The following is a 72,089-nucleotide window of genomic DNA, read 5'->3' on the forward strand; positions in this document are numbered from 1 at the left end:
TTCTTGTATAATGTCAGTCAGTCAGTCAGTCAAGAAACTTTATTTCGGCTGTACAGCCATAAGAGCACAATAAATGTAACATTCCATAAGATAAAAATACAGACAGCGATAAGGCAAAGATAAATATACAAAATATCAATAAATGGATGCAACGTGATATAATACATTTTTGTTGTATAGTAAACTGTCGCCACCTTCTACCCAGCCCCCTAAAAATTGGCAGGCATATGGTTCAGAAATACCCAAGTCTCCTACATGGATAAATAAAAACGATTAAAAACAGATGCACATTTCAAAAAAAAAAAATTTAAATGAAAAACTTTGAAATTACTTAAACAAGAAAAAAACAAGTATCGAATCATTTCTCTAGGTTTAGATATGTAAAAATATATAACCGTAGCATTTCTAACAGGAAAACACAGTCAAGTTATTACCCAGCTCTTTCCCCTTTAGGATACCTCTGCGTTTGCACCACATCGCAAATAGAAATTTCGAGGTAGCAACTACAAATAATGGATGTGTCTCATATTTGAGTAGCCTGAAAACCTAGATATAGTTTCTAAGCCCCAAATTTCTACAAAGTTGAAGGACCCACTTAAATCTAGACCTATTATAGGCAGGACAGAAAAGCATTGCATGGAGTTCTGTCTCTTCAGGGGAGGAGCACCCAGGACAATCTGTTTTGGTTGCACCCTTCCATTTATTTGTGAAAGCACGGAGCGGGAGCGTCGCGTGCCTGAATTGGAAAAACAGTTTTTTTGCCATGAATGGTTGATTACTGCCCAGGGCCAATTCCAATTTGTACTGTTGCTTGGCATCCAGAAACCTAGATGTCAAGCAGCATGAATTCATACCCTGGGTCAACAGGGCAAGTTTATATTCTTTAAAAAAGCTAGAGATAGGACTTTTTGGGGATACAGGTACACGTCTCTTCTAAGGTTAGCCACATATTTGCCATCCCTAGTGAAAGGCATGCCCTCCTAATATAAGACAGCCAAGGTAGGTTACCTGCTCCCAGTATGGACATAACGTCCCTCAATTCCTCCCTATAGGTAACTAACTTGGGTGTGCTCCATAGGCGACACCAGAATAGAAGAGGGCCAGAGGCAATTCAATCGGCAATAGGTCCAATACCCAAATCCATCCTAAGTGGAATTAGGGGAGTACTTCTTGGGAGGCACAACAGCTGCCTAATAAAAGTATTCTCTGTGACAGATAGGGTGTTGGATGGACAATGTCCCCAAAGTTCTGCTCCATATAATGAGGCTCCCTTTGCTTGGGTTTTATAGATTTCCGCTGGAGGTCCAACCACTTTTTGAGTGCAGTTTTTATGAACTTTCAAGATGCCACCCATTGACTGTGTTAGTTTTAGATTGGCCTTTTTTACTTGGGTTCCCCAGTCCATCTTCTTGTTGGGTGTCATACCCAAGTAATCAAAAATGGACACTCTCTATAAGGACCTACCCTCCATTTGGGGGTGCGGGCAATTAGTAGTGTTAGCATGAAAGACTATATATTTAGTTTTCTGGATATTAATCTCCAGATTCCTATTCCTGCAAAATGCGCTAAACTCATCCAGTACACGTTGCATACCCATTGGTGATTTAGACAGGAGCAGGGTGTCTTCAGCGAACATTAAAGCTGGTATTTTGCGGTTTGCTAACCTTGGTGAGTCCATATCCTTCACTGACAACAGGGTTTCAATTAATCCATTTAGAAAAAGGGAAACAAGGGTTGGCGCTAGAACGCATCCCTGTCTCACCCCTTTCTCCACAGGAAAAGGAGCAGTCAACTCTCCTTTCTTGCCATATCATACCCTCGCATAGGGGCCTTCATGTAAGCGCTTCAGCAGCTGACAAAGGTAACCTGGCGCTCCCATATCGTAAAGAAGACCCCATAACTGATCACGCTGGACCATATCAAAGGCGGAGTTAAGGTCCACAAAGGTTAGATAAAGGCTACCACCCTCCAAAATTACAGTTTTCCAATGGATTAATTGCAATCTAAAAATCTGATCGATGGTCGAGGTTTTGGACCCAAATCCTGCTTGTAAGGGAGTTAAAACATTCATCTTGTCCATCCATGATTGCAATCGCCCCAAGAGGACACGAGCAATAACTTTTGGGTGACATCAATAAGGCTTATTGGCCCATAATTTGCCGGGTTATGTGGGGAGCCTTTTTTAAAATAGGAATAATTTCCGCACCAGCCCAGGTCTGAGGAAATGCCATACCTTGAATGATGACGTTGAATAAGGTCTGCAAATAGGGTGCCCACACTACTTGTTCATTTCTAAACAGGTCACCAGGGATTCCATCCAGCCCCGGTGCCTTATTAGGTAGTAATTTGCCCAGGGCCAGAGTAACTTCCAACAATGTACAGGGTGGTGGATCCATGTTTTGAGGGATTTGATCTAAATCTATTCTATTGTCCTATATGCTACAACTTCAGCTAGAGGACTTGAATATAAAACTTTAAAATGGGATCTCCAAGCTTCTTCCCCCAGATTTGGTTCAATAGTAGAGTTGCCTTCAGAATGGCCAGTCGTAACTAAGTTCCAAAAGCCTCTCGTATCTCTAGTGTCTAAAGCTTTCCTGATTGTTTCCCATTTTTCAATCTCCTAAGCTGCTTTAACTTCAGCTAGGGTGTTTTTGTAGTGTAACCTAGCTATTCTAGTACATATGGTGTCCTTGTTCTTAATTCCGAGTAACAATGTGCGTTTGGCCTCCCTACACGCTTTGTTATTCCAGGGGTGTTTAGGGTCGAGATTACTGTTATTTTCGCAATTATAAAAGAACTCTGCCAACTTTAAAAACATATCGCAGTGGTTCCTATTTATCAACAACAAAGATTCATAGCCTAGGTTATTTTCAGACATACAAAAAGCAGTCTCCTAAATAAGGAATGGTTTGTGTGTACAGGGAGGCCATTTTTTCATTAGATGCAGCAAAAGTTTCCCGGGCTTTCAGAGGGGAATCGATCATTACAAGCCCTAAGCGAGTGAGTGAGTGTAAGTGAATTCATTTGGAGAACAAGGGGGGTCCACCCCCTTGTTGGATAGATATTACAATCTGGAATTGACCAAGCAGAACCTTCCTCACTTGTAATGGTAGAACTTATACCATTAAGAGGTTCAAAATGGCAATTAAAGTCCCCTCCAATAATTACATGAGCAGACTCGGGTAGGGTGAGGAGGAAAGAGGCCAAAGAGTCTAAGGTCTGTGAGGTTTGCCCCATCCTCACTGGGCGAGAATAAAGATTAATGACAGCCAACTTAAGTGTATCATCAAAGGAGAGGAGGATACACAAAATGTCCGGGGAATCAGTGTCGATCAATTTGATAGTACAACCCAGATGTATGGCAACCCAAATGCAGAGGCCCCCGAGGGTCTCCCCCTAGGCCCTGCAAAGCTGGAATGGAGTATGCAATATATCCTGCTCTATACAATGGTAGAGTAGACCATGTTTCCTGAAAAAGACATAGATCATGTGTATCGATGTATTCTCCCCAATCAGGAAGGTCCATCTTAGAAATAAGACCAGCTATGTTCCAGGATAAAATCCTAGTGTTCTGCTGGTCTTTTGCTGTGCCAATCTGAGTGTACGGGGGTCCCACCTCCTTCTGGAGTACTTGGCAGGGTGTCCCCTCCCATCCCTGTATGGTTCCCGGGGACTCCCCTGATATGTTAATAGGTGCACCAGAGCTGCCAGGAGCCACTATAACCTCAAAAGTATCCCTGAAAGGGTAATCCACAGATTCAGATCTATCACAGTTTTGATACACAGCCAGGGACGGACTGGCCGTTGCGGGCACCGGGCAGTCCCTCAGTCCGCCGCAAGGTTGGGGGCCGGGTTTGGGCCCCTGAGGGCCATTTTTGTTACAGGGCCGTTTATGAATCATAGCTACAAAATCGGCCGAAAACCGGCCCCGGCAAAGAGCTTGGGGGCACCCACAACCCCCCAAGGGGCGAGGGGGGGCTTGTTGAGCACTTTGCCGTGGCCGGTTTTGGTTCCCAGTCCGGCCCTGTAGACAGCTGGCTGAGTAACTATACCTTCAGTTAGTTTAGCTGAAGGATCCAGTCAATCGACTAGATCTAAGCTGCTATATCTATTGCTAACTGGGATATTGAAAAGCGGGGTAGTTTCGGAGCCCCGACCCGTATTTAGCAGATTTCCAGTCTGGGCTCTCATTTCCCACTTTTTGTATACGCTTCCCATCCTTTCTAGCAAGGGCTAGGAGGATAAAAGTAACCTAGAGGAAGGGTCTGGATGTCACTATTCTCCCCGGACAATCCCCATTTAAGAATGTGTTGTACCACCCTGGTGTCCCTAAAATTGATCAGAACACAATCCACATATCCTAAAAAATGTTGCCTCCGGATCCCCCACGGACTCTCCGTGAGGCCTTTACAGCCTGCCCTTCCCCTCCTTTGGCGCTGCTGAACAACTCTCTCTCTTCTGGCCTAGTCCCTTGGTCGTTTAAAAGAGCAGAGGTTGTGCCCATTCTGAAGAAACCCACGGCAGACCCCACGGTTATGAGTAACTACCGTCCTATATCCCTCCTCCCCTACCTCAGTAAAGTCATTGAGTCTCATGTTACTAACACCCTGAGTACCTTTATTGAAGACTCTCACTTCCTTGAGCCCCAACAAGCTGGATTTTGACCCAACCACTCTACGGAATCTGTTATACTTTCAGTTATGGAGGAGTTGCGGAGAGGGGCTGATTCCAACACCAGTCAGGCCTTGGTGCTCCTGGACTTATCGGCCGCCTTTGACACGGTCGACCATAACATCCTGGTCGACCGTGTCAGAGAGGCTGGCATCCAGGGCACCGCCCTTGACTGGGTTCGCTCTTTTCTGAGCAATCGCCGCCAAGCGGTTTGGCTCTCTCAGTTCTCTGCCGATGAGGTCGAACTAACCTGCGGCGTTCCACAGGGCTCCTCCTTATCTCCCCTTCTTTTTAATTTATACCTCACTCCCCTCATTCGGTCCTTACACGGCAGCGGTGTCACCGCGTTTAATTACGCGGACGACATTCAGTTGGTTTTCGATATCAGTTCCTCGGACCACTCCATCGACAACTTCCAAACCACCCTCTGTCACATCAGTGACTGGATGGGGATGAACCATCTGAAACTCAACCCCAACAAGACAGAGTTACTGCTTTTAGGGGGAGTCTCTAACCCCTGGAAATCCACCTTCTGGCCCGCGAGGCTGGGCCCTCCCCCCAGCCCTGTCAACTCAGTAAAGAGCCTTGGGATCATTGTCAGCAATGACCTCACCATGAAGCCCCAGATCAACGCGGTGGTCTCCTCTAGTTTTTTCCAGTTAAGGAAAATCCGAAAGATTGCACCCTTCTTGTCCACCGAGGCTCTCACCCTGGTTTTGCTGGCCCTAGTCATCTCCAGGATAGACTATGCCAACTCGCTCTATGTTGGCATTCCGGCCTATCAACTGAAGAGGTTACAACTCGTACAAAACCAGGCGGCACGGCTTATCTACCATCAGCCTAAACACCAACATGCCCGCCCCCTGTTAAAATCCCTTCACTGGCTCCCGGTATCCGAACGTTGTAAGTTCAAATTGGGGTGCATCACCTTCAAATCCCTTGCAGGCACAGGCCCTTCTTTCGTTTCATCCCTTCTACACCCATATGTCCCCTCCCGTAATCTTTGCTCCTCCCACCTGGTATTACTCCGGACCCCGACCTTCAAACGTAAAAAACTGGGTGGACTAAGGTTCTCATTCCTTGCCCCATTATACTGGAACGCCCTATCGTTAGGCCTGAGACAAGCCCCCTCCTACATCCACTTTAGGTCTCTCCTTAAAACTGACTTGTTTTGTAATGCTTATAATTAACGCTTCTAGCCCCTCGGATTGTCAGCCTCCTCTTTTCTTTAGCGCCAAGAAACCGTTGGGTGTTAGCTGCGCTTTATAAATTCTTTTTACATTACATTACATTACATCCCCCGGAATATATTTCCGCCTCTGTCCCAGCCAGCTAACCCTGCTAGCAAATACAATTTCACTCTGTATTAAGGGGGGGGTAGTGGTCTATGTTTATTTAGCCAAAAAATAATTTTATTTTTTAATTCAGTGTATGACTCCCCTCTGCCTGTTTCCAACTCTGGTACTCCGGCTAAAATGACAGTATAGGGAGTTGAGGCCGGAGGTAGGTCTATACATGGCAGGGTAGATTTTATTGTACTTAATTAAATTGGTGATTATTCCCATTATCTTCTTTGCAGTTACCAGGTAAATTTTGTACGACTAGCGGACCTAAGGACGTTAACATATTCCTAGGGCCGTGGCCAACATCCCCCACGTTTGTTGCCCCATGTTGAAAAGCAATGGGTCTACAGTTTGTTGGGTAGGGGGGATCAGCCCCATTGGGGCATTTAGAACTGGCAGGGCAATAGAGACAGGTGTAATCACATAATTGCGTTGGTGAACGGGAGCCTGATTTAGAAATGTAGTATTTTCAAGAGTGTTAGCAGTTGACTATTTTAGTCCCCCAAGAATAAACCAGCGAATTCAGCTTCTCCATGTGTCTCGTTACAACTTTTAAATCAGATTTTCCAAAATTTTCAAAGTGTATTTTAAGCTCTTTAGCCAAATTTGAAGCCCATGTCGGAGGCTCCAATAGTTCTATGCTACTGTCCCCAGATATATAATCCTCTATCTGTTTGATGCTACTCTCGAAGTACAATTCACTTGCTTCCACCCCTTATGGGCTTTTTGCTTTCGCTGGCCACCCTTCCTTATTGCCGCCCCCCCCCCTTATCTGTTTTATTTTTCAAGAATTGCATTTTTCTAAGGCAGGCATTAAGTCGGGAGTAATCGAAAAGTTTACTGTTTGGGAGGAATCAAAAACTCCTGTTTCCAAAGGCGATGCAGTTCTTGGGATCATGGATGTTAGGGAAAGCTGTCTCTCAGTGCTTTCTATCTCATTTGATAGAACAAGGGTGGCTAGTCAGGTTTGTTTTGTAGTGAATTACAGCCCCGCAACCAATTTATGTTGCGTGAAACAGACGTTTTTTTTGTCACAAAATGAATTATTTTCATTTAAAATGAAGTTTCATTAATCAGTCCATATGTTATCAAAGGAAACTCATGTCAAAACAGTCGAATCAATAACATACAATAATGTGCGCAATATATACAAATGTGCAGGGGTTCATAGTGGATACTCAAAATTCATGACACCAAAATAACTTATTACATGACAAGTACATTCAAAGTAAATTACAACATCAAAAACATTTCAACAAAGAAAACTGATACACATAGGAAACCAGTCCTTTCATTCAAATACCAGTGAACAGGCGGAAGTGGGGATGGAATTGGACTGCCTGCCTATCTCACAACACCTGTGACGTGTTTATTAATTTAAGGATTAACAGCAGGTTCCACCAGAGTGGTGTTAGTCAATCCTAGCTGCACCCTTCTTCCTTGTCACAGGCTGGGGGTCAACGCGTTTCGAACCATATTAAATCGTGGTTCTCCTCAGGACAGGGACTGGATAAATTCCTCACTGCCCAGCACACACATCCAGCTGGATGTTGATGGCGGCGGTATCATGGATTGAGTCCAAGATCTGTCATATGGTGTTGGTGTAGAGGAATCCTGCCCCTTACCGAATGTAGAAGAATTCTTCCCGGTACTTCAGTTTACCAGCAGCTACATTACATGCGCAGCCACAAGATAAGGCGAGCCATCCCATTGATCTCTTGCGCACCATTCCGTGGGCGTTTTGAAGAAAATAGTGTCTGTCACCCTGCGCCAACAATCTAGTACAGACGAACTTACTTGATGTGCAGTTAACCCTCACCCCCACATCCCCTGTGTGTGCTGGGCAGTGAGGAATTTATCCAGTCCCTGTCCTGAGGAGAACCACGATTTAATATGGTTCGAAACGCGTTGACCCCCAGCCTGTGACAAGGAAGAAGGGTGCAGCTAGGATTGACTAACACCACTCTGGTGGAACCTGCTGTTAATCCTTAAATTAATAAACACGTCACAGGTGTTGTGAGATAGGCAGGCAGTCCAATTCCATCCCCACTTCCGCCTGTCCACTGGTATTTGAATGAAAGGACTGGTTTCCTATGTGTATCAGTTTTCTTTGTTGAAATGTTTTTGATGTTGTAATTTACTTTGAATGTACTTGTCATGTAAAAAGTTATTTTGGTGTCATGAATTTTGAGTATCCACTATGAACCCCTGCACATTTGTATATATTGCGCACATTATTGTATGTAATTGATTCGACTGTTTTGACATAAGTTTCCTTTGAAAACATATGGACTGATTAATGAAACTTCATTTTAAATGAAAATAAATCATTTTGTGACAAAAAAAACGTCTGGTTCACGCAACATAAATTGGTTGCGGGGCTGTAATTCACTACAAAACAAACCTGACTAGCCACCCTTGTTCTGTTTAATACTTGTTGAGGTCCAGGCTAGCCAGTGGTAGGACCCAATACCTTCCTTTGTGTACTGTTCTATCTCATTTGAGACAGCCCTGATTGCCTGCCGTAATATTTTGTGGATAGCTGTGGGTTTCACGTTGGGGGTTCGCACTGAGGCTTTCTGTCGAGTATTAGGCCTTATGGACGGAAGGGTACTCTTCCCCCATACTTGTGTGATGGATAAGCTTCCTCGATAAGAGGGGAATACAGAAATGGTTATTATTCAGTAGGATGGAACATACAGGCTCCCTACAATACTTAAAATTCAGAGATCCCGAAGCTTCACTCTTTAGGAACCCCCCCAACACTCTCCCAAGTTCAAATGCCCAATGCCCGAGCATTAAACATAGCAACTCATGTAGCACAACTTAAAAGGGGGGTAATCCAGCCTCAGTCAGTCTCAGACGGGCTCGAGCTTCGCCCAGCACGTCCCGCGCTGTGGGGAGTGGCTGCGCTTTATGCGCCTAGATCCAGGGTCTCCAACCGGTCGATCGATAGCTACCGGTAGCTCGAGGAGAACCCGAGAGTAGCTCGTGTAGCCCTTTAGTAGTATTTGGTGGTATTTTGGGCTATTAGCCTTTCCGGCTCCATTTGCCCGCCCTCACCCAAACCAGCCGCTCGGATTGGAGCTAATCTGGGGTGGGGGCGGGCGAAGAGGATGACGCTCCTCTCCTGGAACTGCAGACTCCTCTTGTGAGAGTCTGACACTTGTGACGTTTCCTGGCGTTGGAAGGCATGTCTCCTGGCTGCTTCTGGCGGTGCAAGTCACATAGGAGATGTGACTTCCACCGCCAGAAGCAGCCTGGAGACGTGCCTTCCAACGCCAGGAGATGTGCCTTCCACCGCAGGTAAGCTCAATGGTGGGGAGGGATGGCTGTCAAGGCGTCAGAGAGCGCCGGTTAGGAAGGAAACGAGTGGAACAGAGGGCAGAAAGGCACAAAAAAACGAGTGGAACAGAGGGCAGAAAGGCACAAAAAACGAAGCAAAAACGAGTGGAACAGAGGGCAGAAAGGCACAAAAAACGAGTAGAACAGAGGGCAGAAAGGCACAAAAAACAAGTGGAACAGCACAAAAAACGAGTAGAACAGAGGGCAGAAGGGCACAAGGGCACAAAAAATGAAGGAAAAACGAGTGAAACAGAGGGCCGAAAGGCACAAAAAACAAGGGAAAACGAGTGGAACAGAGGGCAGAAAGGCACAAAAATAAGAGGGGAAAAACGAGTGGAACAGTAGGCAAAAGGGGCACAAAAACAAGGGAAAAACGAGTCGCACAGAGGGCAGACGGGCACAAAGGCAAAACACAGAATACAGAAATATAGGGGCAGCTAAAAACAGAAGGCAGAATGGGCAGAGAGGCACGGGGGCAGCGCGGGGAACAGAAGGGAAAACCGGGCAGTGACACGGGGCAGCGAGGGTACAGAAGGAAAGACCGGGCAGAGAGACCACGGGGACAGCGAGGGGAACAGAGGGAAGAAAAAAGGGGCACGGACCACGTACAGGCAGCGGGGGAAGACAGACAACAGCAGTCAAAGACACACCAATGATAATACAGGCAATACAATAAAACGTATTTTGTTCAAACCACAGTATGGGCTCTGATGAAATTAGGCTTAAAGTCAATGAAACTGGGCGTGGGGGTCTCTCTGGAAAAATTGCCCGCGTTGCTTCGGGTTCAGTAGCTCACAGCGATTTTCACTGGCCAGAAGTAGCTCTGACTACACAAAAGGTTGGAGATGCCTGGCCTAGATGGACCAGTTATGCTAATGTTATGTTAATAGAGCGCATGTAGACCCGTGGGTTTCATGGTGCTGTTATAAAGAGACAGAAATACAATTCCTATGCGTAGGACTGCTTAAATAGCCACGTTTTCAGGGACTTCCTAAAGACCAGAAGATTGTCACAATTCCTGAGTGATAAGGGGAGGGAGTTCCAGAAAGTGGCCGCCAGATAGCAGAAGCAGCTGCCTCCTTGCCTTTTTCTATTAAACGAGGGGATGGGAACTAGACTAAGATGGGCAGAACGTAAGTTGCGCTGAGGCTTATAGTTGGTTATCATGTTTCTTATAAATTTAGGGCCATTTCCGTGCAGTGCTTTAAAAGCAGTGCAACCCGTCTTAAAAGCAATCCTTTGGGCCACCGGTAACCAATGTAATTTTTCCATGCCAGGTCTTGCTGACTGCCATTTAGGTTGTTTCCAAATAAGTCTGGCCGCATGATTTTGGACCATTTGGAGTCGTTTTAGCAGCCCCGCTGAGAGGCCAAAATATAGAGCATTCGAGAAGTCCAAGCGAGAGGGTACCAAGGCTATTACTACTTGCACAAGTGCCAAATGGGTCAGCATATGTGCAATTTTCCTGATTTTTCTTAGTTGGAAAAAGCTAGAGGATACCACAGCTCCCTACTGTCCTTTAAGTGACAGGTCGGCGCTTAGAATAACCCCCAAGCTTTTGACAGAGTGGGACGCTGTGGGCGGAGAGCCCATATCGGTCGGCCAGAAATGTCGGCCCCTGCTGAGCTCGCTCTTCCCGGGCAATACTGATTCTGTCTTGCCCGGGTTGAGTTTAAGATGTTTGAATTCATCCAGCACTGTATGTGTGACATTGTTGGCTGGAACTCAACAACAGAATCCGGGGAGTTCAAGGGAATTATCAGCTGCAGGTCGTCAGCGTAGTTGAAGATGGTAATTTTACGGTTCTTTAAAGAATGTAGCAGAGGTCGAAGGTACAGATTAAAAAAGAGTGGTGAGAGTAATGAGCCTTGAGGTACCCCACAAGAAGAAGATATCCTCCGGGCTGTGCCTCCCCCTCCTCAGCAGATCCCGGGACAGCTGTGCGAAGTCACGTTGCACCCTGGATGATGGAGTCCTCAGGGTGGTTGGCCAAAATGCAGCAACGAGGCAGCGCCTCCAAAGCAGGGGTTGGCGGGTGTCAGTCCCTGCAACCGGAATCAACAGTGTCACCGGTAAGAGGGCAGAGCGGCAGGAACAGTATAATGATATTCTGGGGGTCTTTGTTTAGTATACAACCAATAGTTGGGGGAAAATGCAGTCATAGAGTGCAGCTTTAATGTTATGTCATAGCTTAGGGCCTCTTCCCCCTAAAAATATACTTCTGGCTACGAGCCCATCCTGGGTGTGGGCCTCTGGGCCCCAGTACCACAGGTGCTGCAGGCCAGACATGTACAAGGGTAGAGCTGCATGGGGCGTCCAGTTCTGGGGTGTCAGGGGATGCTACAGGTCAGATTCAAGGGGTGTCGGGATTGCTGTGAGTAGGGGCAGATACGCTGCATGGGAGCTGTAGGTCAAAGGGGTGAGGGACACAGTGGGTGCTGGAATATCCGCCAGCTGCCTGAAGGCGCTGAGACTCTGGTAGGTGCGGCTTCAAGCACCGGGAGAGGACGAGACAGGCTTGCCGGGCTCTTCAAGGACCCCGGTCCCCGGGGCTGCAATGAAGGGGGCTCTGCGGTACAGGACGGAGGTGCATTGATGGAGCTGTCAGTACAAGTACTGAAGTACCTGGGGTGGTTTACTGAGTAGGAAGGCGCCTCGCGTGACATCGTCATTTAGCAGCTCACAGGTCCTAAACCTACCGCATAAAAAGTAGTTACGAGACAGTACAGCTCAAACTAGAATGGGTGAACTATAGCGCCTAATTCTCTTGCCCCAATTAGCGGACGTTACCTCAGGTGAAGCGTGAGGTCCCCCAGCAGAGTTGTGAGCTCAGAGCTGCAAGTCTGACTGATCATCGGCAGAGCCGGGTGTGGACTGAGCCAGGAGTGCAGCGGGACTGACCTTATAAGAGAGTCTTAACAGGGGTGATTTGGGCGCACTGCCAGCATTACATAGAGTCTTGTAGGTAATTCAGCTCAACTCTCTAATTGGACTGCGCTTCCCGGAATGCACTTTGCGTCGAGGTCGACACTAGCCTCGCTTGCATTGAACTAAATTAATACCTTGCACCTGCAGTAGCGCGTGGAGCTGTGCTGTGAGGAGCAGAGGCTCGCGAGCTGACCAAGGCTTCCGATTGGCTGGTGGTTTGGCAGGTGCGGATCACCGGCTGATTGTGGGCTCTGATTGGGTGAGAGGTCGGCGGGGGAGTGCAATCAGCCGATCTGTGTGCAGGTGGGCGCGCAGGCCGACCCCCGCGCACTCATGTAGAAGCAAGAGGCATGGCGACCGTGACTCGAAAGCGGCGAAGGAGCAAACTTTGGGTAATTAATTTCCATTTTTTGTCAATTCTCGGTGTACGGTTAAGGGTGTTTGCTGTAGACAGTGGGTAAAAACGTAGGGGCATATTTACAATCCCCTTGCGCCGCTGGTGCGTCACTTTTTCCCATATTAAAAGTGACGCACTTGTGGCGCAAGGGGCTTGTAAATAAGTGCCTTAGTTTCTTCATGTCACCGCCACTTCTCTCGCAAGGGACCCAGCTGGGCCCTTCTTAGTCCCCCCCCCCCCCCTTGAAGAGTGCTTTAAAAGGGAATATAGAAGTGCGGTCCGGTAACCCGTTTTTAGAGTACCTGTTTGTTCCGGGCAAGTGCTGGTACTCCCCTATTAATTTTCTCAGCAATGCTGAGAAGTGCCGGCACCCCCCCTCTCAAGTCGAAGAAGTGCAGTAACTCGGCACCGAGCAACCCCTGTCCGTAAAAGGGACCTACAAGCCGCGTTTTAACCAGAGCAGATGAGTTATGTGCCGGCTGCGAGGCACAAATGTCGCTCGGCCATCCGGCCTTTAGGTATATTTCAACGGCCTCTGGTTCACGGAGTTGTAGAGCTACTGACTCTCACTGCTCTTTACCAAAATTAAGGATGGTGTCGCGCGCACGGTGGCCTTCTCGGACCCTGATTCCGACCATAGGCTCGAACCTACTAATGGTGCAGCCAGTGCAGTGACACCGGGGCCCACTGATTGAACCGGGGTCATTCTTGTATTGTACTACCCAGAATCTGTCTTCTTGTTTGCAGCATGGCCCTCCTTACTATGCCCATATTTTGGGTGCTAAGCACCTCCTAAAAGAACTCTCTAGGTTGTTGCAACGAACGGCCAGAACTACGCCAGCGTTTGATGGAAATGTCTCCTTGTTAATTGATGTGCGGGGCGGGCATCTCTCCGCGCGCGCACCGAGGGGCCCAGGCGGGTAGAAGTGACGTCCTAAGGCATCCTTTTCAAAAGTGCCCTGTCTCACAAGCATTGCACCGGCGCCGACCCCATTCATTGTGGCCTTGTGGGTGGATACCAACCCGCAACACACCCTAGACAGCATTTATTCTTCACGTTTCCAAACTACTTGTCTTTGTTTCTAGAAAAGCCCACAGTATTTGTGTATTGCTGTACATTCTACCTGGTTTTTTTTGTCTGGTTACGCTTTACTTTCTCTGGAAAAAAATCGCGCGATGGCAAAAAGAAAATACAGAGATGGTTGTTGAGGTGAGAAGTTGCAGTCAGTCAGTCAAAATACTTTATTTCGATGAATCAATATCATAAAAAGACAATAGCACTATACAAATATTCACAACAAAAAATACATAATTAATTAATTAATGAATACAGAATAAAATCATGATTCATTTACGCAGTCTATATATTTACAAATGAGATATAAAAATATTTTCTATTATAACATGTTAAAATAGATTAAAATACCATAAAAGGAGGTCAGTTAAATCAGTCATCTTAATCACATACAATTTACAATAACACAAAAAGATTTCATAAAGTGGACATTTCTTCTATTATAGACAATATATATTTACATTCATTACAGAACCATGGTGGAAGAGTTATTAATCATATTCCTCTTCTTTATCCTAACAGCCCCCACTAGAAAATTGGCAACGTGGAACATAATCCTTGGGGTCTGCAATAGCTGTAAAAACAGGAGAGCTGGCTTGACCTGAATAAACCCTACCTCTTTTAAGATAGGGATCAGGTATTTCATTCTTACTGCCGTGTAGTGACCACAGAACATCAAGAAATGCAATGTGTTCTGGGTCGAGAAATTATCACAAGTACACGGCGCCGCATTTTCTGGAGTACTCCAAGTTGGAAAGTGACCGAGGCTCAAATGGATCAAGTTAAAGCGAAAACGGGTTAGAAGAAAACGGTGATAAGGTTTATTTACAGTCGTTAAATACAGTTCTGGGCCAGCTTGGGTGCTCAAAATAATGCTGGCCCTCACCGTTGGTTTCTCTAATTCCATTTGTTCCCTCTCCAGTCTTAGCAGTTCTCCCATCATACCTTTAATTAAAGCAATATCCCTAGTTGTTATGGAGGCCGGGGAAAAGAAGAGCTCTGGTCTCCCTAACTTTACAAGACTGTCTTTGATATAGGCTAGCCACGGAATTTTACTGACCCTATCTAGCTGCAAACAGTCTTTTAGTATACTATGGTTGAGGGGGATTTCTGGATTCAACCAAGTCTTTAACCATATTAAAACAGGAGCCACTTTAATCAAGTCTGTAATATATCCTACGCCTAGTTCATTGTGGGTTGTATATGTTGGAGTGGACTGTGGAACTGAGAGAACTGCTCTTAAAAATTTGTTCTCAGTGATCTGGATAGTATCAGGGGAACAGTATCCCCAAATTGCACTCCCATAAGTGGCCACAGCAAGACATTTCGCTTTGTATATTTTTATCAATGTTGCTATTGGCCTAGCTCCCAATTTTTTCGCGAAACCCTGTAGTACAGAGGCTGATCTTGCAAGGGAAATATTTCTATTTTTTAACTGGGGACCCCAAGTACCTCTCTCGTCAAAAGTAATCCCCAGGTATGGGAAAGTGGCTACTCTACATAGCTCTTGCTTGCCACAGGTAAATGTTTTTAGAATCTTATTTTTATTTCCCTTGCCCATTATCATAATTTGGGACTTCCTTACATTAATTTTTAAGTCCAAGGAACCCATGGAGTCTTCAAAAGCATCCAGAAGGCGTTGGAGTCCAACACCAGTCCGTGAAAGCATAACGGCGTCATCCGCGTATAGAAGAACTGGAATTCCAAGTTCTCCCACACGAGGGACGTCAAGAGTTGCCTCCTTTAAGGCTGGTTCTAGGCCGTTTATATAGATGGTGAATAGGAGGGGTGCCAATATGCACCCCTGCCTGACCCCCCTTTCAGATTTAAAATGACTCGTACATCGACCCTCCGGGGTAACTCTAACAGACGCTATGAGGTCAGTATGCAAGTCCGCTAAGAGATTAACCAGTGCCCTATCTAGGCCCATCTTTATTAAATTTGCCACAATTTTGAGCGATTTACAAGGTCAAAAGCAGACGAGAGGTCCATGAACCCCAGGTACATGGACCCCTCCTTAGCCCTAGTGTATTTATCTATCAATAAGTGTAGATTAAGACCTTGGTCTATCGTACTCCTTTTTGGTCTAAATCCATACTGAACATTTGATAAAACCCCTTTCTCATTTAGCCAATCATTCAGTTTGGATAAAATAACCCGGCCCAATATTTTCACCGAAGAATCAATCAGTGAGATCGGTCTGTAGCAGGAGGGGTCTTGCCTGTTACCTTTTTAAAGACCGGTATGATGAAAGATTTTTTCCAAGTGGCCGGGATATTGTCCTGTTTGAGAACGTTAAAAACATTACATAAAACTTTAGACCAAAATTTCGGGGCACATTTGAAGACATCTCCTGGTACCCCATCAGGGCCCGGTACCTTGTTTTTCAGAGTCAACTCTATTGCCCTTTCCACTTCTATTGCCTCAAAATTGATGGCAAGAGCCTCTGCAATTTGTAATTCCCCCGCCTCCACTTCATGGGTAACAATGGGGACATCTGCACTACTAATTAAAGCATAGATCTGTTCAAATTGAGGGATCCAGCCCTCATCTGGGATATTCGCATCAAGGGGATTATTCTCATCCTCGGAAAAAAGTGGCTGATTTATGATTTTCCAAAATAAGCCACTGTTTTTTAATGTTCCAGGGTCAAGAAGTTGGTCCCATGCTGTGTTTTTCAAATCCCCTTTTCTTTCAAAGATAGCTTTTTTATATGCAGTCCTTGCTTCAATTATATCAACACGATTTTTAGGCATGGCTTTCAGTGATTTAAATAACTCCCCATGCGCCTTCGTGCATCTTTTGTCGAACCATCTTTTTCCCATAAGTGGCCTCTGCCTGGAATCAATCTGTAGACTATGGTTTATTTCTAAGCAGATATTATCAAATGCCACTATAACCTCTTTATTCTCAATTCGGTTCGCTATGCATATTGCAACTTCTTTCTCCACTTTAGACAAAACCTCTGGAAGAAATGTATCAGGGATTATTTTTGTCCATTTCAACCTACACTTTTGATCTTTAACGGCAACATTTAGTCCCCCTCTGTGTGTCACCGTTATTAATGAAAGTAGGTCTGTGTGCCTCACTTCAAGTAAAACAGGATTATGATCACTAAACACTGATACCTCTGTATAATAAATTATCACATTATTCAACAAAAAAGAAGACATTAAAATATAGTCTATGATGGTGCCATCATCATTGCCTTTGAAGGTAGGGGACCTTCTTGTACCCTTCCCACAGCCTGTCTCATAAAGATTCCATCTTGCAAGAAAGATTTCAAGTAACTCTCCTCGCCTAGTGTGTTCCATGTGGGTTGGTAAGGCGAGGGGAGGACCTTCATCATCCTGACTCATACATGGCTGGGTACAAGGGTGAATATTAAAGTCCCCTAATAATATTAATTCAAAAGTATTTCCATTTGCACTAAAGACTGACAGAAATGTATCCAGTACTTCCAAATTGTGACTGGTACATTCATTTGAGTTAGAATTATAAAAATTAACAAAAATAATCTTGGCCTTATCCTGAGTGGAAAGTTCAACAATCAGACAGTTTTCACATCCCGAAAAACACTCCTCTAGTTTGCCTTTAACGTCCAGTTTGAAAAGGGTTAATAATCCTCCCTTGGCTCTTCCTGCAGTGCTGCCAATTGCAGGGTTACAAAAGTGACTGTAGCCATCCAAAGAGAAACTATTAAATTGATCCCATGTCTCTTGTAAGGCAATAATGTCAAAGGATTTCAGAGTCTTTAACCAATCAGCATTTCCAATTTTATTCTTAATACCCGCAACATTCCATGTAGCAATTTTTAATGACGGTACCGGTATTTGGTCAGTGCTCCCCGTGGTAATAGGCAGTCAATCGTTTTCCTCTAGAGAGGATAATGCTGTGTAACGATTGTATAATGGTAAAGTATAATCAAATTGCCTATTTGCTAACTGGTAACAATACCTATCCCCAGTGTTTTGACATTGTTGGACATTTGAAACATTTGGAACACGACCTGCCACCTCCCCTCTATGCCCATTTACGGGATACCAATGTTGAAGCGGTGTTGGACATTTCGTATTATCCAAATGATTATAGAAAAAGCCAAGGGGTCTAGCACATACAGAGTTTTCCTCAATTGGTAAAGATGCTGCTCTGAGGAGAACTGTTAACACATGTTGGGGATACTTAAAATTTACAATGATACAATCCCCTTTTGATCCCTTTCTTCTGTTGCCAATCCAGCTGACTCTACGAGTAGATATAATATCGTTTGAAAATGCAAAAGGAAACCCACAGTTCCTGTTTAACCATGCAAGTGTTTTGTTTTTTAAAGCTGCATGGGTTTCTAACCTAGAGTCAGTCAAACAAGAGTCAACCTCAGGAACGTTTGTTAGTACCACTGTGTATGGAACACACTCCGGTGGCAGGTTTACTGGATTATTCCTCCTAGGCCTTCTTCTCCCGCCCATTTCTCCCCCAGCTACAGACTTCTGACTGGCAATATGTAGTGTAGCTGGCTGTACTGATGGTTGTACTAATGGTTGTACTATTGGAGTTCCCCCGAAGGTAGGGTAGAGGGTGGGATTTTCTGTGAACGGGAGGCTGGAGGGTTCTGTACAGTGGCCGCTAACCCTGTATCCCTGGTGCTAATAGATGCACCAAGTGTACCAACAGGAGCAGGTACAGTAGCCCCGGCTATAGTATTTCCAGTAAAGATAAAGGGGCCAGGGAGGGGGCTCGTAGATGTATGGGACCGAGCCATATGAGAATCCAAGAGGCCCCCTATTCTAGAAACCTCTTGTGCGACCTGCTCTAATTTGGCCACCAGTGGTCTAACCATTGCTTCTAGTTTTGACTCAAAAATGGATGCCAGAAGCTCTATCTGGTCAGGGTGTAAAATATTTTCCTCTGCATTATTTGTGGGTTTTAATATACTTCCACCGCTGTGTGGTGTGATAGGGGAAGTACCTGCCTTTTTTGATTTCCGGCCCACCGCCCTTTTAGCAGGGACCTTCCTACATGCCCACACCATTCTCCGAGCCGGCGAATGGGTCGGTGATTGTACTGAGGAGGGTGTTGGGCTCAAGGTAAGAATAGAATCAGTTGTGATTACCCGTTCGTCTGGTGTCATCGTGATGGATACATCACTGGTGACATTGACGATTGGGTTATTCACACTAATATCTGGGTGAGGCAATGGGGAAATGGGCGCACTCAACCCTATCTCTTCTAGGTTTGTCTTGTTTAATGATAATTACTTTTGTTTATTTATTTTATTAACTACCGTAACAAGATAGTTATCTAATGTCCTTGTTTCATTGTCGGCTACCGGTTTAGCTACTCTCGACTTTGACATGTTAGGACCAGAGATACTAAACACGAATAAAGATAACCAGCAGTGTCTCTATTAAAGGGAATGAGACTTCTATATATTGTTTAAGGCCAAGAAGCATAATTCAATTAAGAACCATAAAATATTGTTATTTCTTACAGTTAGTCCTGAATCCTGGGGAGAAAGCCAAAGTCCATGGCCCGGCCTGGCCTCTTCTGGCCCCTGACGGCTACAGACGGCCCCGCCCTTGTCCCGGGCTTCTCCCGGCGTGTGCCCGCGCGCGTCCCGCGGGACGAGGGACTGGTGCTGCCTTTATGCGCCTCCTGGCGCTGCTGAGGGCGTCACTGGTGGTGGGTGGGCCCGGCAGAGCCAAGCCCGGCCGGGGAGTGGGCCGAGCAAGGCCCGGCCCTGAGCTGCTGGTGCTGCGGCACTACTGGCAGAGCAAAGCCCGGCCACGGAGAAAGCTGCAACCGTAGATAAGTTTCCCCCACGGGACTCTGCACTGGCGCTGCCTTTATGTGCCTCCTGGCGCTGCTGAGGGCGTCACTGGTGGTGGGTGGGCCCCGGCGGAGCCAAGCCCGGCCGGGGAGTGGGTGGAGCAAGGCCCGGCCCTGAGCTGCTGGTGCTGCGGCGCTACTGGCGGAGCAAAGCCCGGCCACGGAGAAAGCTGCAACCGTAGATAAGTTTCCCCCACGGGACTCTGCACTGGCGCTGCCTTTATGCGCCTCCTGGCGCTGCTGAGGGCGTCACTGGTGGTGGGTGGGCCCCGGCGGAGCCAAGCCCGGCCGGGGAGTGGGCGGAGCAAGGCCCGGCCCTGAGCTGCTGGTGCTGCGGCGCTACTGGCGGAGCAAAGCCCGGCCACGGAGAAAGCTGCAACCGTAGATAAGTTTCCCCCACGGGACTCTGCACTGGCGCTGCCTTTATGCGCCTCCTGGCGCTGCTGAGGGCGTCACTGGTGGTGGGTGGGCCCCGGCGGAGCCAAGCCCGGCCGGGGAGTGGGCGGAGCAAGGCCCGGCCCTGAGCTGCTGGTGCTGCGGCGCTACTGGCGGAGCAAAGCCCGGCCACGGAGAAAGCTGCAACCGTAGATAAGTTTCCCCCACTGGACTCTGCACTGGCGCTGCCTTTATGTGCCTCCTGGCGCTGCTGAGGGCGTCACTGGTGGTGGGTGGGCCCCGGCGGAGCCAAGCCCGGCCGGGGAGTGGGTGGAGCAAGGCCCGGCCCTGAGCTGCTGGTGCTGCGGCGCTACTGGCGGAGCAAAGCCCGGCCATGGAGAAAGCTGCAACCGTAGATACGTTTCCCCCACGGGACTCTGCACTGGCGCTGCCTTTATGCGCCTCCTGGCGCTGCTGAGGGCGTCACTGGTGGTGGGTGGGCCCCGGCGGAGCCAAGCCCGGCCGGGGAGTGGGCGGAGCAAGGCCCGGCCCTGAGCTGCTGGTGCTGCGGCGCTACTGGCGGAGCAAAGCCCGGCCACGGAGAAAGCTGCAACCGTAGATAAGTCTCCCCCAGACAACACCCACATGCGGCCTGCACTCGCAGCCTTCACACAACCAAAAGGCGCTCGCACCCTTCGGAGTAGGTCTCACGCAGAGAATGATTGGCCGAACTATCACTGGGAGGTACTATGTCAAAGCAGCTTTGCTGTGACGTAAACCACAGTGCCTTGCTATGTGAAGCATCCTCGCCTTCCCACAAACCACTTCACCTCGGCACGTGTAGCACCTTTGCCAGGCAAGAAGCAAAACTACCCCACTGAGAGAACTTAAACTGACAACTGTATGTATATAGCGCCCACACTGACTCCAGGGGAAGTCTTGGCACTGAATAGTGGGTGTTATCCGGATCAATAGGCCTCATTGCGTTGACCGTGGGAAAGGTTGACTTGACTTTGATCTGTGACCATGTGGTCCAGCGTAGATTCATGTAAAGGATGATTCAACTAAGATACCGTAATCGACAGCACAGCGGCGCCCTTCAACATTCGGACTTTATACAGGAGATGTAAATTGTGGTGTTCTTTCCGTAGGTTAACTTGATCTCTGAGCCTTCTGAGTATTGTATTGTACCTCTGGCCTGGTCTTCTATACCCAGTTGTGACATTGTCCTAACTTTTTGTCCTGCTAGCCTGCTCTCTCTGCAGATCTATTTTTTAATAAATTAACATGCCTAAAGTGGCTTTGAGTCTGGATCATGTTCATGATGTAAAAGCTTGTCAATCTCCGCTCCCTTCAGTGAAGATATTCGCCCCCTTTTTAGGTCTCGCCTACGCAACGCGCATGCGCTGCATAGGCAAAAAAAACTTTTGCAATTGCTTTGGCTTTTCAGCAAAAAACGTGCATACGTTCCATTGCCTTCAATGGCAATGCATGCACATGTGGCGATTCACTAGTGGGAGCGCCCGGCACCATATGATAGCAATTATCGCTCCTGGCGCTGCTCGCAAGTGAAACGTTTTCACTTTTGCTTGTTGTGATTGGTCACAGCATGTGCATAATGACTGGTGTCTTTGTTTGTTTTCCATACATATTCAATGTTTACTTTTTGATTACACCAACCACAAGAGAGAAAGGGTCAAAAGGTCACTCTCGTACCCCTCGGGACTGATATATCTAAACAACAAAAGAGTACCAAATATACAGATGCAAAATGAAAGAATAAAGTGGGAGGGAAAGAAAAGCTTAGTGAAGAAAAGAGCCCTCAGGCACCAACTAGATATATTGGTTGCCAGTTGTCTTCATTGGGTCCTTGTTTGTGAAAACGTAAAATACTACATAGTCAGAAAAGTCAGTGCTCGGATAAAAAGAGTGTGGACTACTCCCCAGAAAGAAAATTATTTAATAAGGGTAGTTCTAACTCTATTAAAAACGTGAAAAGGCGGACATAGACAAGGTTAAGTTAATTTGAACCTAATGTCCTAAAAGGTCGACATGTTTCTTGCGAGAGCCTAAAGTCAGCCCAGCATTCCTCAGGACCAAAACAACCCTGACCTCATGTTCAGTGCTCACTGTGGCGCCAAAATCATACAAGGCGGGGTAAAACAGATATTTAAAGATTAAAATAACAAACTTATCTGTAAGTTTATACGCGCAAACTTCCATGTAAACATTGTCACAGTTGCATGTTGATCAATCTGGAAAGATATGGTAAGTTTTTGCATGTTAATGTTCAGCAATTTCATTATTAACTAGCAATGGCCTCATTTTAAGGAAATTAGCTTAAACTACATATACATAGCGACACCCACCCACCTTCACAATTTGTGGAGATTCTGTTAGGTTAACCTCCAGTGGTTAAACCGCTACACTGTTAGTGACAATCGATTCAAAACGCTAAATATATTATTTAGAGTTCTGCCAAGAATATAATATCCTAGTTATGACAAAAGATTTCATGCGCCCGCCATCAATTTTAATGATAGGGGGCCCAAAATATTTCTCCAAAGAGCGTGCCCATTAAAACATTCTCGATGCTGAGAAAACTCGAAACGCCATAAAAGAGAACCACTTACTATGCAGTGGGATGAGAATTGCCCCTTAGGTCAGTGGCAGGGGAAACCTTCACGTTTAGAAAATCTGTGAAAAAGCACAACCGGGGAAAAAAGATTTTATTGCTCTCCCTGTGTTCGACCTCATTCCCTCAGAACGTGAGGCTTCTGTTAAAAATCTCATTGCCACAGTGCCCCGCATTGTTGTTTAAATATCGCTTACTTCCATCCAAACGACTCCCCGTAGGAACACCTAATCTGTTCACATCCACGGCCTGTAATCACTGAGCCAGTGGAAGCGTCTTGATTAAATGAACAAACAAACGGCGTTCAGTATGTGGAAAACACGTGACCGCCGTGCTGAGGGCGCCTATGTTTAAAGGGGAAGTAGCTTTGTAAAGAGACTGCTCGTTTTTTTTCTTTTTTGAGTGCAAGAGGTGTAAAACTTTGTTACTGTGTCACAGATCAGTTCCTCATCTTTACCAAATAGATAATACGTTTGGGTAAAAAAGGGGTGAGGGGAGGTGGGGGGGGTTCCGGATTAGATTTATTTTACAAAATCGATTATTATCAACAACCCTCCTCAATATTACACACCTAACAAAGGGGGTTGGAAAAAACATATGCAAACCCCTGTTGGTGTCAAACAATTCTGTAATAGCTCGTTGCCCATGGCATTAAACACTAGACCATTCTCACTAGTGGTTATTGGAGAGCAATGAGATCTTTCGTAGCATCACAGAACCCCACGGTATATCATCATTTAACCCGTGTAAATGGGTAGACAGACGATAGATCCATCTTTGTTCCTTTTCAAAGATGGTATTTTCCCGGCCTTGTTGTATTTGCTCTATAATTGTCCATTTGATGTCATTAGGACAATGTCCGAGTTCCAGGAAATGGGTGGTTAGTTTTGTCGTTCCCTTACGGCATCGTACATTACTGCGGTGTTCACAAATGCGCATCTTTATTTTGCGTGTTGTCATTCCTACGTATTTCATATTGCAGGGACATGTAATCAGGTAAATGACATTTGAAGAATTTTAATTTGTGTGTCCCCTTTGATACCAAAGCTTTCTAGCTTCCAGATTCAATGTCTTGGTAGCAGACGTCAAGTGACACATGCTGCAGCCGCACTGTACTTATTGGCAAGGGTGCTCTGAGTGGACGGATTGTCAGTATCACTTTATGAACTGCGACCTTAGTCAGTTGGTGCAGTCCCACGCCATCAATCACAGCCAAACTCATTCTTATGCCATGGGCTCACTCATTTTGCCCGAATCCCACACTAATAGTTAAAGGGGTTCTGACACACTCACTAGGTCGGCTGCTCATACCCAGGTACTCATCCTCTCTCACTGTGCACAAGTCACTCGTCTTGGAGCTCCGAGGATGTCACAGGGTTGAGACTTATGTCTTTGAACATAGTGTCACTCATTCTAATTCCACAATGTCTCTCATTTGGTGCGAGTCCCACGCCTTGGTGCATTATCTCACACGTGTTTACACCACGGTCTCACTCATTTGGCGCAAATCCCACACCCAATAGTTAAAGGGGTTCTGACAAACTCACTAGGTCGTACACTCATTCGCCGGTACACATTGTCTCTCACTGATCAAAAGTCCCACTTCTTGGAGCACAGTGGCAGTCACCGAGCCTGGGTCTTATGTCGTGGAACACAATTTCATCTATTCTTACACCACAGTGTCACTCATCTGGCGGGAGTCCCACTTCTAGGTGAGTTATCTTGCTCATCCTTACCACAGTGCCACTCATCATGCCTTGGTGCGTTAACTCGCTCATCCTTACACCACAGTGTCACTCATCATGCCTTGATGCGGTATCTCAGTCATCCTTACACCAAGGTGTCACTCATCTGGCGGGAGTCCCACTCCTTGCTGCATTATCTCGCTCATCCTCACACCACAGTGTCACTCATCATGCCTCGGTGCATTATCTCACTCCTCCTTACACCACAGTGTAACTTATCTGACGGGAGTCTCATCTTAGCGCAGGCTCACTTGTGTGATCTGAGTCCCACCAGTCTGAGTTTGACTCACACGGGTGTGTGTCAGGGATTGAGGGACAGCCACTCTCAACAGTGACTTCTGCCGACTCGTGCCCTTCACATCACTGCAGAAGTGTTGCCGAGACCCTGGAACCACGAATGTAAGCAGATTAAAGAGCCTAATTTCCAAAAACACTTACTTCCTGATTGGTGGACTGGTAAACAATGCAGTATTTACTGCACGCTGGTAAGCGATAGAGTATTTACCGCAAACGATGGGTTTCAAAACTCTACCATTCAGTACTCTTTAGTGGCTATGGTAAACGCCTCATTTTTCGAGTTTTGTCAGTAAATGGGGAATGACGGGCAGTGTCATTGTTTACTGCACTGAATTCATCACTTATCCGCATTTTCCCACGTTTTCCCCTTGTAAATGCCAGCCGGTTTGAGGCACCAACATTGCAGGGTGTGGTGTTTATGCTACAACTCATAATGTCAAAACCTGCAACCGACCAGCACAAATTCGATTGGAGATCAGAACTGGAGATCAGAACTGACACCGCCTGAGACGGAACTTGAAAAGGCGCCCCCACAGGCCAGAGGGTCGCTAGCTCGGATCACAGCCTAGAAGGTGGCAGTGATGCAGACACTGAGATGGTCCAAGGACACCTGAAGGGCCGCAGATGAGATGCGTCCAGGGCTTTAAGTGGGATGAGAGAACTTGGGGGGGCCGGGGGGGCTCTCCCATAGGGACGTGGCCTATGTAATTAAGGGCGTGGCTTAAAACACGCTAAAAATCTGTCCTGAGCATAGGGGACCGTAAGGTATTTTGCTGCTTCTGTCCGTTCATCTAGATATGTAATACAACAATTAACATTAACATTACACGTACACATTTGCAACTGGTGCTAATGTTTGCATTATATAAAACCTGCTTTTGATGTCACAAAGTGATTGAAGAGACATCAAAAGCAGTGACGGGTGCTACTATTGCCTTTGGGACTTTTATACGTTTTTAGTTTACCAGCACAATATCCTTGGTGCAACAACATCAACTGTTGCATGGCTAAAAATGTATAATGTCCCAAAGGCGAGACCTATTGGCTATGCCAATGCTTGTTTTATTTGTTCTGTTTCTGCGACCCCTTCGTAGGAACATTTTCTCTTCATGTTTTGGTTGTTCCCTTATCTGGGATTTTCTTTTTCTTCTCTGGGATTTTCTTTTTCTTCTCTGGACCACGTTTTTTTTGTAGCCTGGACAATGTAAACATGAGCACATGCAAGCCACTGTTGGTACTTTTAAAAAGAAATATAAAGCCAGAACTGATAACGGTGGCCTTCTTGGAATTCTATTTTGTTGTATTCTATAATCTAGTTTTAAGATGTCATTAACACTGAATTTAGGTGCAATGTGACTGCTATCTTGAAACGCTAATTCTAATAATGTAACATAATAGAAATACAAGATGGCTGGCGTATTTCACACAGAAGTGACACTGCACAACATGACTTCATTGGCCACCGTTATATAAATCTATTTTCTTGTAACGCTTCCATCACCTCCAGAACCGTTCCTCCTCCTTGGAAGTGTGCGATGGTTAGAGCTTTATTGAAAAAGCCTACACTGGACCAGAACAACTTGGCCAACTATCGCCCTATATCCTTACTTCCTTGGATGAGTAAACTGCTCGAGAGGCACGTCAATAACATCCTAGTGGACTATTTAGAAGACAACAGTCTGCTTCGTGCCTCTCAGACAGGGTTCCGTCCTCAGCACGGAACTGAAACTGCTCTTGTGGTGGTGACGGAAGAGGCCAGAGCCGTGCTGGACCAGGGAGGAAAGGTCGCCATCATACTACTGGATCTCAGCGCCGCATTCGACACGGTCAACCATGCCATATTATTACAACGTTTGAGTGGTTTGGGCGTGTCGGGTGCGGCCCTGGAATGGCTTACCTCCTTCCTGGCTGATAGATTCTTTCAGGTGTTTGAGGACGAGACAGTTTCCCCTAAGCATTCACTTAATTGTGGGGTGCCTCAGGGCTCTTCCCTGAGCCCCACCCTTTTTAATGCCTACATGGAACCTCTAGAAGGGATAGTCCATCCCTTTGGTGTGCGTATTGTTACCTACGCAGACGACACCCAACTGCTGGTCTCTCTTGACCACTCCGAGGGGTCGTCTTCCACCTTAGGTCCCTGTCTAGAGGCGGTCGCCAGATGGATGCAATCTTCCTGTCTTAAGCTTAACGGGGAGAAAACAGATATTATGCTGTTGGGCAACCCCTCTCCATCTGCTCTAGCATCCATCTGGCCCACATGTCTTGGCTTGCCCCCCCCCCTCCCAAAATCTCAGATTAAGAGCCTGGGAATTTGGTTAGACAAGGCGCTTGATTTCTCAGCCCAAGCTATTAAAACTGCTTCCACCTGCATTGGGCTGATGAAAATGCTCCGTAAGGTGCTCCCTCTGCTCCCATTTCAGGCTAGGAGAGTCATGGTCCAGGCCCTGATTCTCTCTCGCCTGGATTATGGGAACGCTCTTTATATAGGAGCCCCGGTAGCAGTCATCCACAGGCTTCAAGTTACACAAAACTGTGCTGCTCGGCTATTGTACAACATCCCCCGCTGGCAGTCGGCTAAGAAAGCTCTGAAAGAGCTTCACTGGCTCCCAGTGGCAGCCAGAGTACAGTTTAAGGCCATGTGCATTGTGCACAAATCATTCCATCGCACTGGCCCGGCAATTCTTTACCCTGTGGTTACGCCTTACGCACCGTCTAGAGCTTTACGCTCTAGCTCTCTTCAGCTTGCAACCACAACTAAAATTAACAAGGCCCGCTGGGGCGGCCGCTCCTTCTCTCACGTCGCGGCCAAACTTTGGAATTCCCTCCCCCTCGCCCTTCGAGAGAACAAAAATCGAATGTCCTTCAAAAAGGTTTTAAAAACGCACCTGTACGCAAAAACGTGTTGATCTACCCGGTGCCCGCCACAAAAAATTCAGTCTAAAGCGCTGCGAGGCCTCCGTGTAGTTACGCGCTATATAAGTGCAATTTTTCATTTCATTTTCATTTTATTGTTCTTAGTTAAATACGTCCCAAAATGGGAGTCTGGCTGCAATGGGACCACTATTGTATAATTAAACTAAACACAAACCTAAAATAGCATCAGATTTGGTAAAAAAAAAAAAAAAAAGGGGACATCATGCAATGTGATGGCCATCTTGAAATTCAGTTTCTTCGATTACATACAAATATAGTGTACCATTTCAAGATGGCTGTTAACTTTGCTTTGGGATGCAATATGATGCAATCAGTTCCTCAGTAATTGAGGATATGCCAGTCAGAAGCACATCAGAGGAGACTGTAATGTGGCTGTGAAGAAATGCATTGCGTCATTTCTTTCCTGGAGCACAGCTGGATTGGCAGAACACCTTCAGGCTCACTTCCAAGGGTCCAGGACTGGAGTGGCACCACTAGGGGGGTAGGACTCCTAACAGGCAGTCTAGGTGCTGGATTCAAGGTGTTTGAAGCCTCTCCTATCCTTGAATAAACAAATGGTGGCGCCAATGCTGCCACTGTCTTATACCTTTCAAGAAGGGACCTGACTCAAACAAGTTCCTCTTAAACCACCTTTTTAGTTTAGAATCAATCTTTTTCATTTTTCAATTTTATTACATTTTTTAAACATTCTTTACAAAATTCTTAAATTGTCACAAACGAAAAAACTTTCCCCATAAAAAACCTTTAAAAAAAAAATGCACATTCGATTCAATGCAAACTTCCTTCTACACTCTCCCTCTCAAGCTCACGTGTCGTGTTTGCATCCATACTTGTGTTTGACTCATTCCCACACACACATTCTTTCGTCTTTCACACCAAAGCCCACCTTTGGGCAATACAAAACAATATTCAATTTTTTGAAAATCATTAATAAACAAATACATTTCTAATAAATTTCAAATTTTGGAAAAATCACACCAGGCCATCCATAATTCATCAAAGTAAAAACTTTGTAAACAAGATTTTAAATTTGATTTGGCCGAGAATGTCTTGGTAGACGCGTTTCGAATCCCATTCTGAAAAGGATTCTCCTCAGGTCCCATTTATCTGAAAGAATAGAATAAACAAGTTCTTACTAAAAGACTATTCCATCTGTTAACTCCACGGAATAGGCCTACAGCTCTAACCTCCTTACCTTATTAGAACCTTGATCACTCGCACACTCGATCTGCAAACAGAAATCAAATAAACACGTTTCTGCTGGAAAAGATGTCAGACCTATAAATATTTATCAATAAATTAGCCCTCGGTTTTACACAAGCTCAAGTAAGCACTGAGTGCCCTAATGCTGGGCTTCTTTCGATGACGCCATAGTCAATTATTGCTCTAGAATACCAAATTTCGTTGGTTTCGTGTCGAGTCAATCAGTGAAATTGCACTATCAGCACAAATTGTAATATTTAGTACCCGTTGTATTAGTTTTTTTTTCTTTTGTGAAGATTTAAAAAAAAAATGTGTGGCTGGATCAATGGATCAATGGATCCTGCTGAAAATGTAAAAAATAGGCGGGTCCTGGTGAGACACCCCCCACCAAGACCATTGGGTGGTCAGGTGTTTCTACCCTGCCTCTTCTTTTTTTTTTTTTTTTTTTTTTTTTTTTGTGGGACTTGGTTTAACAGAGTCCCTGTATTGCTGCCAACACTTAGAGTTGAAGTGTTGGCAGCAATTTACATTTCAGTCGGATTTTGGGCTCCCAGATATCTGTATGTTTTAAACTTGAATATCTCTTCGCCCCAGTTTACCACCCTGAAACTTTAAACACAGCAGCTGAACATAACGGGGAAGTTTTTTTTTCCCGTGAAGATTCGTCAAGCGGCGCCAAAGTTATTGGCAAAACAAAAAGCACTTTTCTTATGTAAACTTTGGTCCTAACCAGCTATTAGCAGTAACTAGCTATAGTTAGGACCTAGTTTCCAGAGGAAATATTTTTTTATTTTGCAAACAACTTTGGTGCTGTTTGCCAAATCTTCACAAATTTCAAAGCTAGATTGCTAATCTGTTCAGTAGTTAGTTTTGGAGTTATTCAAGTAAAAGAATTTACGGATCTCAAAAGACGTGGATCCATGAACCAACAGCAATGCAGTGATTAGCTGGTTGCAACCTGAGGGGAGAGTTGTGGCTGCCGTTTTGTACATTGGGGCTTTGTTCCTTGGTGGCGTGGTGGGGGAAATACAATTTCAAAGTGATAGGAGTTAGGGTAGAGGTACCCTGACCCTGTGGGACTGATTGAGGTGTCTTTTAGGGTCTCCTCATGGGCTTGACATTGCTCAATATTTTTTTGAGTATACGAGGATCCAGACTTCAATTAAAAAAGCATACACCTTACGTTCACATCTGCACACCTTAGGTTCACATCTGCACACCTTAGGTTCACATCTGCACACCTTAGGTTCACATCTGCACACCTTACGCTCACATCTGCACACCTTATGCTCACAACACCTCAGACACACTTATACACCGATATAGCCACTCACACATGCAGTGATACACCCAAATAAATTGTAATAGCATATGTGTGTTTTAAATGTGTTATTTGTAGCATTGAAGGTGTGCAGTATAGCTGACAGACCCCTCATTTGTCCAAAGATTTGACAGAGCCATAAAATACATTAAAAAAAAGACTTGGGTATTTTGAGTTTATAGAAGACGACTATAGTTACCATGCCATCATTTTTAATTTTTTTGTTTTATAATGCAGAAGAATGAATGTGTAAATAACTGTATTTATAAACTTATGAACATGTTTATTAGTTAATTGAATTTACGGACTAAAATGTAGTACAATTTATAATAAAAATACTGTGAAATGTACTAAAAAGCCAAAGGTTACAGGGATGTTAGGAAACAACACTAATAAAACCATAGAAATTCACTGAAAAAGCAAAGGTTGTAGGGATTAAGTTGGGAAATCGAATTTCTAAGGTTATTTTAATTCTCTGAAAAAAACAAAGGTTATAGGGACGTTCTAGTTGTGTTCAGATTTTATACACACATAAAATTATTGTAATTCAGCAGTTAGTTACCTGAGCTAGCTATAACTCACACCCCGTGATGCACTGCTTATGACCTCTCACATTAAATCATTTGACATGGTCCGCGCCATCACTGATCATCTCATCCAGCAAAGCAAACTTCAATATACTGTAAAACAATATTTTAAATAGGAAAAGGAGACAGATGAGAGACCTACAGCAGAAAGGTCCATGATACCTTAACTACTGCTCTCTGTTATCACCCAGGAAAGGGTTCTCAGCAGATAGTGCTGTCTCTTCTAAACCACTACTCTTCACATTAATGACCAAAGTAAGACGTCTAACCATACAGGTTAATCTATTGCAAACCACACCACCATTCATTAACCATGTAAAGAGATTTTAGTGCAGATGTCAGATTTACGCAAACCACAACACACATCCAGTAGAGAGGTCCTAGTGGACAGCCCACTGTCTCCAACCTACTAGTAAAATGTTTCTTCATCCTGGAGAAAGGTATGGTAGAGGTCAGTCTGTTACAAACCACTACTATATTGCGCCATCACCCTAGAGAGCGGTCTTGAAAAACAGATGATTTTATTGCAAATTACAACTCCACTTTTTCATCACAAAGGAGAGAGGTCAAAGCAAAGTGATTAGTATGTGGTAAACCACAACTATACTCAGTCATCATTGTAGAGTGAAGGCTCAATTATAGTTCAGATATATGCTCGCTGGATGATGTCATTAGTAATATCACCGACCATGTCATGATGTCAGTGAAGTGGTGTGGCTCACTGGTTAGAGGCGGCAGACCCGAAAGCAGAAGTCGGCCCAGGACCAGAGTTCGATTCCCGACGCGGCAGGGTCGTGGACCAGGGTCAGCGGACTCGATAATTCTCGCCTCAGTGCCTACTCTAACCAGGGGTCCCACTCGGCAACTCCGGGTATTGGCTTGCCTAATCTCCACAATGGCCCCCTCAACGCCGGGGATGCCTGGCTCCACCTTGGGGATTCCCAGCAGGGACCATCCCACAGGGAAAGCCAGGACGGGTTCCCCAGCAGTATACAGCGCCAGGACACCGGCTGGCAACAGTGCGCTTTACAAGTATACACATTACATTACTTGATTGATGCAATATGTAAGGTCATAAGCAGTACATTGCAGAGGGCGTAAGTTATAGTTATCTCAAGAAACTATATATAACTGCTGAATTTCTATGGTTTTGTGTATGAAATCTGAACTTAACTAGAGCATCCCTTTAACCTTTGGTTATTCAGTGAATGTGTACCATTTTTTTAATTTCTATTTCCTAATTATGAAGTACCTATAACTTTAATTTTTGTGTGAAAATATCATATATATATATTATATATATATATCTCACTTCTGAGCAGCTCACATGCCCAAGTATATATTTGAGCTAGCAGTATGCAGAATACACTAGGGCAAGCCATTCTCTGGGTTAAAGATGATGCGGGGAACGCCCCATTAGACAAGGGTTTCTTGGCAGGTTGATTGAGGGCTTATTACTGCTCCATTAGCCATAGGGCTCTTGCACCAGGACACAGCCAATCCGAAGGGCCTGATCTTATGTTCCAGGCTACACCTGCTGGTGAACATTAAACTCCTTGCCCATGCACTGAACAACTCCTTAATCAGTTCTTTCTTAACTTAAATTGCATACACCCACGGAGTTGGCATTAATAGGCATTTTGGAGTATGGCTTAAATTACAGTTATTGCACAAATTGCAATTTGCTGCAAACCGGCACGTCTGCCTAATTTTGCTATGAAATTAGGAACTGTATCTGGAAACTGACCATATGCGTGTCTGCATATCGTGATTCAGTTTTTAATTACAGGGATGCTCGGAATTTAATATATCATGGCAATCGCGCCAAGGTTTTGTGGAGTGTTTCAAGTTCATTGCAAAAGTTTTCCATGGTAGAGGGAAAAGAGGAAATTGGTCAGAGTCCTACGATCTCTTTCTTAAGGACCTTATGCTATTAATAGTTCAGTTTACATCGGAGTGGGGATAAGTATTTTCTGGGAGTTTGGGGGGCTGAAGGGGAAAATGGCTGTCTGTTACCATAATGTGGGTGATATAAAAAGCTGTGACAGTGAAGACAGAGTAGTGGCTGTGTTGATAAACTGGCTTTTCACTTCCTCGCACATATTTTCCAGCAGGGTCTGTCGATGCTGAGGATGGAGACTATATAATTCCAGATGCTCTTGAATCCTCGTGTGGCCAATGCCTTGACAACCTCTTGTACGCCGTATCAGGACAGCAGCTGTACCACCAGCACATGAAGACTTCACACCAGCCCTACAGAGATGATCCTCCTTCTACCATTAATCAACATTCTGGTCCATGGAAGCTTTGTCTTGATCACCCATTTTGCAGTAGTGCATAGTCATAAGCCATTGTACAGAGGATCTCATATCTGAAGGGAAGTGCTTACCTCTACACGAGGTATGAAGCATTGGGCGATGCAAAACCAAGCACCAGATGCCCAGGCTTCCAGAACACATCAACTTTATCTCAATTTCTAGCAGCTGTAGAGTAAGGGCCCTGAGGTAAGGGCACCTACAAGGTAAGACTTCACACAAGTTCACTTTGCTTCAGTGGATCCCTGCCTCCCTCAAGTTCTGTTTTATGTAATCCCAAATTGTTCCCCCACTCAACAAAAGCACATTTTACCCATTTGTATTCTAATATAATTGCAGCCTTTGATAGATTCATCTATTGTGGAAATCCACCTGCAGTTTTGAGTGCTTTCCTATATTATTCCTGGTTCTGATGGTATTAAATCCCTAATAAGCCATATTTGCCTGTTTGTTTTAGGCCTGGTGGACCAAGTTTGCGCACAGTTATAAAATGTTCATTCGGTCAAAAGCATGATCGTATACATATAAATGTATCACAAACATGCATATTTCATGTAAAACATGGAACAAACGATATGAGGAAAACATCAGCTTCATACTCATTTACATCTTTCTAGATGGAAGTGAAGTTAAAAACTAAAATAGGTACTTTAAAATTCTAAAAGCTTTAAAATTAGTTAAAAGAAGAAAGCATCAGTACTGTCTTTGTAATCAACAACCATAGTTTGACACTACAGTCCTTCTGAGAGGCCTTGATCCTTGCTTGCCCAGCAATATCCATACTTTTACATCAAAGTCTGATTCCAGGTTTAGACTTAGACCTCTGCCACAAGACCTAAAGCAAGTATCTTCATAAAGTAAAAACAAGCCAACTTGTCTCGTCTGATCTAAAAACACATATCTGTGAGGCATGAAAGACAGCACCCGACAGGTCAGGATAATCCAAGTTTTCCTCAGATTGGCATAGAACGGGCTGAGGAATATAAAGTGCTCTAAAGTTTCAGGGCTAGTGCTAAACAAGGGGCACAGTGAAGTTACAGTTGTGTTCGTCCAGCTGCTTTTCATAGCATTCAGTGGGAGAACCCCAGTTCTAAACTGTACAGAAAGTGCTCGTGCCTGAGGGGGTTTAACATCATCCACATAGGGATCGAGCTTTAAACACATTTTATTGTCTAAAAATCAGGTTGTTAATGTGCTATGTGTCCTAGTTTCAGTGCAAGATGAATCCATAAAATCCCAGTATCATTTTTTTTTTTTTTAAACCTGGGACCCCTTTATTTTAATAATAGACCGCCGGTCATCCCACATAACCACAGCCCTAATTTATAAAACCATTGCCTTACTTTTTTTTTAAACCAGACCAGTCACCCTGTTTGCCTTTGGAGCATTAATAATACCTGCACACTCTCCTTAATCTGGAGTCTGAGTATTACTGGTCCAAAGTCTTATCCAGATCATAAGCACCTTTAAAACAGCCGAATGGGTAATAGACCTTAGACCGAGATCAAGGCAGAGTGGTATTAATGGCATGTTCCTTGGGAGGTTTAAAACTGCATGTAAAAATGTATTTACTGCTACTTCTAACTGGTTCAGGTGCTCCAGCCCCCACAATCCGGCCCCATATAAGGCTGCACCCCTCCCTTTTGCCCAATGTATTTCTAGGATTGTTTCCACATCTCTTATTGTAAATTTATCCCCATCAATCAAAGAAACCAAGGTATGTACATTCCTAAGATGTTCAATAGAAAATTCTGAAGCACCCAACCTCTCAGTAGACTCCACAGATTTATTGATGGTTAAAAATAAACTTTGTAATTTCAATTTTCTTGCAAATTTGAATAAATCAATCTCTACATCAGTGAAATTACAATAATTTATCGGACAAAATGATAAACCTCTTTGTAGAACTGCGAGCTCATTATCATTCAATTCCCATTCTGATAAATGTATCACTTTCAAATCCCCAACTGCAACAACTGATTCATTATCCATAGAAACTGTACTTATTTTCTGAATTTGTCCTGGCTGCAGGTACCTATCCTTGTATTGTCTGTGCTTCCGATTGCACCGCCTGGTACTATTTTTTTCTTGCCACTTCTTACTCTCTATTTCCTCAAAAAAAGAAGAGCCTTTATTAGGTTTAGGACCTGTAGTAATCTCTACCCCCACTTCCTCCCTGGACGAAATGTCCGAGCTAGTGTAATTTACTGAGCTTAAATCGTCCTGAGCTTGAGGTCCCCCACTGAGTTTCGGCTTTTGTATATCATCGAAACCTTTACCAAAGGTGGACTCTCGCCCTTGGTTGAAGTCTCATTCGTCCCTTCTGATTTTACCTAATTTTTTCTCTTTAATCTGCAACTGGTGTCTATTGATCACTTCCTTTAGGATCGCATAATTTTTTTCATGTCCCTTATTTCTTTTTCCAACTCCGCTATCTGATGATTTAATTTCTCAACCTTTCTTTCACAATTTTTTATCCGAATATGCATGATGCAAAATGACGATGAATGTAAATTCTCCTCCCACTCCTGAAGTAGGTACTCACCTAAAACATCAAACGTGGGAAAAATTTATATTTTTAAGCCCATTGGCACACTTTTGGTCAAAATAATTTTTCAGAGTAATGGCATCTTACCATTTGGATAACTCTCTTTTTTTGAGTTTTTCCAATTTCAAGAATTTTATTTTAATGCTACTATTCGGTGGTACTTGTTTTTATCTGATGCTCCCCGTTTACTTTGAGCAAAAAGTTCTGCTACAAGATTTTCCCGATCATCCTCCATCCTGGGATGTATCTAACCAATCTAAATTATTCATAAATCTTATATTTGAGTCCTCTGGTGACTGTTTGCACTACCCTTTCTAAACAAATACACAATGCACAACTGGCAATGAGGACATAGAACAGGGTTATTATGTCAGTCCTTTTTCCTTTCTTTACTGCCAAAGATAGCTCAATTCTGGCATGCCTACAATCTTCATTGTACCGTGGGGCAGCATTGCGAGTGACTATATTTGGGCGGCACTGTCAGCTAAAGTAGGGCTTAATGCTCTTAGATAAGTGTTGAAAAATAGACCTAATGATGTCAACCTTTAGGTCTGGGTTACCTAATATATGTAAAGTCTCTGCTACCTCTTTGTAAATGTTTGGTGCAGCTTCTCATCAACAATTACCTGAGGGAATTTTATTCTCCTATTATTGGTTGTAATAACAGGGGCCTCCACAAAATTTTTCTGGGACGGCAGAATGATAATGCCAGATAGTTTAAGAAACAATGCATTGTGATCACTATCCTCTCGATCTAAAATAATCATAACTTTCATTTGTGACCAAAGGTCAAGGTCTACCATAATAAAATCAATCCTGCTCTTAAAACTCCCCCTTTTCAATGTAAATCTGGCTTTAACATCTGAGGGTGTCTGCCCATTGTAAGCGCGAACCCCATAAGCAAGGGTAAATGACAGAACTTGCTGTCCGACCTTAGTACTTGTTTTCAAGGTCGGTATCTGGAGCCTTTTTATACCTCTAACTAGTTCCAGCACAAAGTCTATAGGTTCATAGGTCATGTTGAAGTCACTGGCTACAATAAGATGGTACTATCAAGGAAATTGGTGAGTGTTGATATAGTTTCAGAGTCCGTGTGGGGACTGCTGAACCGATTTATATAGCTTAATTATCCTAACATGAATGTTCCCTTCTAGTGATGATAAATCTAGGCCAAGGTTCTCCTGTGAACCTATGTTTAGCAGCTTAATTTTACAACGCAGGGTTGTCTTAATCCAAATTAGCAGACATCCAGCAGGTATACCAGCTGCTGAGTGTACCCCGCCCTAAAATGCTGCTTGGTGGCCCAGGTCTCTTGAAGTAGCCATGCGACTGCTGCCCACTAGAATGCCCCACTCCGGGTTACTTAATTTAGACTGTATCCCCACACTATTCATGGGATATTGAATTGCTGGGCCTAGTCAATGCTTCTTTGAAACTGGAGTCCTGCTATTGAATTTACTCCTTCACAGCCTTGGGAAGATACATGATAGCTAGTGGGGTTAACCAGATTTCAAATCTCTATTTCTCTCGGGTGTTATTGGTAGAATCCCTCCTTGGTTGGCTGGATCAAGCCATATCGTGCAACATCGTTTTAGCATGGCACAACTTTAGTCAGTCAGGGATATCCAACTCGGAGAGAGCTTGGTATCTAATAGTAGGTGCAAGTGAGAATTGTTCCTTTCGTACATGGGGATAATGGGCTGTGCGAGGATTAGTTGTAAACACCGGATCATTGGGCTTAAGTTGTCTATAAAAAAAAAAAGTGGCATAATGCCAATCCCTTGGTCAAGACCCCATCCAGTTTGTTCCCTCCTGCCTCTAACCTGTTTTCCTGCTAGAGCTGGAGACTTGCAGTTAATCACCACTCAGTCTCCATGGATAGGCACGTAAAGAAGCAATCCAACTCACTCTTCCAAAAAACCGGATGTTACCATAACTAAAGTTTGTGTAGTCAGAGTAAAGAGATAGGAAAGAAAAAACAAGTGGTGTCCCACAGTACAAATACCAGTATTAGACTCACAGAATTTTTAAATGAGAAGTGTTGTGAGTTTATCAAAATGTCAACCTAATATTAATACTCAGTTGTGGGAGAGGCAAGAGGTAAGCGGTTCTAGTTTGGCTGGTACACTGCCGTTTATGAAATCCTAACACAATTTTTAACTCAATTTTTACACAATTTTTACAAAGTGGATTAAAGAGGCTGTTCTTGAGTTTTTTTGTTACCAAACTGTATGAAATAAAAATAAAACATTTTATACGCTTTTTTATCTCAAAGCATTAAAAAAAATAGATGAATACATATCTCCATACTTTTGACAATCAATACAAAGTTTATAAAATATAAAACATAAAACAAGAATCAAAGAAATGTCGACACGGTGTTTCGGCTTTTTTCATATAAAAACGCCTTCTTCAGGACAGATTCTAAATTAAAAAGACACAGAATTACCAAACAATGATTTTCACAGTGCTTCTTTGTTACACATGGTTAAAACTTTACCCTATACATTTATAACTCTTAAGTTCACATGCCCTGTTTGTCTTTAAGTCTACACAGTGTCTTGTATCAATTGATATAGTTAAACATTTGTTTTTTTACAATCTAATACCTCTCCCTAGTCTGGTTACCCATATTGATCCATGTCAAATTCTTTGAATGTCTATCTATACAGGGCAACTTCTACATTGTCTTATGTTGTAATGTCCCCGGAATGTCACATACCTCAAAGTTAAAATATTTTTTCTTGGACTCAGTAGTACACTGGAGTTAGTGCTGCCTCAGGATCCCTTTATAGATATATGGGTCTGTGGGCAATCAGTGCTTGTTGTAAGTGTACTAGCAACTGACTGTAAAGCAGAAAGGAAATAATTAATACTATCTACATCATTTGTTAAGTCCTTACTGCGTAGCTGGTAGAAAAACCACTGTTACCTTGATCAAGAATGAATGCAGCGGTAAACACTGTCCAGGGGAGCCACCGATTTAGAGGAAATACTTCTTATTTGTATTTCTGCAAGTAAAGTGATGGTCAGGGTTACTAGAGGGCTCTACCTTCTATTTTTGTTCAATGTGCATGCTTAATAAGGTACAGAACTCACCATTCATAGGGTAAGTGAATCGCTGAAAATGTAGACCTTCTTCTGCTGCGTTTACTGGCACATAAGGACTCTGGGTTGACCACCCGTCTATATGAAACTTCAGACTCACTCTGTGAAGATAATGGGTCTAGTTGTTACTCCCAGTTTCTCAGGGGACAGTTGGTATTATATATTCTTAATATATTTCTCTTCTCTTTGTTTTCATATTGTCTTCTCTTATTCCATTATGTGTCTTCTTACTATGAGCTCCTGCTTACTATTTTATATAATTAAAATTATTGTCATTGGGATTGGTATATTGGACTAATGGATTGTTAAATTTGTATTCGAGTTATTGCATGTTTCCAATTTATTATTGTTATTTAATGAGATTCGCCCCATATTACGTGCATCTCACTTTCTGCTTGGAACCCTTATTTTTTATAAGTAACAGTTGTGCACTTCAGAATAGCCCTCCGACGTTTAAATTATGCAGAGCGATCTATATTCCCTTGTAGCCCCGCAGCTAATCTCAATGTGATAGGGGAGTTATTTATTTATAGTCCGCGATCTTGGGCCATCGGGATGCGCGGCTCTACGTCCTTGCGTTTTTGCTAAAGTGCCGCTTATGTAGAAGTTTGTTTGCATATCTTATTCCATATGGAAAAAAACAGAGCGTCTATATGGTGTTTAAACAAAGGTAAAAAACGCTTGCATTTGACTATATAATGCAATGACGGTTTCTATTTGGTCTAACTAATAGACAAACAATGTGCTCGGCCGGCTTCTATTTGATGCGAGTAGTAAATCGTGCTCAAGCCGGCTGGTCGCTTGCTGGAAATTTGGCAAAAGACCCACTATACACTCTGCGCTTCTAAAACATTTGTAGAGCTCTCTTGTGTCTCACCTTGAAAGCGAAAAGCGGCCTCCCTACTCCTCTCATGGATAGCGTCGCCTGTTTTGTCTTGGAAATATGGAAAAGACGAATGAGATTAACACGGACCTCTCATGTTATATAGTAGCTGTATTGTGATAGGGCCGTTTATCAAGCTACATGATTGGTTGCTTTTCGGCCAATGGGAAACCCTTTACTACAGTTACACAAATGTACCGTTCAGGTTAATTGGTCTATGATTGCCGGAGAAATTAGATATAATGTATATTTCTGCGCACACTATCGTTATATTATTTTGTGGCACCCATCTTTAATAATTAAAAGCGATTTTAAAGACAAGAAGTGTATTTGGCTATCCCGTCATCAGATAATATTTAGTTGACCTTCATATACGACTACTACATTCTCATAGGGTGCCCTTCAGCCAACCAGGGAAGCGTAGTTATGGCAACGGAAACGCGATATCTGACTCCGTTCTGCCGTGGCTTTCTCTCAAAATTACTACTCAGTTTTGAAGGGAGGTTTTAAGCTTGTTAATTTTGATTAGAACCATTTTAGCCCTTTGTTATTAAAGATTAAATATGTGCCAAATTTGCAAGACTATGGCCTCGAGTGCTATCGTGTTATCTACTGCGAGAGCTGCCTCCATGTTGTTAGAGCGAAATGTTGCACTGCAAACATGGCTATACATGTTGTAACCGGGTCGTGTTTTTGTGGAATAGTCGCAAACGCATACTTCTGGCAATCTTGAATTATGCCACATTAGATATACATATTATTCACCAGCTCCTCACTTATAAAAGGAAATCCACACTATACATTATCACGGTATGCCTTACTAGTAGGTCGTCAGATGAGATATATATATATATATATATATATATCTCAACGAAAACTCCTTACAAAGCACAGGAGACAGACCACAGGACCAGGACAAATGCTGAAATCTTCTTTATTTTTTGCTCATCACCGTGAGAGAGTGCATAACGCGTTTCGGGCTCCCTGAGCCCTTGTTCACATGATATATATATATATATATATATATATCTGGCGCTTCCGCGCCTCATGCATAATCAATATCTCTCCCGATGGGAGTAGTACTGTTTTAGAATGCATTGGCACCGCAAGGTATGCAGCTGAGCATATCTTGATGTAAGGACCTTCAATAATTAATATAAGGGTGGTTCTATAGGTGGAGAGTACAGTATGTTAAATGATTCACGGATGCCTAGTGCAACCATCTTGCAACAATATATACTATCTTGGCTAATAACGTAGAGGCATATCGTTGATACTAAGGAACAGGACAAATCTGTTATAACTGTCATTTCATTGTACTATACGTTCCCAATCCTCTCTGCTATTAAGACCACATCTGACGCTGTTCAGCCGGGACATGTAAAATTGTTCCCGTTTTTTCCTTTTGGTGTTCATGTTGCTGCTTCTTGCATTTATCTCTACTGTCTCTAAACAGCACCATTTAAGATCTTCAATACTATGGCCTGCTGTCTTCCAATGCTCAGTGAACGGAGCACCCTTTTTGTTATTTCTAATAGCCGACCTGTGTTCATTTAGGCGGATACGGACCTCCCTGGAGGTCTCTCCTACATAGCAAAATTGACAGAGGCATTGTATTAGATAGATCACGTTTTTTGTTCGACAGTTCATAAACCTCTTGATCTTAAGTGTGACATTGCTGTTCGTGATACTGCTACCTTTAATAATGTTCACACAGTTGACACATCCTGTGCATGCAAATGTGCCCATTGGCAATGGTGCATTATTAATGCATGGTTGTGTCACAGTTCTATTCTCTCTGTATGTGTGGACCAGACTGTTTCTAATAGTACGGTTTCTCCTGAATGAGAACATTGGTTTGGGCAATTTCTCTTGTCTGTTAGTCACTAAATGCCAATTCCTGTTGACGATATTTTTTATTTTGTTACTGACTTGGTTATAATTTGTCACAAAAATTATCGGTTGCAGTTCATTGGATGATGTCTCCTTTTTATTAAATAGATTCTCTCGGTTAAAGTATTTGGCTCGTTTATAGACGAGGCGAACCATGCGCCTAGGGTATCCTTTTTCTATGAATTTCTGCTTAAGGACCTGAGCATGTCTGTCATAATCATTTACAGTGGTGCAATTCCTTTTGAGTCTTAGGAATTGCCCGAAAGGGATATTCAGCCTGATTCATGAAAACCGGAATCTGCGATTTTCCAATTGCGATTAACTGCGAATCGCAATTTAGAAATCGCAGATCGGTACTCATGAATTTTTCCGATAAAAAAATGTGATTCGCACGCGGCCGCAAAAAGCGTTAGCGATTTTCGAAAATCGCAGAATAATCGCTATTTTCGGCAACATCCGTGTAGGATTTGCGATATCGCAAATAGCGATATCGCTAATTGCGAGATCGCAAATATGCGGGATCGGGAAAACGGGAAATCGCATTTCGAGCACAGTGATGACATCACAACCAGGAAGCAGCCAGTTCCCACCCCCATTCACCACAGTGAGGCAGACCTCGAGGCAGCAACTGAGTCGTCTCCTGCAAGGACACCTGCAAACTTGTAATACCATACCCAATCTCACAGCAGCAATGGCAGAGGAGGCTGTGCCAGGGCCCAGCAACACCGGGCGCAAGAGAAAACTGAAGTTCTCCGAACAGGAGTTGGAGCACCTCATCGAAGGGGTGGTAGAGAACCACTCTAAACTGTTTGGGAAAGAGTCAAGGAGGGTGCCTGAGCAGGAGAAGCGGAGAATCTGGGTCGGGATAGCGGCCACAGTGAACTCCGTGGGCGTGGCAGACAGGTCACTTGAAGAACTAAAGAAGAGGTGGTACGACCTCCGAGGTCGTGCCAAGGAGAAGGTTGCCGAGAGGCTGGGAGAGTCCCTGGCCACTGGAGGGGGAGGACCTACAGTCCCTCCAAACACCACCATGGAGGACCGCGTCGAGGACACGTTGGAGTCTGAGGCGTGCATTGGAGTCATCAGATTGGACTCATCCCGCCCCACCCAAGAGAGCCAAGGTAAGTGGCATGCGACTGCGACCCTGTCCCCTATGAATGGCCATTACCCTATAGCCTCCCATAATGTTCCAAAGTCATGCCATCGGTGCACATTAGGTAATGCCCTAAAGCATTGTGGGACATGTAGTGTGGCCACAATGTACAAGTACCCCAATGCAGCCAGACAGGTTCCAAAGTACGCAATGCGACAGCCAGTCAGGGAATGTCATCCAGCATGCATGTAGCAACTGCACGTGTGACAGATACATGCAACTAATGGACGTCCACTTCCCCTCACAGGTGGCGCAGACAGCAGCGACAGTGACAGGCTGCTCATCGATGAGCAACCACAGGATGCGGAGGAGGTGCCGTCGCAAACACATCCAGCACCAACAGGTGCTGCACCTACCCCTGCAGCCAGGCCCACAGCATCCGCGCCAGCACCAACAGGCGCACCACCAACCCCTGCAGCCAGGCCCACAGCATCAGCGCCAGCACCAACAGGCGCTGCACCAACCCCTGCAGCCAGGCCCACAGCATCAGCGCCAGCACCAACAGGCGCACCACCAACCCCTGCAGCCAGGCCCACATCATCAGCGCCAGCACCATCAGGCACACCACCAACCCCTGCAGCCAGGCCCGCAGCAGCTGGAGCCTCCACATCTGCTCCAGCGACAGCGGTGACACAGCGCCCACCCACTGTGGGCAGCCAGCAGAGCAGGCATGGCTGGGCTCGGCTGCAGAACAATGCACGCAGCGGCAGGAGGGGGATGGAAGTGCGATTGCCGAGGATGAGCATAGAGCGTAGAATGCTACGCATTCACCAGATGCAGGCACGCCGGCAAGGGGCCATACAGATGCAGCTGTATAATATTGGCCGCAATGTGGCAGGTGTGGGGGAGAGGATGGACCGCATGACGGCAGCCATGGCAGGTGTGGGGGAGAGGATGGACCGCATGACGGCAGCCATGGAGGCCAACACTGCTGCGCTAATATCACAGCGCAACACCGGCCGCCGCCACCACCGGCAGCTACTGACGCGGCTGTCATCATACACCAGGTCAAACTACGTGATCGGCAATGCGACATCCCAGCTATCGCGACGGACCCTGGCGCAGCAGCAGCAGCTAATCCAATGCTGCGAGGATGTGGCCAGAGTATTAGAGCACCTCACCACTGCCGTTATGGCACTCCACCCCCCTGTACCTGGCAATGTCGGGGGGGGACGATGTCAGCGAGGGCACCAAGTGTGAGCAGCCAGTCTGCCTCACAGGTAGCGGTGTTACGACGTAGCACCAGGACCACTGCAGGGTCACGTGCGGTGGCAGAGGAGGAGCCGGAGCCGGAGAGTAACATGTACTTTTACAGGCACAGGCTGACACTATACGCCTGCCCTGTGTTTTGGACGCAGCAGTATGGGGCAATACTGATTGCATAGGAAGGATGGCAACTTGCACTATTATTGTGAATCAAACAATAATATTTATTCTTGCATCATACATTGGCGTCCTGTCATTATTTCCATTTGCATGCAATTGTGATTTGTTGGGTGAGGGGAGTGGGTGCACTAGAAACTGTTCATTGTGATATGGTTGCGGCGTCTGTGGCCTTCAGCTGGGTTCTCCCCGCGTGCATGACGCCCATGTGCAGGTGGCCGGTCGTCCCCTTCCGACTCACTGCCAGAGATGTCTACAGGTATCCTGCGCTTGGTAGCAATGTTGTGTAGTATTGCACAGACAGCCACAATGCGGCAGCACACATCAGGACTGTAGTACATGGCCCCACCTGTCTTGTGCAGTATGCGGAATCTGCTCTTCAGTAGCCCAAAAGTCCTTTCAATGCAATTCCTTGTCCATATCTGTGCAACATTGTAACGCCGTTGCTGTGGTGTAGCAGGGTTGAGGTATGGGGTGAGGAGGTATTCACAGAGGGCGTAGCCACTGTCACCTGGATGAGAGGAGCAGAGGGTGAGTGCCTGTGCAGCGCAGCTACTTCATCACAATGTGACATTGTGGACAAAGTGTACTTACCAAGTAGGTGTCCTTCCCCAAAGTCTCCCCTGGCCAGTCGTGTGTGGAGGCCGCTGTGCCGGAATATGAATGAGTCATGGGTACTCCCTGGGTACTGTGCCACTATGTCCGTGATGTATGTCTTAGCATTGCAGACCATCTGGATGTTGAGGGAGTGGTAGGACTTGCGATTGCGGTACATGTACTCCGTTGCAGCTGGTGGGCAGATGGCGATGTGGGTACAGTCAATGCATCCTATCACATGTGGGAAATGGGCAACATTGTAGAATTGTAGCTTGGTCGAATCCAAATCCTGTTGGCTGGTGGGAAATTTGATGTGTTGGTGTAGCTGGGTCAGCTTTGCGTCAAGGAAACTCCTTGGGAAGCGGGACATGGTGGGCTGGGATATCCCCCAGCAACCGTTACTATCCCCTGGAAGCTCCCAGAGGCCAGGAGGTGCAGGCTACACAATACCTGGACATGTGTAGGCACGGCATTGGTCCGCCTTGTTGGGTGCTACATCAGGGGGTCAAGGTCCTGTATTAGCTGGATTATCATTTCCCCATTCAGGCGGTACTTTGCATATATTTGCTCTCTGGTTTGGCCCAGCAGGGTGACCCGCTGGCGGAATATCCTGTCCTGGATTCTGCATCTCCTCCGTGCTGCTCGCTGTAGCCTTCGCCGCCTGACCACCATGTACATTCCTGGCATTGTGAGACTCCAAATGCTGCTGCTGATTCTCCTTATGGGTGTTTGGTCAGGCCTGCACCTGTTACTGATTGGCCAACGGTTTTTCAAACATTTTTTTCAAGCGCTTTTATGGTTACCACCTGCTTTGGTTTGTCCTTAATTTGCGCCTCGCAAACCGCGATTTTGAGGTTTTTCGCTATTTGTGATTTTTCATGATTACCGATTGCGATTGTATAGCGAAATCGCAATTTATTTCACAGTATCCGTGGTTTGTCGCATTTTCTGATTCGCTAATGCTCTCCTGCCGGGATTCTGCGAATCTATTTGCGAATTCGCTATTATGTGTTTGCGACTTCGCTATTTTCGTGGTGAATGCCGATTGGGGAAATTGCGCCCGCAATAGTATTTTCGCAGCTATTGCGAGCGCAATTTTGCTTGATGAATCAGGCGGATTGTTCTTTTGGCAAGGTGGATGATTGCTATTAAAGTGCAACATGGTATTTCTGTCGGTCGGTTTGGTATACAATTCGACACTTAAAGATCCCTCTGTGTGTTTGATTACGTTATCTAGAAACTCACATTTCTTGCGGTCTTTATGTGAGGTGAATTTTAGATTTTTATCTCCTAGGTTAAGCCACTAAATAAATTCTGTGAGTGTCCATGTTGCCTGTCCAAATGAAAAAAATAGCGTCAATGTATCTTGACCATTCTGATACATTTTTGTAAAAGGGTGCCGTTTGATTAAATATATGTTTGTCCTCAAATTGGGAGACCTACAGACAGGCCAGACTAGGAGCGCAGTTAGGCCCCATGCTAGTCCCTTTGACCTGTCTGTAGAGATCTTTCTTAAATAAAAAGATGTTATTCTTGAGAACCAGGGTTATACAGTCTACAATAAAGGCTTGGTGAGCTGTCAGGTCTCGGCCTTCGACACTCAAGAGAGTTTTAATCATAGCTATTGTGCTATCCTGGGGAATATTCGTATAGAGTGCCTCTATGTCTAATGTTACAAGGATTTCTGTGTTGGTTAAAACTGGTACTTTCTTTATCATGGCCGTAGTGTCCTTAATATATGCATTTTGTTTGATAACTAAGGGGATGTAGAAACACATCTGCATATTTGCTTAGGGGTTCCGTTGGCGATCCTATACTTGATACGATTGGTCTCATAGGTGGATTTGTCATGTCCTTATGGGTTTTTGGGAGACCATATAATTCTGGAATATTAGGGTCAGTGTTGGATAAAAAGGCGAACTCCTCCTCGCTAATAACCTCGTCATCCTTTGCCTGAATAAGTAATCTAGTAATATTGACTTTAAGTTCTGTCCATTCTTTTCAATTAGATTCCCTATAGTGATCTTTATTATCTAAAAGAAGATGCATCCTGTTGTTGTAGTCTGAGCTCTCCATTAGCACTATGCTTCTGCCTTTATCGGCCGGTTTTATTGTTAGATCTGCATTCTGTTCTAAAGTTTTAGGGCGGCTGTCTCGTGTTTATTAAGATTGTAACTAATCCAATTCTTCTGTTTTAGGAGGTCATCGATACTTTTATCGACTACACGTTCAAATGCTTCAATGTCTTTATGGACCATACTTAAAGTAGGGGTCCAAGATGATATGTTTTTAAGGCCTGATTTGTTAGGTCTAGGTTATTTATCTTTGCCCTCAAAGAAAATATTTAGCCTTATTTTTCGGAAAAAACTCTGCAAGTCTCGTTCCAATGAATATCTATCAATAGGAGAACAAAACCTAAACCTTTTTCTAATAGTTTTCTCAGCTGGGGATAGGGTGTATTCTGAGAGATTAATTATGGCAGCCTTGTGTGTACTAATTAATCCCAGATCTTCTGGGTCCTTGTCCTTGGACGTTGAAGGAATTGGGGTTGGGAGTTGTAATTTCCCCTCCCTCTCCCTCTTCCCCTTGGTTGCCCAAAGTTCTGGTGGCGCTGCTCCAAAAAAGTTTTTCAAGAAAAAACGTCCCCACGGAAAATGGACAATTCCGAGTGTCCAATTTCAATGTGTATTCACTCGAAGACCTGTTATCTAAAGGACAGCACGCCACCAATTGGGCGGGAAAGGCAAAGGTACAAGGTTTAGTGTTAAACTTATCAAAATATGTTCACACTGGAACTACAAAGTTATATTTCAAATACTACTGTGTTTGATGGAAACCAAGATTCAAACATTGAAAAATAAAAAATAAAAAATGCAAAAGAGAGATAGTCCCCACACTATGCGTTTGGTAAAAACTCTGTTACGATTTATTCTGATACAAAAACAATTATTCATTATCACAATATTAAAAACATGTCATACATTTATTAAAAATTACAGTTAAAACACAAAAGAATCAACAAAGTCGACGCAGCGTTTCGGTATGCTGGTAGTAGACCTTCTTCAGGACTGATTCTAAATGAATTTAAAAAACACAGTTACCATTCTTTTTTTGTTGCAGATTCAACATACATCTCACTTTTGTCGAAATTATCTCTTTATATCCTACTTCCAATTACACCCCTTGTTTATCATTTGCTGCTTTCTTCTATGCACTAGTTCCTCTTACTACATAAAAATACTGCACATTATGTGGATCTCGTTTCTATAGCATATTATATACATAACATCACTCTAATACACATATTGATCACTGTACCTCCACATACCTACACTTATAACAAAACTAACGTTGTTTACCTTTCCCTTGGACTTATTGTCCAATGCTGTCGATTCCTTGCTTAGGTATATTATGCACATATTTACAGTGTTCTTGTCATGATGCATACCTTATTCCAGAAGGATTTCATATCACTACTGGGCAATGTTTTTGCTTTCAAAAAAATCCTGAAGGCTTCGGAGTAATAGACCTGTCCCAGGATTCTCTACGCTGCTCCAAAAAAGACAGCCCTTCTCTATTTGGACCAGTAGGAGTGTCCCTCTCTTTAGTGTTACTGTTTTCATTTGGCATGTCCCCTTCGGAATCAGAGCTTGTGCATGATGTGTCAAAAAATCGTACTTTTCTTTTTAGGAAAGTTACGGGGCTGCTGTTGCCATTGTTTACGAGGTTGAAACTGTTCTTTCGGTCTCTCATAAAAATCCTTTTGTAGATAAGGGTATACAAACTCTGGATTGTTGTTCGTAATATCCTTCCTTAGTTTATTACTTTTTTTATAAACCAGGTATTCACTGTATCCTGCTATGTCTGTTTGTATTTCCTCGAGCTTATGCATAGCTTCTTCTAGGGCTGTATTATCGTTTAGTTTGGATTCAAGATCTTCAATCTCTCTGCGTTCAAACACCAAGACCTGATGTGCCGTTTCTATGATCAGCAGCATCCAGTCTCGGCTGCAGCGATTGGCCACTAGAGTCCAGTTTTCTATGAATTTTTAGTTGGCAATAAAAATACCCGGTTCATTGTTAACTTGTAGGCCCTTTGGTATTATGCCATTTTTGCAGTATTCTACAAGGAAATCGGCATGGAGTTCTGCCCTAATTACTTTCTTCTTCAAGTTCCAGAGGGTGCGCCATTGCTCCTCATCTGTTTTGTCCAGTCTTACTGAAGTGATGTTTTTCGATGACCCGTTAATTATTTTATTAAACTGGTCTTCTGAGTAGCTGTAGGTTATTATTCCTTCCATACTTGTTTCAGACTATATGACGTTAGGATACAAAGATCTACTCCACTGTTTATGTACAGAATCAGTGAATGCCTCCTCTGCTGACAAGCCGAGTGTATAGATAGGGGGCCCTCCTAATTTTTCAAGAGTTAAGAGATAACCAGTGGCAAACTTTATTTTTCAGTTGGCTTGTGGTTTCTTCAGTTTTACCCTGTAGCAAGGGGACATTAGTTAAAATTGCTACGTAAGGGTAGCATTCTGGTGGAAGATCCAGATTTGTACCACGAGGGGAAAGATGCATGTTAGGGGAGTCGTCTGTATTTGAGTTTAGCTGTCTAATACGTACATTAACACTTTGTACAGCATGACGTGCTCTTGAACTACTCCCTATGTGTTCTCCCCCAGTTGAATAATCGATTTGTATTGGGACTATATCTTTGGATGTGCCTTCCACATGATCAACTATTTTTTTGAGTGGTAACTGCAAGAGGAGATTGTGTGGTTTGACAACAATGTCTTCCTGCCACCTTCGACTGTCTTACTCATTCTTGCCCCCCCCCCCCCCCCAAGCAGAGTAATCTGGTCCTCTGAACCCACTTTTCCCTGCCCCAACCATGAGTTTATTAAACATTCTTTGGATATCACCCACATTAGCCTCCAGTTTATCAAGTCTATCCATAATTGGTGAGAGATTCTTTAGTAGTATATTGTCAAAACGATTTATTAGAGTATCAGTAATGCATGGATAGAACTGTAGAGGCTGGTGCCCTAGGGTGAGATCTTGGAGCTGCTGTTAATGTACTTTAGGTGCTTTTAGTCCCCTCATGTGATAACACCTTGGTTTTGTTTTTTAATCTAGAACTTGTTCCCAGGGGAAGTTCCTGATGTTTCTTTTTCTGCTTCCCTTTAGCTGGTAATTCAATTGTCGGGGATGTCTTATTACAGGGTGGAGATGAGGACTTTACAAGGGTGGGTAATTCTGCTATTGTTTGTATGCTTGCAGGAATTGCAGACTCTATATCCCCAGGCACCCTATTAGGAGTATGATCCGGGTTCAGAGAAGTGAGCCACCCTCCATGGAAAACCGATGTTCAACAACTAGGGTTTCTTTATCCAAGACTTTGGCTTTTGAGTCAGAAAAAAATCAAGGGTAGAGTTTAGGAGATTCTTGGGTGTACCCTCCCTGTCACCTATTTGCTTTCGCTTGGCCATTTAAAGAGCAATCGCAGCCCTGCAAGGTGTAAAGTTTAACTTAGGCCAAGGACACAGTCAAACTTACTTGTCAGGGATTAGGGACTCTCTAACGAGCTGCTGCGTGCCTCCAAGTGTCTCAGGCCGAGTCTCTTCCAGGCTCCGACTGGCGTAGACGGGTCCACCCGGCCCTGAGCAACTTTTAAAGCACCTCCTGGTGCGGCGGAACAGTGGCGCAGCTCCTGTCGCGTGGTTGGCTGGGGGATGAAGTCCCCATTTCAGGCAGGCAGGCAATGCAGTGATGGGCTCCCCGTTTGCACTGGCTTTGGCGTTACCTGCATTTCTTGAGATTCCAATGACCACAATCCCCTGCAGGTTAGTTCTTTCTCTGCTCATTTTACTCTCCAGCCTCGTTTCAGGGAAACTGATGTAGCTGTGTGAGGTTATTGCTGCTTGCAGTGCTGTCCTTGTATAATAGAGGCTTGAACTGCTGCTACCTCTGCTGCACCTGTAGTTTGTACTACTGCTCCTGTGTGAGAGGAAAGCATGCACAATGTTCACTTATCTTGTACTGTTACAGCTGCCAAAGCTGCTGCACATGCCTGAGTGAAGCTAGCAGTTATTGCACTGATCTCCGAAGTTTTATTCCTTTCTGATATTTTCTTTAGCAGACCGCTTAGTCAATATAACTCACTTTCCTCTGAAAGTATTACTATTGGTCAGCCAAATGTACAATTGAGTAGTGAAATGATTCACCGTGGACATGGCTAGGGTACATATAGCCTTGCATTTTGCAGCAAATGTTACTACAATTTCATCCTCCTCTCCTGTTGCAAGTGTAAGGCCTCCCTCCTGCTCTCTGACTTGTTTCCCTGGAGGTTGTCCATGTTCTGCATTCCAGGAGCAGGTGTATGACTCGTTCACGGTAAACTGTATCTTGGGGAAATGGGCTGCTCTCCAATGTGTGCCTTGTCCCATGCTTGATGCCTCATACCCAACAGCACCCCATTGTCCAGCTTCTCCAAGGCCTTGGTTTAAACGCCACAAGCTTGTGGTAGCCCTACCTCCAAATCTGGAGCTCATTTATGTTTATTAAATAAAAACTTTACACATACACTTAGGTCCTTTCATTTTGCTTTCCCACTTCAAAAAAGCTAAAATCATTACCATACCTGACCAGGGTAGCCTCTCCTAGAACTGTTGTTTCTCGATCTTTTAAAAGTTGTATCTCCGCACACTTGCACCTTTAAAAGAAATCAATTTCACAGATAACTTAGTTCTCACACTATTTCCATTATTTTAATTACTGTTTGTGCTCATTGTGTTTTTTAAACTTTACTGGCAGTGGTCTTTCACTCCGTCCAGCACTATTTTGCACTTTGTAGTATGGCCGCCCCTTGACCATCTGCTCCATAAGTTGGTCCACGCCACTCATTGGTAGGCGCCATACTGAGCAACATTCTAGCCGCTCTCTCTGATCCTCCTGCTCTATTTCAGTGGCCAGATGCAAGTGTGCAGCCTGAGAGTTTCAAACTCATTTTGCTTGCTTTGCGCTGATTTTAACTGTCTTTTGTCGATCTTTTAATCATTGTATCTCCGCACACTTGCACCTTAAAAGAAATCAATTTCACAGATAACTTAGTTCTCACACTATTTCCATTATTTTAATTACTGTTTGTGCTCATTGTGTTTTTTAAACTTTACTGGCAGTGGTCTTTCACTCCGTCCAGCACTATTTTGCACTTTGTAATATGGCTGCCCCTCGACCATCTTCTCCCATCAGTTGGTCTATGCCACTCGGCAGGCGCCATACTGAGCGACATTCTAGCCGCTCTCTCTGATCCTCCTGCTCTATTTCAGTGGCCAGATGCAGGCGCGCAGGAGGCACGCCAGAGGCAAGCCCGTCTGCGTCCGGCCACGCGCAGCGGCCAGAAACTATGGCCAAAATGCGATACATTTTACCAACAGATTTATATACACTGCCGCACAACTTATTGAATTAAGTAAGCCCATCTCCCCCAAATGCGCTGTTTGTGTCTTTCAACATCATGGCTTCAACTGCACACAATGCAATTTTACAATGGGTGCTATGCGTTCCATATAAATTACCCCCAGAATTGGTCCTCGGGCTCGTCGCAGCCCTGCTTCTGCTATTGTAGGCCGCTGCCAGAATCTCCATTTCTGGAGCATCCATTGCCGCTCCTTGGCCAAAAAGAAGCATCATATTTTTGACCTTCTTGGCACCGAATTGCCTAATGCACTATTTTTAACCAAAACATGGCTCCACGCCAGCTCGGGCTCAGACATCGCCACATCCCTTCCTCCTGGATACGTCATCTTCAGGAGAGACCGAGACACAGGCAAAGGTGGGGGGATTGCCATCATTTTTAAATCTATATATTCCTGTAAGTTTGAAGCCTTAACTGTTACAGAGTATGAATCTGCCTTGTTCCAACTCTCCATATCCCCTCAGTCGACCCTGGCTCACATCTTAATTTACCGTCCCCCGGGGAACCCAGGCTCCTGGGTTTCCACCTTCTCAGATTTCATTGCTCCCTTCATATTGAAGGCAGCGAATTTTACAATTCTAGGTGGCCTGAATCTTCACCTTGAGGACAATCAGAATAGTACCTGCCGTGCCTTCTTATCTGATCTGGGGGCCTTAAATTTACGACTATGCAACCAGGGCCCTACTCACAAGGCGGGACATCTTTTCGATCCAATTCTGTCTAACCTCTGCTATGACTGTAGTATCCCCGCTCTTCGGTTAGATTGGTCCGATAATTTTTTAACCCCATTTAATCTGCAGAATTTCACGCCGAGGACAATTGCCTCCTCAACTAGCTTAGGCAGTCTCAGACTCTGGGGTAAGCTGAACATTGATTCTTTTAACATTCCTCTGTCAACTAACATACCTGATATTAATTTACCCTTGCTTTCATTAAACACTGCTGTTTCGGACTGGTTAATTACGGCCATAGACCTCAGTCTGCCCCCATGCCTAAATGCAGTTAAACGCATTATCCCCCTGCCCTGTGGTTTACCAACGATCTTAAATTCACCAAGTCCAAGTGCAAAGCCTTAGAAATAAGTTAGAGAAGATCGTACTCCCCTACTCTTAAAGGTCATTACAAAGCTGCCCTTAAAAGTTACCATGCAGCGTGTAAAGCGGTAAGACCTTCCTACGTTGCAAACCCAATCACTCAGGCATCGAATCGCCCTTGGGCCCTATTTTCTGTAGTGAAGAAGCTGGCTGGCTCTGACTCCACCCCCCCTCCCTCTGTCCTTGATGAGATTCAGTGCAATAACATTGCTGAATGTTTCATCCATATGGTTGAACTTATTTATGGGTTACTTTCTGCTCCTTCCTCATTGTGTAGTGTGGTTTCCTTGCCCCACCCCACGTGTTACTGTAACTATAATCAGACAGCCAAGCTCCACTCTTGGTTCCCATTTGATGAGAAGTCCTTCCATGACTGCTTAAGTAGTGTGAAGTCTGGCTCTCCACTTGACCCACTGCCCATTAACATTCTACGTCCGCTTTCTTTAACATCTGAAGGCGTTCTTATAGAACTTCTTAACGCTTCTCTGCGAGAGGCCCTGGTCCCCCCTGAGTGGAAGCGGGACATGGTCGTTCCTTTATGGAAAAAGGTTGGAGCGGATCCCTCCATTCTGTCTAATTTTAGGCCCATATCCCAGCTCCCCGCCTTCTCTAAGGTCCTGGAAAAGCACATTAACACCCAATTGACACATTATGTTGAAAAAGTTGGTTTTCTTCAACATTCCCAATCAGGGTTCAGAGACAACTTTTCAACAGAGACTGCTTTGCTTGGGATCACTGAGAAGTTGCGTCAACATCTGGACCAAGGGGAAACTACGGCACTCATTTTTTTAGATCTGAGTTCCGCATTCGACACGGTCACATAACATCTTGCTTAACTCCCTTAGGTCCCTTGGGGTGGAAGGCTCCGCCCTATCCTGGCTTGCTTCATTCCTCTGTGGTCGTACCTTTCAGGTCTTTTCCGCCAAGGCTTCATCCAAGATCTGTGTATCAGCATACAGTCCCAAAGGGGTCTATCCTGAGCCCTTTGCTCTTCAACATTTGTAAGACCCCTGGCAAACCTCATGGAGGATGCTGGTCTATCCCTCTATTCATATGCTGACAATATGCAGATTATTTTTTCATTATCCACCACAAAGGACGTCACAACATCTGCCCTTCAGTGTGGTTTACGGCAAGTGACAGAGTGGATGGGCCTCAACTTTCTGAAGTTGAATGGGGACAAGACCGAGGTTGTCATCCTGGGCAAGCACAAGGACCTATGGGGCCCTCTCCACTGGCTTCAGGAAATGGGCCCCCTTCCCCGACTGGTCACTCATGTCTGTAATTTGGGCTTTATTATCAATGAAAACCTCCATGAGGCAACAGGTGGTGAATGTTGCTGCCATCTCTTTTACGATCTTGAGATGGCTCCGCAAGATCATCTGGATGCTCCCTGTCTCAACTCAACGTATGGTAGTCAAGGCAATCATCACCTCCCGCCTCGACTACGGCAACATTCTCTACCTTGGCGGGTGTCCGACGGTCTTGAGAAAGCTACAAGTAGTGCAGAACTCTGCAGCACGCCTTCTTTGTCAAGTCCCCAGACAGGCTTTCATCTCGCCTATCCTCCGTGATCTTCACTGGCTCCGCATTGATCAAAGAATCAAATTCCAAACTCTGTTATATTTTTAAATCAAACAAGGCGTCACACCATCGTATCTTCAAGAGCTTATCCATTCTTATATTCCATCTCTTCTCCTGCTTTCCACAGCTCATGGGGACTTTGTGTTCCCTAGATTCAAACTTGGAAGAATGGGTGGCCGTTCCTTTTCCTTCCTTGGTCCTAAGATCTGGAACTCCCTTCCTGTTTCTCTGAAGAATGACTCTTCGTATCTTAGCTTAGACTTGGCTCTTTTTGCAGTAAATGCTCCCCTGTTCACTCTCCCTCTAGCGATTTGCTAGGCGCCGGGAAAACCTTTTTGGGTAGCTGCGCGTATTACAAATTTAATTTAATAATAGAAATCCATGTTTAATGGACCATAGCTCGTCCTATGACATCTGTCTAAGCAAATTGCTTTGTTACGCCTTGAACATAGTGAATTGGGCTCTCATTCTAATTAGATATCTTTGCCTGCAGGTCCGTGACCAGAACCAATCCCTGTGTTGCTCACATACGGTTTATGACCCAGCGCTCCAAAGGAGATCAGGTGGCTGTGCGGTGGTCTTCTCCCCCCACCCCTGCTCCTTAACCGCATGCGTGCGGGCGGAATTCCGCCCGTACGCTGAGATTTCCGAAAGCGCACTTTACGTGACGAGCTGGGCTCGTCATCAGCGTAGCAGGAGGCTACCTCATGACGAGCCCAGCTCGTCATCAGCGTCGAAGGGGTTAACACATGATGCCTGAAGCACGTTTTTCAGGCTGGTGACAGTAAGAGAACTCGCCAATCCAAAATGTACAGTCGCATTTATCCTGGGCCTGCAGCCTTCCTGCTTCTCTGCAGGATTGCCCTCCACCTCTGCAAAGGAAATACCAGAGGATTACAACATTTCAGACAAGGGAATAAATGTACAATTAATGTGATGGTTATATTTAATGCATGTGGCAGCTTGCAAGGGGGGAGTCGGCACCCTTACGGCCTGTATTCAAGCTGCCCTGGTCCTATCTAATATTCATCTACTCACTGATTGAATCTCTCAATTTACTTTCCACCCTGTGGATGTTACACTGTTAATAAATGTAAAACCTGATTAATATGATGTGTTCTAGTTCACATTTTCGGAAGTTATGGGCCATGATTGAACATTGATGGTTAAGCATGCTGGATGTAAACTTTCATTAATTTGTTGGTTGGAGCCTCCCAGTCATATCTGAGAAAAAGGCTACTTACTGCACCATCCATGAGTGACATCTTGAAGAATTTTTGGTTGGGCTCTGGACAATAGCTATTTTGCTCCCCCCCACAAATTTGTGACTCCAAACAATGTTGATTTATACCATACATTTATAGAAATGTTTGCGGAGTGGAGGGGATGGGTGTTCTCCAGGTACATAGTACCAAAAGATAGCTTGAACAAGCACTGGTAAAGTCATACCCTTTTCCAGTTGGCTCTAGCTTATTTCAGGTACAATTTTCGGCTATTGAACCTGTATTAAGCGTGCAAAAAATGTGACATTGTGAATTTTGAGTGGTCTAGTGAATAATAAAATAATATATAAGCACACAACAATTGAAAGTGTAGCCTTAATTGACATATATTCATAATCCGAATTCTTCCTTCTGGTATGTGGCATTCTTGCTTCCACAGTGAAAACCAAAGCGCTCTTTTGACAATTTTCACCATTCTACCGGGTGAAATTTAGCATTTCTCTTATTTGGCTTAGTCTCTTTACTTATCTAAATATGTGTACTTCTTTCTCGCCACACAGTTACCTTTGTCTAAGACATGCGAGGGACGTGAGCCAAAAAGAGGTTAAGTAAAAGGAGGTAGAGATACAGATGCGGCAGAGAGAGGTGTAGTAGGGAGGGGCATAAGGTAAAGTCAGAAAGGTGAGGGAGCGAGAAGGGACGCTACAGAGAGGTAGGTAGAGGCAGGTTTCAGAGTGAGGTAGAGCGCTATAGATGAGAAAGAAGCATATAGAAGAGGGGTAGGGTAGAAATTGAGGTTTTTAAAGAGAGAAAGGCAGAGATATATATGCTCACGGGTGGTGACGGGTGGAGAAAGTTGAAAAGAGTGAGAGAAACCATTTAAGATTGTGAAGTAAAGGGCCAAACGAGGAGTTATAGAGCAGGTCAGACATAGGGATTAAGGGTAGAAAGTAGAGCTTTTGACTGAAAATAACTGAAGTAGAGGCAGAGGTGAAATGGAGACGGTTGATCCGGTAGAGAGGGTGATGCAGAGGATTGCAGTGTGATGAGGTTAAGACAAGATAACTAGGTAACTATGCCCAGAGAGGTATAGGGGAAATGGAGGAAAAATGCATGTGAGGTAATGATGAAGAAACGGGAAAAAGAAATGGCGATGGTGAGGAAGAAGGAAGGTAGTCTGAGATGAAGTAGAGCCAGTGGAAGTAGGGAGCAGGTGAGGCTGCAAGTTTAATGGGGAGGTAAATACAAAGATAAGGTTGTAAGAACAGTAGGATATAGAAGGGGTAGAGTGAAATGAGAGGGGTTAGGTAGTCAGAGGGCTGATAGTCTAAGATGTTGATATGTGCTTCGGAGATGTGATGTTGGTGTAAAAGATCTAGGGGGTGGGATAGACACAGCAGTTAGATGAAGATTTGTTTGAGGTAAGGAGATTTGAGAAGTAGGCACAGTGGTACACTCAGTGAGATGAGGTAATGAAAGAGGTAGAGTGTAATGTTGAGGGGGGAGACTGACAGGTGAGGTAGAGATGACGTACGTAGATGGTACAGAGAGATAAAGAAGAGGGAGGTTAAAGAGATGAACTAAAAAACTAACATTCTTTTTAACGTAATTGACACAATTTGACAGAGGTTTGGAGAGAGGCATGGGCTGGGTGGGCCAGACATGCACTCTTAGGACCTTGTTCATGGTGGTCCAGTAAACTGGGTCCAGTTAACTAACATGTTTGCATTAGGGACAAAAGTATTCCAGATTAAAGTCCTGGATTTAGTATTTGCAATGAAACTCAATTGTTTTTCGTAAGGTCTGTTCTGACCAAAATGATAAATTCTTATGAGGCTAGATAATCCATGTCTGTTATAGATACTTTCCTCTATTACTCGCAGTCTTTTTGTAGCATTCTTGTATCAAAAAGACTCTAAGCCAATTTGTATTTTTTAGTTTAAGTCAGCATACCAATCTGATTCAGAACCTCCTTCGCATCTTTCAGCTACAACAGCATATTCTGTACCAGTAGAATAAAAAAAAGAAAATACAAAAAGGATCTAGGATAGAATCAATACCTGACACAATTAGGTGCCCTGGTGCAGGTGTGATGTAGTAACAAATATTTAGGATTGTGTATAAGTATTGGACTGTAGGATCCTTTTGTATCAAAACATCTGCCTAATTTTCTGTGCTCCAGCATTCTTGAAGGCTTCTGCTACTTGTTCTCTAATCTTTGTATTTCAAATGTCTGGTTTGTCGGTAGCAGAAGGGACCACACGTACACGAGGGGGTTTAAATGCTTTGGTTTCTTTATATTGTCTGAAATCAGTAAGTAGGGAACTAGCCATTTTGGTAGCGTAATCCGTCTGCGTCTTCTTCAGGGGACTCCACCTTGGCGCTCATACTCAGATGTTCCGTCTCTCGGGGACTCATGAAGCCAAAAAAAGGAACAAAAAAGAAACTCACCAGTATTAGTTTTGGTTATAACCATCCTGTGGCAAGGGGTCAGGGGGTATTCACCCGACTAATAGGGAGTGTGGGGTGAAGGGAGTGCCGACACCTGGGAAGAGAACCAAGGAAGAAAGCGTGCAGAGCTTCACAGAACCGGTCAGCCCACACTTATACGCTTGTCGACCTCGTCGGTTGACCCCATCTTCCCCGCCCCAGACTCCCCAAATCCTGACACGCAACTGTTGGAGCCATGTCCCTCCAGGGCCGTGGCTGGGAGCAGCATCCTCTGGTTGTTCTCCTGTCATCTCCGACTCACAGTAGTCAGATCGCTTCATCCTCGCATCTTCGGCACTCTGGGCTTCCTCCGCTTCCTCCTTCCAGTCCTGGACACACCACTCACTGGTTTCTTGCCTCTTATCCGGGTAGGGGCTGTGGTCATCCGTCCCCTTGGGGGCGTGGCTTCTCTCGTCTGTGGAGAAATTAAAGGGCCAGTTCAGGGATGTACAGCAGGAGATCCTGGTCTCCAAGGTCGAAGTCTGCATCAGGCAACTGGAATGGAGAGAGAGAGAGAGAGAGACAGTTTGTTGAGAGGGCTGAAGAGGAACCGCCGGAGGTTTGTATGGGTTTTTCTTTTGGCAGATGGGACACTCCTGGCAATATTGTTGAGCATATATGCCGGGCCAATAGTAATATTGCATGTGGTTTTGGGTGGTTTTCTGTGCCACTACATGTCCCGCCAGCAGATAAGCGTGAGCGTAAAACAATGTCTGCTCACGAAAATCCTGAGGTACCAGTAACAGAGGTTCCTCCTTGACCCTACCAACTCGAAATAGGAGCCCCTTGGCCATCTGGAAGCAGGGATACACTGGTGTTGGAGAGGTATTTGTTGTGCGGGTCTGTTACCATACAAAAGCTAGGGTAGGATCGTTGGTTTGGGCCCATTGGAAATCTCCATCATTCTGCCAAGGTTCTTGAGTGAGTAGTGCCCGTGAGACCCCTTTTTTAGTGTTGGAATGACTGAATTGTCCCTCCCGCACCTTGCCTAGCAACAGAGTTAGAAATCAGGGGTTATCGGTATCAAGGATTTATTTCTCAGGGAGATTAAAAAGAACTCCCAACTGTTACCACTGAAGGGGACCCCCCCCCCCCGAGAGGCACCTGAGAGGGATTTGGGCTGTACGGTATGCTCTTCCCCCTGGGAGGAATTGTTCGGGTCTGACTAATTCACTTCTGATCACAGACTGTCTACAGCCAGAATCAAGGAGAGTGGTGACAGGGTCCCCATTATGCTGTAGACTTAAGTAAAAACATGCTCCCATTTCATCTGTATACAGTAGGTTTCTTGGGACATGGCTTACGTCCATAGGTTCCTCAGTCTGTTTGCTGGGACATGCCCTGGCTATATGGCCTCAATACCTGTACTCAAAATATTTGGGCCCCCGTGAAGTTGATGTATCGGGTCTTGGTATTCGTACTTTCTCAGGTTCTTTAATGGGACGTAGGGGTTTTCTCGGAGTAGGTACACTTTGCAAGGGCTCTTTACTTTCCCTAATTGACTTACGGGCTGTGTACAGTAAAAGGACGCATCCATGTCCACTGCTTGTTCAGGAGTTAGATTGGGATGTTGCCTGAGCCAACATTGTGTGGGGTAAGGGAGAGCTTCAATAAACTGTTCTAGATGGATAGCGTTCATGATTTCTTCTTTACTCCGATCCATAGGCTTCAGCCATTTGTCTGCGGCCATCTTGAGCTTAAAGAATTAGGTTTTTGGGTTGTCTCCAGGAGCCCCCTTCTCCTTCCTAAACCTCACTCTACACGTTTCGGCATCCATACCCAGATGGTCCAGGATGACCACTTTTACTTCTTCGTAGGGTGTAAGACCTACTTGAATTAGCAACTTGATAGGCCGCCTGGGCCACACCTGAGAGCAGAGGCGCAAGGAAGAATGGCTACTTGGCGACCGGCCATCCTGAGGCTCTTGCAGCTCTCTCGAAATTCAGAAGAAAAGCGTCTAGGTCCTCCCCAGGGATGTATTTCTGTAGGGACACCATGGGGGCGGATTGGGAACTTCTGCCGGGTTTATGCCCACAGCTGCCCAGGGCCGAATCCTCATCCACTCTCTGTATAGCGTCCATTTGGCCTTTCATCATGTCTTTGAACAGATCTCCATCTGCCTGGTCTGAGTTAATCTGTCTCTCCACGGCCCTCTCAAGTTTTTTCTGGCCCTCCACAAAATGCTGGATCGGGGCCTCCATTTTGGGCACACAACGGTCCTCTTATGCTTGCATTCTCCACCATGTGTTGGTGGGACCACACGTGCAAGAGGTGGTTTAAATGCTTTGGTTTCTTTATTTTGTCTGAAAGAAGTAGGTAGGCAATTAGCAATCTTGGTAGCGTAATCCGTTGGCGTCTTCTTCAGGGGATTGGTAGTCTCCACCTTGGCGCTCGTACTCTGTTCCGTCTCTCAGGGACTCGAGAAACCAAAAAAAGAACACAAAAGAAACACACCAGTATTTAAGAAAACATAACTATTCCTTACCCTAGACTTTAGGGGATACTGTCTAACTGGACTCAAAGGGGGTGGTGTCCTTTGTAGTTACTCTCTGGATGTATAAGGTGAAAGTGTTAGTGTAAAAAAACAAATATACTCATGTTTGCGAATATGGTCAGGATTGGGTGGGGGGGCATTTAAATACCATAGTTTTATCTGACAGTCTCAAAAACGTAGGGCTTGCCTATTTGTTGTAGTTGTGATTTTATTTTAAAACATGAATTTTTGCCATGATGAAGTTTTGTTTTTTTTTTTCTTTTTTTTTTGTGTGCAAATCAGCGGCCTTCTTGCAGTGTTAATGTAGGCTCTGGGACAGCAGGGGCTCAATAGTTGGAAATGGTTCACTGCTTTAGCCCTTAGCCATAAGGCTTTGCCTTGAAAAGTTCAGTTGTGATTTCTACTGTTTGTGGTACCTTCTCTGGTAGGAGACAAATGGCTGCCCGCGACATATAGGTGTGGCCGCTGCGGCAGCGTACATCAAAAGCATACTGTACCAGTCAAAACTTTCTGATATAAGGTGGTATGTTATATTTGCAGTAGGGTTCACAGTGTGGCCCCAAACTCCCGCAATTAGCTAACATTGCTTTCTTTCTTTTATATCATTATTCATCATGAGATCTGTCATGTGAAGAATTCTTTTAACTTGCTTGATGTCGGAGAAACCTATATCTCTTGTAGGAAATATTCACACACCCATTAAAGTTCTCTGTAAGACTATAGTTTTTTTTGTGGTATTGTTTCTCTCCGCATATGTGCACCCCGATTGTTAAAAAGACCTTCCTGCTTTTCTGCTATATCATTTGGTGACTGCTCATCTGTATCGAATTACCAAAAATGCTCATTCATAGTTGTTCATTCTAGCCAAAGCTGGTTTTCCTCATGGAGCCGAAGGTATACTATTGCACCCTGCCCAACACCAACACACAAACTCCCACACATCCCCGGCAGAGGTCTATTTAAAAAGTGTACCTCCACTTGTTGCTTGATAGTTGCAAGGGCATGGTCGGAAGACTGGAAGGTGGTTTGCCTTCTAGGGAGATGGAAAATGTAGTACCTCTCATTAGGCAAATACCTTGTGAAGGTCAGGGCTTGTATTACCATGTGGTGCTTATGAAAGCTGTAGGTTTTTTAGTTGTATAAGGTGATTAATTTGTCAGAAAATATCCCAGAGATTCAGGAGTAATGCAGGGTGTATAGAATGAATGGAGACTTGTAACGCGCGACTTAGCCCAAGGGCACCAAGGCGCCTAAAGATCGGACAGCTTGGATTTCTCCTAGTGCAAGACTACAGATAGGCCTCTACAAAGAGCCACGTTTTTAATGCTTTACAAAAAAGCATAATAGAGGATTGTCCTGCCAATTCAGGGATAAGAGTGTTCCACAGCCTAGGAACCAGGGAGGAGAAGGCTCTCCCTCCCCACCTTACTTTAAAAAACCTAGGAACTGAAAGAAGGTTTTTATTGGAGGAGCTGTGTTCTCTACTGGGGGAATAAGGGTGTAAGAGGGATCTGATACCCTCTGAGCCTGATCCATACAGGGCAAATGATTGGTCGTAGTCATTGCTCAGATTAGGATAATTACTGATTAAGGCCATTAGTGATATTAGCACATCGTTTGGGGGGGGGGGTGCCTGCCTGTTGATGTCATTGTTGCTACAAAGGGTGTTACTGTGCCCTGTAATGGACCTAGCGCGGAAGCTGCAAGGCTGGGCAACATTTAATTGCTACCCTACATATGTTTCAATGGGACGGAACTAACATGCGTAGTAGGGAATGAGCTGAATTAAAGTAAGAGTCTAATCAACATGAACGTTTTGGAGATTATACGATTAAAAGTTGGATTATTGCTCATTGATATAATTAAGGTTCTTAGACATCCCAATGAGATTTCATCATTAAGTCCCTGTAGATCTATGCGTAACTTGCAAATCCAGCACTTAAAACAAGCATTTGCAATGCAATAGGTCTCGCAGTTGTGAAAGTTTGAGCTATTGGCATTGTAAATGGCAATGCCTTGTCTTTACGTGTTGGTTTTTAAAACATACATAAAAGGCATTGTCATTTACAATGCCAATAGCTTAAACTCTCGCAAATGTGGAACTATTGCATTGCAAATGCTTGTTTTTGAAAAGGCACAGAAGGGAGGCACAGGAAGAGACAGGTTACTTAGAGACACAACAAGAGTCATCTGGGCACAGCAGTGGTGTAACGAAAGCGGAGGTGGCCCACCTGCAAGGTACACAGATGGGTCCCCGCTTCGGATTTAATCCGGAGCTCTAAGGCCTCAGTACTGTGGTGAGGGGGCCCCTTTCAGCTCAGGCCCCCTCCCACCCTCACAGGGGCGTAGCTAGAGCTTGTGGCGCCCGGGGCTATTCTTCAGATTGCCGCCCCCCCTGGGGGGGTGCTGGGGAAAAAGTACGGCGAGCACCTGAAAGAGGTCAGAGAGACAAGTAGTATCGCCGCTAATAGTTACCTCGATCATGCAAGTTACAGGCACATACATGACACGGTCCAGGTCTAGACAGCCCCGTCCCCAAAATAGTGCCACCTGTGGCGGACCGCCCCCACCTAGCTACGCCGCTGAAGAAAAAGCAGAAGGAAACCCAAAACTTATATCAGTTCTACCTACCCTGTTTGTGACCTCTCACTCATAACAACACAGCTTGTGCACGACCCTTGTCCCCTATCTGCCCCGTCCATGACCTCAGCAATGTCTGCAGACTAGTCCACCACACTGGGTTTGACCACAATGTTGACTTTTTGAGTATCCAGTAACAGAGCGTTATTGCATGTGTAAATAAAGATGGATTCCCTAAGTAGTAACCGTAATTGTAATAATAATAATAAATCTTTCTTTATTCGGTTAATCACAAAGAAAACCATAAAAGAAGCAATCGGCAGTTACATTAATATACATTTGAAAGGGACGTTTTTGAAAGACATTTAAAATTTTGTGACAACAAAAACACATGTTTAAAAAGAGAAAAAAGTTTGTTTTTAAAAAGTTGTCAGTTTTTTCCATTGCATGTTGCTAAAGGTTTTTTCTGTGATTCATGATACATTTTAAAAAGTTTAGGACTAGGTAGCAAACCTCTTCAGACTCCAAGGATTGCAATCGGTAAAAGGCCGGTCGGCACTGTCTGAGGCCCCACCGCCTGCATATCGGGAGGATCCAGCGTTTTCTGTGGGGGTGGTAAAATTTGCAAAACAAGAAAGCGTGGATGTTCGATTGAATTGATTTCCCATCGCAGGGACATGGGGGCATGTTTTGTTCCCAGGCCTTGTTTGTGGGGAAGGCTACCAGTCTGAAGAAAAGATTCAGTCTAAACCTGGTCAATAACATCCTCTCATAAGTTTTACTCTGTAGGGTAAGATAGGGTTGGATGCCAAGAGTTTGCTGGATTATGTTCGCGTGATTTACTGAAGGTTTTGCAGCGTCAGTTGACAGTCTTAATGTTTCCAAGTGTCGCAAGGCAAGTTCCATGAGCTCCTTTTTTGAAAGGGAGACAATCGACTCTGGTTGGAGATAGTAATTTTCGAGCCCAAGGTCAGCAAAAAAAATTCTGATGTAACGGAGCCACTTCAGTCTAGAAGAGTGGTCGAGTGACATTGTGTCGGCCACTATTGACTGAGATAGTGTGTTCACGTCCGATACCCAGATACGCCTCCAGAGGAGCAAAGGCTGGATTTTGATGAGATCCTGCAGATATGGTATTCCCAGTTCCATGTGGGAGGCATAGATTGATGAGCCTTTTGGGGTCACTAGAAGGAATCTTATGAATTCATTTTCAATTTTCTGTAAAGATTCAACACCTGTGTGACCCCAGAGTCCTGCTCCATAGAGAGCAATAGCCTGGCACTTGGCTTTATAAATTCTCAGCAATTCTACTGGACGTCTCCTTCCCAATTTTCGTGAAAAAGACTGCAAGGCCGCTGTCGAACGTTTGAAAAGATGGCATCTATTGTCCACAGCTGGTTTCCACATTAACTTGTCGTCTATCATCACCCCAAGGTATGGATATTGTGTGGTGGTCTCAAGTGGTTGTTTGTCAAGGAAGATGCTTTTTATGCCTTTCTTCACTCCCCCCGTGATCATAACAAACGTTTTTTTTACGTTAACCTTGAGGTCCAAAGAATTCATAAAAGAGGTATATCTGTTAAGTGAGAGCTGTAATTCACGGGGTGTGCGGGCCAGGATGACGGCGTCGTCCGCGTAGAGGAGTGCTGGGATCGGTCTCTGTTTCAGTTTTGGGAGGTCCTGAGCCCCCCTCAACATCTCTTCCTCCAGGCCGTTGGTGTAAAGCGAGAAGAGAAAGGGGGCCAGAACGCAACCCTGCCTGACTCCTCGCTCCACGCCGAACGGTGCTGTCAACTCGCCATTCTTTCCAAAGCGGACTCTCGCCGAGGCCCCGGAATAGAGCTCTCTCAAAAGGTCCAATAGGGAGGGGTCTATATCCATTTTTCTTAGGACTGTCCATAATTTGGAGTGTGAGACACAGTCAAAAGCGGCAGACAGGTCTACATAGACCATGTATACCGTAGCTTTCTTGGCATGCATATATTTGGCCATTATGAGACTGAGATTAAGTGCCTGCTCTACTGTTCCGAGACCTGCTCTGAAACCAAATTGGAGATCTGAGATGATTGCCTTTTCCTCGCACCACAATTGGAGTCTCTCCAACATAACCCTTCCCACCACTTTGCCGAGGGAGTCCAGGAGAGAAATAGGACGATAACATTTTACGTCCTGGCGGTCCCCTTTCTTAAAAATGGGGACCATAATTGATCTGGTCCAGGAGTCTAGAATTCCTTCGCTGGTTGCAGCAGCACAAACTCGTGTTAGGATGTGTGCCCAGAGATCCTGATTGAATTTGAAGAGGTCGACAGGAACGCCATCGGGGCCCGGGGCTTTTCCTGTCTTACTTCTTTCCAGAGCCACCAAGATTTCAGAAATATCGAAGGATATTGGGATAGGGTATTGTACCTCATTGAAGAGGTTCGTTGAATGGTCTGCAATACCTTGATCTTTGAATATATTTTCAAAATGGGCGATCGAGGTTCCCTCATCTATTGCGACCTCTATTTTGGGAGAATTGTTCTCTGAGAGGTATGGGGACCTCACCGTTCTCCAGAAATCCTTGCTGCATTTTGATAAGGAGCTCCTGTCTAGATCTTTCCACAGTTTCTCTTTCAATTGTTGGACTCTGAGGTTACGGTCCCTTTTATACTGTTTTCTCAAGAGCTGAATGAGTCCGACGTCTCTTGGTTTTTTGCGAAGGGCAGATTTTAGATCGGTTAAGGCCTTAGTGCAGTTGTGGTCAAACCAACCTTTTTTTGCTGGATGTTTATTTGTGGTTTTTCCCGTGAGCAACTCTTTAGCTACTGCCAGGATTTCTCCGAAGTTTGACAGGACCTCTGCATGGTTTAGTGTCGGGTCCAGGCAATTGATGATATTCTGGTACGCCTGGTTAACTATTTTTTTTGTAAGATTTTGCGGATCAATCTTTTCCCATTTTATGGTGTAGCCATTGTGTTTCCCTAATTGCACTCTTTCTTGGGTGAGGGCTTTTGCTATGTCAGTGACCTTTAGTTTGTGCTCTGAGTAATAGAGTTCTATCTTTAATGCATAGTGGTCGCTTAGTATGTTTGTCATAACTTGATAGCCTGCAACCTTTGTAGCGAGGCCTTGAGACAGCAGGATATAGTCCACTGTTGTCTGGTGGCCTCTGCCCACGTAGGTTGCATCAAATTGGAGTTCCCTCGTCTTTGGGGAGTTAGCGATCACTAAGTCAAACTCTGACAGAATATTATTCATGACATTGCCGGATTTGTTGTGGGCAAAGTGAGCTAATGGAGCTTCTTGTACGTCCACGAACCCACAGCGTTTGGAGACTGTCATTGAACAAGGATGAAGGTTAAAGTCACCTCCCCAAAGAAGATGGATCGTTTTAGAGTTAGTCTCCCTCTGTAGTAGGGATCTTAGTCTCTCCTGCATATTTTCAACAAAGATCAGGAAGTCGTATTCCGTTAAGTTGTTATATGAGTTTACGAGAACTATAGTGTCTTCGTTTGCAAAGGAGAGGAAGAGTATCTGGCAATTAGAGTCAATAAAGAAATTGGTCACTTTTAGGCGAGATAGGGTGTTGGCAATATAGATTGTGAGTCCTCCTTTGGGTCTACCCATTGCGCTACGGCTAGCTGGAGACGAGTAGGTTTTGTACCCTAGCAGATGAAGCTCTGAGATTGTCCAGGTCTCTTGAAGGCAGATTATTTTGCCTTGTTCGAGGAAGTTCACTGCTAAAGGGTCTTCGATCTTAGATCGTAGACCCACCACATTCCAGAATAGGAAAGGTATTGTGTGGTGATTAGCTTTTGGGGCTGGGGTTTGTAATATCTCCTCTGGATTGTTAGTTAGGAGAGGAGTATGGGCGGTTAGGAGTAGTGTGTTCAATGTCCCTTGATTGTCAGTCTACCATTTCTAGGGGACTGAATCGATTTACTAATGGGATGTTATGCCAAGGGTCCCATCTGGGCGGTTCTCTGCGAGTCATCCTCTGCTGTTGGTATCCCCATTCTCCCCAATTTGAACCCTGATGGCGTGGGTTTACTACATGCCATGGGTTCTCCTGCTCTCGAAAGCGAGGGGGGCCATATTGTCTATTCTCGTATGCTGGGGGTTGACGCTGGGATCGTTCAACCCAAGGAAAGACAGGGTCCTCAAAAAAGTTACTGTTTGTAGGTTGGAGGATGGGGTAAAAGGAGAGTGGTTTTATACTGATTCCTCCCGTGACGTTAGGTTGGTCCCAAGAGCTAATATATTCAGCCACCCAAGGGTCCTCAAAAGTTATAATAATACAGTCCCCTTAGAACTGTTTTTTGCCTTTCCCCACCCATGGGGTCCTGCGTAGGGAGGAAATTCTTCCATGGCAATTTGTTGGCATAGGCCGATTTGCCTGTAGCCAATGATGGACTTTGTTTTTTAAGGACCATGGAGGTTCCGACGTGTTGGGGGCTAGTTCGGGTACTCCTATCATAACTACTACGTAGGGGGCGGCCTCGGGGGGAAGCTCGGAGTAGGGTCTAATTTCTCCAGGACCTCTTTGGGTGTTTCTTTGGGTTGATTGGAAAGTGGAATTTTGTGCCGGGATCTTGGATGGTGCGGTTTTTGTTGGTGCTGGTTGTAAGGAGGGATTGGTGGATGCCACATTGTTAACTTGTTTTAATATGTTTGGGGCTGTGGGAATAGAATTTGAAATAGCTGAAGGCAGCGTAATTGGGGGTGTTGGGGTGGTGGGTAATGCTATTGGTGTGATTATCTGTGGTGCAGTGGTTTGCAGAATTGTGGTTTTTGCAGTAGGAACCAGAGAATTTGAGAGGGAATTAAGAAAAGGGTTAGTACCTCCTTTCTTTTGTTGAGGGTGCCCCTGATTGTGTTGTGATGGAGAGATGAGCTTCGAAATCTGGGTTTCTATCTTTGCTAGCTTTTGTTCTACCGGTAGTAGAAGATGTTTAAAAAGTTCAGCTAGCTTATTTAAGAAAGCAGAGTTGTCATATTCTTCCAAGCCCTTTTCTGCAGAGAATTGAGTAGGTGAGACCAATGATATGGGAGTGGCATCTTCCGATTGAGCGCAATGTACTATTGCGGTAAGCAATTGTTGCTGTAATGGTGGTGGTGGGATAAGTGGGGGAACAGTTTTCGATATTGTGAGGTTTTGTTGAATAGGTTTGTTTTTGCTAATTGCCCCTTCCCTCCTTCCTCTTTCTTGAATATCCTCCAAAGATAGTGTTTGAGGGGGGAGCTCCGGAGTTTTTTCTAGATCAGAGCCTAAAGGAGAATCTACAAGCTCAGATACCGATAGGTCTACGTTGTTTGGGAGACTACGTCTACCCTCGGTCGCAATCCCTGGTGCTGTTTTGTTAGTAGTCGACACAGGAGTTCTGGCCTGGGCTAAATTTCCCAGGGAGGATATTTTTGCAAATTCTAGATCTAATGAGACTCTATTTTCCATAAGGGAGATGCTTTGGTCAATGAACGAATTTGCTTTTGTAATAAAATCGTCCATGGGACCCAGTATATTTCCTACACTCCCTGGTGCTACAGTCTTCTTTCCTCTTGTAACTACCATCGTGTGAGGGTGGGAGTCCGTATGCTGTTTCCCGGATCAACAGTGAATAATACAAAATGACGGATCAGTGGAGATTGAAATAGATACTTGCAAGGGGGATGGCCCAGTCCAGTCACTCCGGTCCTCGAACGGCCTCAAACGGCCCGCTCTTTGCCCGGTCTTCGCCCCGGGCTGCGACCCGCGCGCGTCCCGCGTTCCGAGGTTCAGGTTAAGAGGTGTGACCGATTGTGGGGGCGTGGCACTGGGAGGGGGCGCGGCTCACGCGGGAAGAGGACCAGCTGGAGTTGGTGTATGCTGGTCCTCGCAGTCCCGGGGACGGCGCCTCACCCTCCTCTGCGGCCACGAGGTGATTTCAAGGCTCCCAGCCGGTCCAGCAGTGGAAGGACGGTTGATTAGCGACTCCAGTCGCGCTGGCGATGCAGGCAGGGAAACAGAACCAAGCAGTCAGTAAACGAGTAATTGTACATTGAGCTAGGACAATGGATCAATATGATTTGTTGACACTATTCTCTCATGTATCTCCTGTGTTGCAGTATTTCCTGTTTCCGAGTTTGAACCGAAACATATTTTTTGTGAAATCATTGAGAGTCCTTGGTATAAAGCAGACATACATTAATTTGATATAACTATTTTAGACTGGCAATGTTTACCCTTGAGTAGGAACACATTTCAAGAGGTGGAAATACTTCAATTGCAAAGAAAAGTAAATGGAACACTAACTCTTTTATACATTGTTTAATACATTTGCCGCTCTGTAAATATGTTTTATTAATAGCCAATTCAAACTTGTGACCTGCTGACCATTGCAATTATGGCCCAAATAGTTGTAAAAAATAATTTTCACCTCATTTAGCACCTGTTTTGTCCACTAGGAAGAGAGGAGACAACACAGGCACAGTACACATGGGATTATAATGGTGTTCTAAAGAGGAAGGAGCATAGAGAGCATTATGTTGAGCACTAGAAAATATTACACTATAAAGAGAGGTGATTAATGGGAACGAATGTTGCAGACAGGAAAGTGTTTTGTTTGAAAGGGTAAAATGGAACATATGGGAAAGTGGGGATTACAGAAGGGAAAAGACAGGAGTGCCGTTCTTACATGCGAATGAGGCACAACAAAGTGGTGAAGACTGGTAAAAATGGGTCACACATGACCAGTGGACTAATTTTTATGGAAAATGGGCCAAAAATACTATCTTCTGCATTTTTCAAGGTATTCTTGATGAGGGTGAAACCCCAAAACCACTAGGAAGTGTGAGGCATGCCTGGCACACAACAAATTATTAAATGTTTCATTAGGAACCTTTGCATTTCAATGGTCACCAGTTTCCCTGCCTCCTACCATTTTGCATGGATTCTACCCCTCTTACACCCTTGTCTTTTGAATGTAATGCCCTTCACCTCGGCTCTTAATCTCTCTACCAGCCTGTTCGCATGGATTCTGCCCATTACATCCATCTCTTCTTCCCTGTCTCCCTTGCTGCCAGCCCAGGCCTTTAAACTGGCTGAAAAGAAATGAGTGGGTCTCTAAAAGGGGCGTGGTCTATGTAATTAAGGGTGTAGCCTAAACAGGCATTCTAAATTTCTGTGATTCCACAAAGAGTTCAATCTGACCAGTACTTGGTTTCCTCTGGGCTTTCCGTGATTAAAAACAGAAATATTACACAACAACTGACATACACCTAAAAACAGACTGGAGTATTGATTTTGTCAATGGTTGTTAGCTGTTTCGGATAAATGAGTAACAACAAATTAGTTTAATTCGTTTCACAGCATATTACTCTTGTATGGTGCACGCTTTGTATTGAGTTGCATCCAGGTGTTTATAACAGGCTACATCGAAATAAAAGTGGCCCCCATTAGTGAATTAGGCAGCTAGAAAAATGTCTGCATTTGCAAATGATATCAGTTTTTAATTTGTAAAGAGATGCTGTATGCGATTTTGGGTCAGGGCGCACTTCACACATAAGGGCCGTTTAAGTACCTATCAAATTGCTGCTATCATCATGCAGCTGCAGCGATTAGGCCCTGCGAGAGGGGCCAGCAGGGGAAATGGGTAATAAAAGAAAACCTTTAAACTCTCAGGGGACCCCTGGGCCTCGAAACACAGAAGTCTTTAAAGGTGCGAGGCCCCCCTCCATGGTGCCCATGCCTAGCGCCGGCCCTGGTGCTACAGACTAGTGCCGAGTTATTGTAAAGGACTGTTCTTTTCAGAGTCAAGGACAGCTTCTCTCTTTTCGTCACAGAAGAGTCTGAGCGCCCTGTAACAGTATGGTGACGGTGCTTTTAGCGGAAATGCGCGCCTGTGTTAAATAGCTTTAGTCTCATAAATGTCTTTGTTGGATGACAAAGTTTAATTGCAATTTCATGGTTTGGTTGCAAAGGGCCGTGTTTATGAAATTCATGAGCTGTTAAAATGTGTTGGAAAATCTGCACCCAGTGAGGAGCGGAGATGTGTATTTATGTATTTATGCATTTTTATATAGCGCAGACTTTACCCGAAGGCGTCAGAGCTAAAGGCATTAAGATTAAAGAAATTAACTGTTATGTTATGTTAGGGGCACTTATAGTGAGCACAGCTGCTCCAGCAAAGGATCGTCCTGGCGCAAGACAAGGTAGAACACAACATTGCTAAAAGCAAAGACCGAGAAAAGGAACAACTACGGAGCAAAAATTAAAATAGGAAAGTTTTAATGGCCTCCCGAAACAACAAAAGATCCTCCAACAGACTGATCTCTACCGGAAGGGAATTCCAAATGGTCGCAGCTCTCACTCGAAAAGATCGAACCCCAGCTCGGCAAAGCTTGAACCGGGGGACCACAGCGAGAGCCTGGCCCAAGGATCTGAGAGAACGTGTTGGAACATAAAAAGATAGGAGGTTGGTAAGGATCTGGGGGGCAGAGCCTTTCAGGATCTTGAAGGCCAAACATAGGACCTTAAAATGGATTCTCATCTTAACCGGCAGCCAGTGCAAGGATCTTAAGGTGTTTGAGACGGGGCAAAACCTGGGCAGGCCAACAATCGCTCTCGCA

Source organism: Lissotriton helveticus, chromosome 12 (assembly GCF_964261635.1).
Source record: "Lissotriton helveticus chromosome 12, aLisHel1.1, whole genome shotgun sequence".
Lineage (NCBI taxonomy): Eukaryota > Metazoa > Chordata > Amphibia > Caudata > Salamandridae > Lissotriton > Lissotriton helveticus.